The sequence below is a fragment of the Anopheles ziemanni genome, chromosome 2 (assembly GCF_943734765.1).
Source record: "Anopheles ziemanni chromosome 2, idAnoZiCoDA_A2_x.2, whole genome shotgun sequence".
Taxonomy (NCBI): Eukaryota; Metazoa; Arthropoda; class Insecta; order Diptera; family Culicidae; genus Anopheles; species Anopheles ziemanni.
In genome coordinates, this window is record NC_080705.1 from 6,874,182 (window position 1) to 6,935,129 (window position 60,948).

The 60,948-nt window shown below is 44.2% G+C and overlaps 13 protein-coding genes across 13 annotated transcripts; 5 read left to right on the forward strand and 8 right to left on the reverse strand.

Moving 5' to 3' along the window:
- Positions 1 to 20,717: 20,717 nt before the first annotated feature.
- On the reverse strand, positions 20,718 to 23,103 carry LOC131294868 (tRNA-specific adenosine deaminase 1). The gene is made up of 2 exons (XM_058322922.1): positions 22,017 to 23,103; positions 20,718 to 21,238 (listed from the first exon to the last, which is right to left on the reverse strand). The coding sequence occupies exons 1-2, from the start codon at positions 23,054 to 23,056 to the stop codon at positions 20,788 to 20,790; spliced, it is 1,491 nt and encodes a 496-aa protein (XP_058178905.1). The 5' UTR covers positions 23,057 to 23,103; the 3' UTR covers positions 20,718 to 20,787.
- Positions 23,104 to 23,296: 193 nt separating this feature from the next.
- Positions 23,297 to 24,722, reverse strand: LOC131294950 (uncharacterized). Its single transcript, XM_058323004.1, has 6 exons — positions 24,600 to 24,722; positions 24,395 to 24,475; positions 24,210 to 24,317; positions 24,034 to 24,147; positions 23,788 to 23,960; positions 23,297 to 23,647 (listed from the first exon to the last, which is right to left on the reverse strand). Exons 1-6 carry the CDS (start codon positions 24,652 to 24,654, stop codon positions 23,297 to 23,299), a joined length of 882 nt encoding a protein of 293 aa, XP_058178987.1. The 5' UTR covers positions 24,655 to 24,722.
- A 378-nt stretch (positions 24,723 to 25,100) lies between these two features.
- LOC131287836 (zinc transporter ZIP9) lies at positions 25,101 to 26,751 on the forward strand. Its single transcript, XM_058316925.1, has 2 exons — positions 25,101 to 25,491; positions 25,552 to 26,751. Exons 1-2 carry the CDS (start codon positions 25,396 to 25,398, stop codon positions 26,407 to 26,409), a joined length of 954 nt encoding a protein of 317 aa, XP_058172908.1. The 5' UTR covers positions 25,101 to 25,395; the 3' UTR covers positions 26,410 to 26,751.
- Positions 26,752 to 27,887: 1,136 nt separating this feature from the next.
- Positions 27,888 to 39,683, forward strand: LOC131282786 (epidermal growth factor receptor substrate 15-like 1). The gene is made up of 12 exons (XM_058312329.1): positions 27,888 to 28,158; positions 28,846 to 28,890; positions 29,348 to 29,584; positions 29,653 to 30,522; positions 30,602 to 30,754; positions 30,829 to 30,918; positions 32,144 to 32,206; positions 33,237 to 33,890; positions 33,960 to 34,148; positions 34,415 to 34,513; positions 38,105 to 38,438; positions 38,513 to 39,683. Exons 1-12 carry the CDS (start codon positions 28,141 to 28,143, stop codon positions 39,466 to 39,468), a joined length of 3,708 nt encoding a protein of 1,235 aa, XP_058168312.1. The 5' UTR covers positions 27,888 to 28,140; the 3' UTR covers positions 39,469 to 39,683.
- A 1,166-nt stretch (positions 39,684 to 40,849) lies between these two features.
- LOC131283076 (glutathione S-transferase E14-like) lies at positions 40,850 to 41,808 on the reverse strand. The gene is made up of 3 exons (XM_058312640.1): positions 41,501 to 41,808; positions 41,235 to 41,438; positions 40,850 to 41,172 (listed from the first exon to the last, which is right to left on the reverse strand). Exons 1-3 carry the CDS (start codon positions 41,654 to 41,656, stop codon positions 40,864 to 40,866), a joined length of 669 nt encoding a protein of 222 aa, XP_058168623.1. The 5' UTR covers positions 41,657 to 41,808; the 3' UTR covers positions 40,850 to 40,863.
- Positions 41,809 to 42,364: 556 nt separating this feature from the next.
- LOC131283074 (glutathione S-transferase 1-like) lies at positions 42,365 to 43,300 on the forward strand. Its single transcript, XM_058312638.1, has 2 exons — positions 42,365 to 42,466; positions 42,557 to 43,300. Exons 1-2 carry the CDS (start codon positions 42,366 to 42,368, stop codon positions 43,125 to 43,127), a joined length of 672 nt encoding a protein of 223 aa, XP_058168621.1. The 5' UTR covers position 42,365; the 3' UTR covers positions 43,128 to 43,300.
- A 328-nt stretch (positions 43,301 to 43,628) lies between these two features.
- Positions 43,629 to 44,447, reverse strand: LOC131283073 (glutathione S-transferase 1-like). Its single transcript, XM_058312637.1, has 2 exons — positions 44,103 to 44,447; positions 43,629 to 44,020 (listed from the first exon to the last, which is right to left on the reverse strand). The coding sequence occupies exons 1-2, from the start codon at positions 44,445 to 44,447 to the stop codon at positions 43,691 to 43,693; spliced, it is 675 nt and encodes a 224-aa protein (XP_058168620.1). The 3' UTR covers positions 43,629 to 43,690.
- A 376-nt stretch (positions 44,448 to 44,823) lies between these two features.
- LOC131283075 (glutathione S-transferase 1-like) lies at positions 44,824 to 45,556 on the reverse strand. The gene is made up of 2 exons (XM_058312639.1): positions 45,212 to 45,556; positions 44,824 to 45,150 (listed from the first exon to the last, which is right to left on the reverse strand). Exons 1-2 carry the CDS (start codon positions 45,554 to 45,556, stop codon positions 44,824 to 44,826), a joined length of 672 nt encoding a protein of 223 aa, XP_058168622.1.
- An 832-nt stretch (positions 45,557 to 46,388) lies between these two features.
- On the reverse strand, positions 46,389 to 48,539 carry LOC131289654 (uncharacterized). Its single transcript, XM_058318989.1, has 6 exons — positions 48,396 to 48,539; positions 48,135 to 48,335; positions 47,771 to 48,067; positions 47,081 to 47,230; positions 46,797 to 47,000; positions 46,389 to 46,722 (listed from the first exon to the last, which is right to left on the reverse strand). The coding sequence occupies exons 1-6, from the start codon at positions 48,537 to 48,539 to the stop codon at positions 46,402 to 46,404; spliced, it is 1,317 nt and encodes a 438-aa protein (XP_058174972.1). The 3' UTR covers positions 46,389 to 46,401.
- An 846-nt stretch (positions 48,540 to 49,385) lies between these two features.
- LOC131283077 (glutathione S-transferase 1-like) lies at positions 49,386 to 50,209 on the forward strand. Its single transcript, XM_058312641.1, has 3 exons — positions 49,386 to 49,538; positions 49,608 to 49,811; positions 49,883 to 50,209. Exons 1-3 carry the CDS (start codon positions 49,395 to 49,397, stop codon positions 50,207 to 50,209), a joined length of 675 nt encoding a protein of 224 aa, XP_058168624.1. The 5' UTR covers positions 49,386 to 49,394.
- Positions 50,210 to 50,296: 87 nt separating this feature from the next.
- LOC131293675 (glutathione S-transferase 1-like) lies at positions 50,297 to 51,113 on the reverse strand. Its single transcript, XM_058321754.1, has 2 exons — positions 50,931 to 51,113; positions 50,297 to 50,863 (listed from the first exon to the last, which is right to left on the reverse strand). Exons 1-2 carry the CDS (start codon positions 51,072 to 51,074, stop codon positions 50,336 to 50,338), a joined length of 672 nt encoding a protein of 223 aa, XP_058177737.1. The 5' UTR covers positions 51,075 to 51,113; the 3' UTR covers positions 50,297 to 50,335.
- Positions 51,114 to 55,895: 4,782 nt separating this feature from the next.
- LOC131282112 (uncharacterized) lies at positions 55,896 to 59,061 on the forward strand. Its single transcript, XM_058311508.1, has 2 exons — positions 55,896 to 57,670; positions 58,351 to 59,061. The coding sequence occupies exons 1-2, from the start codon at positions 56,117 to 56,119 to the stop codon at positions 58,861 to 58,863; spliced, it is 2,067 nt and encodes a 688-aa protein (XP_058167491.1). The 5' UTR covers positions 55,896 to 56,116; the 3' UTR covers positions 58,864 to 59,061.
- On the reverse strand, positions 58,393 to 60,172 carry LOC131282113 (probable palmitoyltransferase ZDHHC24). The gene has a single exon (XM_058311509.1). It carries the CDS (start codon positions 60,157 to 60,159, stop codon positions 59,296 to 59,298), a length of 864 nt encoding a protein of 287 aa, XP_058167492.1. The 5' UTR covers positions 60,160 to 60,172; the 3' UTR covers positions 58,393 to 59,295.
- Between the last annotated feature and the right edge of the window lie 776 nt (positions 60,173 to 60,948).

The following is a 60,948-nucleotide window of genomic DNA, read 5'->3' on the forward strand; positions in this document are numbered from 1 at the left end:
CAGAAAGGATAACGTGGATCGGAATATTCAAGAGGGAAAGCGGTGCACACAATGGTGCGCCTCGCTGAACCGAAAGTCATTCCTGCAAAATGCGTCAACGTGTTCCACTTTCTGGCGCAAGAAAGGATACTCCTCGGCCGTCGTGCCATCCTACACCTACTGTGCCTACAAGCGCTCAGTGACACACAGTTGCGCTGCACAAACACTCCTGTTGCTGCCAAACACCCCTTTAGCCTTTTTCCACCTGTCCCAACTTTCCCGGTGATGCTGCATCGGCTCGCAAAGGCCCAGGGGAACCTGCACGGGGTTGTTGTGTTTGGTGTGATTTGTTGCACAGCCACCGGATGACATCTTTGCACTTCCGCCCGTTCCACCGTGTCCCTCTCCGACCGCCAAGTGCTTGGCTTGGCGTTGGCTACGATTGTCGGCCGGAGTGGTGCGATAAAAACTTTTAAACAGAGCAAATATTTAACGTTCCTCGGATCAAGTTAGGGGAATTAGAAGCGGTGGAGATGTGGTGTCCGCTGCAAGTGCAAGGATGAGCAAAGACATGCAATAATTTCCGCCGGCAAGAGGGAGGAACTGTCTCCAACTCGGGGGAAAAACATTCGACTAGTGCAGGTGGTTTGCGAAAAATCTCACCAGAATTAACCTCTTCCGCCAAGAGGACCTTTTTCCTCACCTGAGGTAGGGGCAGGTGGGGCATCAGGTGCCGGAGCAGGAACGGCTTGTGCCAACAACAGCTTACCAGCTTCAACCGCTTCAACCGAGCGTGACAAACGGCCCACGGTAATTAACCGGTTTGTCCCATCGTACCTCCCTGAGGTTAAATGTCAACGAAAGGGAGGAAACGGACCCACCGGCGGGGCAGATGATGGCGATTCCTAAATAAACAACTATCTCAGCCCTTCATGCCGTCCAGCCGAACGACAAACGGGTGGCTTTTCCAGCTGGAACAAGTTTATTGTTTGAGTTTTCTACGGAACCGAATAAACATCAGCACGCTGAGAGGGTAGATGGATGACGTAAAACATAAAAAGCACAGCAAACGCTTCGTGTGATTATTTGTCCGGGTTGGTTAAATGGTTTAAAGCAGTTATCACGTTGCTTTACGGAGAAAATTTGAACTACGATAACGGCCAACGTAGGCTGCACATAGAAAATTTATCTAAAACATGAAAAAAGGGCAGTTGGGTTTTTCTCACAAATTGGTTTTGCCAGTCATGATTGTTAGTTGAATGATAAAATAGCAGAAATGCTGTTGAGAAAATGAGAGAAAAGAGGAAAATTTTTTTGAGAACAGAAAGATGTGATTACAATTTAGCCAGATTTATGTCAAAAGTGAATTGAGAGGTGCTTCAATTTTGAGAGAAAAGGTTATAAAAATGCAGTTTGATTATTTTTTGCATTTACCGGAGGATTTCATCTCGAAATCGCAACGAAAACTCTACATTGCATCCTGTTTTCTTATGTTTTGCCGCTCGTTATGCCCATTTGATGTCAGGTATTCATTAAAATGAGAACAAAGGTCTCGTGGACGCTTTATCAAGTGCATCCGAAAACTGCGTTCGTTAGCATGACGGTGGAAATTGAAATCAAAGTGCATTTCGAGTTGTTATAAGAATCGTTTCCTTTAGTTTTCGTTATGTTCGCTTTCGTATTGAGTTGTGTACCTTGGATTTGCTCGCAATTAACGGCTCCGAGAAACCTCTCCGTTGAACATAAGTAACCACCAAGCATCTTGGCGATCCTTAAGTCAAGGGCAACGGTTCTGGAAAGCATAACGCACAAATGTTCACTTTGAACTTGTGCTTTCTTTTTATCAGAAGGGTTGAGTGCATACACCAGAATGTAGGGTGCCACTACATGTTACAGGCTGGCCCCGGTTTTCGTCGACCTCGGTTCAAATCGTTCAAAGCTGGTTTATAGTAATCTGCTTTGTTCTTTACTCATACGATTCAATGCATTTTGTATGACAGTAGATTCGAACATGGTCTCATAAACGAGTGGTGCAGGTTTTCCGCTTCAGACTACTTTGAACAATCAGAAATGTACTTCAATTGAAGCACTTAATGTATTATCGTAAACCTACACGGCATGGAAACCCAGGAAGTAGAACGAAGTATAAAACGATTGATGACCGTTGATTTGATGGCAAGACAAACAAACTTTCGTTTTGTTTTAAGAACTCTATCACATCCACACCGCTGGGAATTGAGATGAGATGTATGCACATGAGTAACGTTTGATTTGTGTCTGGTAAGTCTTGAGCAGGTATTAAAAAAAACGTAGGAAACACGGAAATTTGACAAAAACTTACTACAATTTAAGTATTACTCCAAGTCACTTGTGAAAACTACCATCTTCGAAAACAAAAGCCGTACACATACAGAAGGTTAACATATAAAACCTTATCGGGATTTCCTAAATGATGACGAATTTATAATAATAGCTTCAACCAGTTTTACTAAGACAAAATGTTCCATTCAACCGATAGCATATGGTTTCATTATGACATTGCGTACAATTCCAACATATCTGACAAATTTTCTTAATACACTTTTCATTCGAAATGTTTTAATAAAATAGTATATTCATAAGTTATCATTCAATCGTTTGTTACATTTATTGACTAGAAACGATTATTCCGTTTAACAAAAGCCCTAAAGATAGAAAAGTTGTCGTTATAAAATAATTCCCCCGATCAATTTAAAAATTCCCATTCGCCCATTTTCAAATATGTTTTCCCTCGCTGCTGTACCAAATCGATTTAATCTCAGCGCCAACAAAGTATACCTTCTTGCAACGTTTTCAATGTATGCTCAGCGATTCGAAGTGTTGTTAAAAGCCAGTCTTGAGAGGCGTCGTCCCGACGGTGATGGCGGTTAAAGATAACAGGCAAAATTTATGTTCATAATGCCGCTCGATTTCGGCAAGATCGTTTCGTTTCTCCCAAAGGGTGTATACCGGGCGGAACAAGCCTCATTACGGAGCTTTTGTTTAGGATCGGTTTGCCAGCCTACTAGAATGTGTGGCGGTTGTTTGGTTTGGATGCCCTCTTCTCGATCGGTGTGGTGTATATTTGTTTTTTTTTTTCTCTTCGCGAACACTTCAATCCAGCTAAACATTACCGAAGCTCGTGTACGCAACACGTTTCTGCCCTTTCTTCTTGCGCCCACCAGGGGAACAATCCTTTGCCTAGCTGGAAATCAGTTTGCCGCATTTGAACTATGCCCACGGAGACAACTTTCGCGCTGAAGGATGGGACATTGTTTGCATTGAATTAGGCCAAGTGGCGCCGGGTACGAATAACGTTATTATATTTTTGTTTTTCCCTCGGCTATAACTGCCGCTATTCGGGCGCTACGACCTGGTGCTTCCAAGGCCGGAACGAACATACCTTCTGGGATGCCTTCGCACCAGACCGGCAAAACACCCTTCGCCTGATGCTGTTGCGTTGCCGAAGGAAAAGTTCGTGTTTACTTTGGCAATATTTATCGAACCGCTCGAGAGTCAAGCCCTCGACCTGTGCCACGCCCTGTGCATCCCTCGCAGTCGATGCCTATTGAACTAACTTTCCCGTTGGCGGTTGCTTTTCCGATAAGATATCCTTCATCCTTCCGGTAGTCGTATAGTGTTCCTTTGGAAAGCACGCTTGCGCCAATATTTGAGGCTTAAAACAAGCTGTAGTCTTAACAAGTTTTCCTCACACGAATCGGCCAACGAGTGTGCTTTATTATGCAAAAGAATAATACAAACCTAATGATGCTCGGTAATCTTGAAAAACAAAAATATTGGTTTCCTCGTATTAACAACACTAAGAGTTTTGAAAATATCCAGCTGATAAATTTATTGCAATCAATTTATGATATGTGTCGTGACGCCGCTGACATTTTTATTGGAAGCATAAAAGATCATTAACAAAAGATCGATCAACCAATTCTTCCTCAAGCGGTGGAAAAACGAAATACACACACTCCATCAAAGGTCGAAAAACGACTCGCACTTACCGTTTCTTACGCCGACCTCTTCAAACTTCATCAATACATTATTCATGCTTGTCTAATCAACACAGGGAAATGAGAAAAATATGTTCCACTGACAGACCAGCTTTGAAATGAAGCTCCAACCGTCGTTCGGTAGGAAAAAAGCAAGCAAAGCTCTGTCACGCGTTTTGGCGAGACAGATTAGCTTCCTTGAAGAGCAACTGCCACGTCTTCGGGGACGATATTGGAAGAAAAATGAATTCCACCAGCACCTTCAGCGTTCTTCTCCTGTGTCGTGCACTTTTAGTGCACTGGCACGAAATGATGAATGGTTATTGGTGGAAGTGTCACCGACGTCAGGATCGTCAGGATCGATTGCTGGCAATTGCGGGAGAAGTTGGCGAAATATTTAGAGCCAAGCTCGAGTGCGCACGTGGCCCATTAGCAAAAAGCAGACTCTGTTTCGCAAGGGGAAGCCTTAAGCACAGCGGGTTCTGTGATTAAGGTGGAAATGCTGTTTAGTCATTCCGTTTTAGCGTGATTAATGGCGTGAACGAATGTATAAGAAACAGACATAATTGTTTTGTTTTGTGTTTTTACTTTTTCTAAAGATCTTTCCAAGTGGCTGTTATTGAGCAAAAGAAATGTGCTATTGTAAAAAGATTCTTAGAGAAAGAAATATGAAGCCAAGCATAATCTGGCGAAGATAAAAATCTTTCATTGAACATAGACAACATAACAATGATATTCGATCATGACATATTTTAATTTAAGTTGAACAATCGCAATCAGAACAAATTAACTCATATATTCACCAAATGAACTATTTCTAAATCGGTTGAAAAGTCGTACAGCGCACAACTCTCGAAGGTAAAGTTCTCCTGGGTAAATTTTCTGCTACGGCAACTTCATTTTCCATTTGCAAACGGCAGCCTTTAACGATCCTCAAAGAACCTTTGTTTAACCTATCCAAGATTTTCAATAATAAATTTGATCACAGATTAAGTTGCTACACTCTCAACGCTCTTCCGCAAACGAGCTTAGCACACCTCACGTGGGAAAGGAAACCATTTTCTTCGCAAGAAAACCCATTCCAACTCCAGCTGAACCTTGATCGAACGTGCTAAGGAAACCTAGGCGGAACTGTGGCAAGATAGCTCCCCCTTTTCTTCCGTAGTTTACCGGCGTTTGTGGTTCGATGAGAAGGATTCTTCTAATGCTGGCCCATTCGAGCCCGCAACTAAATATCTGATAAAGTGTTGAGACTGAATGGGATCTGATGGTGTGAAAGATAAGCGTTAAACAATGTTGAATAAATAAACAGCATGTGGAAGGTTTCGACCTTTCGCACAGGATGTGAAAATCTATTTTGGCACGCTTTCAAAGTCTCAATCCGATAGAGGTGTGAAAATTATCTATGCAGGTGGAATAAAGATGCTCCGATGCTAATCCTATAGGTGAGGCAGTGCATCATAGAAGACTTTATTGAGCATTAGCATCAACAACATAAATTTTACTAACGTTTCCCACCGATTGACTTATGGATTGATGTTTGAAGTTTATATTCAATTTCATAGGTATTATCAAAGTAAAGTTTATTTTCCCAAAATCGAATCGAATCCGAGATGGAATAACCCCACCGTAACCATCTACGTATATTTACTTTATCATGTGGTATAACAATACATTCCATTTTGTTTTATTACTCCCTTTAGGCTTAGCTTACTCGATGGAAAATTTTCCATCTAGTCATTCTCTGGAAAACTCCACTCGATTGGATACGGTTATCAGTTTAATGGGTTGCAATGGAAAAAGTGTAGAATATCTCGCATCACCATATTCTCCATTGCTCGATTTGCCTCCAAGGGGTATAGGCTTTCTGCATCACGCTAGAGAGAAAACCACAAACAGTAATGGGTTTCGAACGATACCTTGCTATTGCTTAGGTTTATATTTCATAGGGTTATTTTTTATATCACTAACATATATGTAAGGTACGATGATCCAGGGTTGAACCTTCCTTCTATAGCTTGTCGGATACGGTACGAACCCTCTGGGCAACAATAATGGACCGTTATTAGTTTATTCTTGCATGCTATTGAGTATTCTATTGATGAACCATAGCATACATCGAAACAGATAACTTTTGGCATCTTTTGTGGAACGATCGGTTCTAGACGAAAGTTTGTTTAGTACAAAAATTACTGCTAGAAAACCAGATCCATCATCTGCGAATAGATGGTGATTACTCAATAAACTAAAAAAAGATTGATCATACATTCATTACCATTAGTGATTTATTTGAATTTACTATTAATATTTGAATTAATAATAATAACACACTTTTACTCTTCCTTTTATTTTCTTATTATATTTTTTCTAGATTTTAGCTTATGTTATTTGATTCTGATACATCAAATATCGTCATCGTTTTGAGTTGTGACACCAAATAAGCGTAAAATATCACAAAATGCAAAGCCCGGCTGGACGCAACCGGAAGGGAAAATTGCTTTTTCTTTGAATTTAATTTACGTTCCTCTCACGTACGATCATGAAAAACTCGTTAACATTTTCTATAATCCCGGGAATTTTCATGCTTTGAATCGCTGAGATCCTTTCTGTAGCGAAGTTTTCGATCAAAATTGAACCTGAATCTGACAGAAGAAAAAGGGGAGGGTTTTTCCATCACTATGTTGTCCTTTATTTTAAACATTCCAGGAAGGTTCTCGATGTCTGGTCGAAAGGTTTTAGCAGAGATAGATTCATCTAGTCTTATTTGGTGGATACCAGACATAGAACACGTTTATAAATGTTCCTACAATTCATCATTTTGAAGTTGTTCTGGTAAGTTTCTTCTATTTCAAGTATAGGTTCAAAGAAATTTCAGATGTATTTAAAACATCTAATGGATCGTCGAACAAGCTCTGATCATTAGTTTCATTTGGTTTCCCTTGAGTAAATTTTAAAAGCAATTTATTTATAATCTCGTTGATGGCAGTTAAACACCAGGCGCCTCCATCTCATCCCCAAGAAAAGCTGCATCGGAAGCCCCTACGAAAAACACGCCTTTGAAAAGCAAATTCCAATGACCATAACTAAATCGGAAGGCAACATAGTTCACCACAAGACAGTCTCCCTTTGATGAATCTTAAGGTTGGCCCAGAAGGAAAACGCAACAGGTGGCACATACCAGTTACGATTAATGTCGGGTCGAACGATCCGAACGTCCGTACCCACAGGAACCGTACCCGAGCACGTGCGAATGGGTCTGAAGAATGCTCTAGAATGAAAAGATGCATTAGATTATTGCTTTATTATCTCAGGGCGAAGGCAGGTCTCTCAGCACCAGCAGCCACAAAATGGCATAATCGAATACATGTTGATCAAATTTCGAAGCAAATGTGGGAAGGATTTATAAATATCATTCAATGAGGTAATGGTTTTGCCGGAAAAAGACTAATTAAATTCACAGAGAACACACGCTGGTACTAGTTCCGGCCTTTCGGGTGGAAATCGGAATAAGGGCCCGATACAATGTGGTAAATGGAATCAATCATCAATCAATGGCGAGCATGGCAATCAAGGATGAAAAACTAATCTATCCGCTATGAATAATTTATGTGCGAAAACTTTTCCCCGTTATCGAAAGCTAATAACGCATGCAATATTCGTACGATTTTCGGTGCCGGCGGGCATCAAAAACATAATACAATTTTAACCAGCATTCCCTCAACCTCCCTCCCTTTGCGGTCGATCATTAAAATCGATGCATCGTTGTCGGTTTGTGTTCATCAGGCGGGCAAAAATCCACCGTGCCCCGCAGTACGTGAGGCTTTTCCGACGCCTACGACGAGCAGCGCCAACCATCAACCGACCGGTGGCACGTTGATTTGATTAGCAATCAAAAGTGCGGTGAAAATTGTTGATTAAAATTCCCACCACGGCATCCCGCGAACGGCAAACAGCCTCTTTTGCAACAAGCCTACCCCGTTGGCAAACAAAGAGGCAAGTGCACTTTTGATGCAAACTCTCCTTCACCCCCCGTGGGTTTACAGCATTCCACCGGGAAGCCACCAATTAAATTTTCCCAGCCAGCCGGTCGGAAAATTATTTTACGCAACATATTACACACCCGGCCCTCACCACCGGGGGGAAAAGCTTCCCTCCAACGAACACGGGAGTGCATTCTTTTGCTACCGCATGCTGCAGCGAATATTCTATGAAATAAACCACAACTCTAAAACATGTGGCGCCCATTGTGCAACCCCATTGCTATCGATGCTGGTGTGGACCGATGCTCATCGCCCGATAGGGTTCATCCACAAGATAAAAGTTATTGAAACCAGGGCACAAACAAACACCCTTTTGCCCGATAGTAACGAACTACCGCGAACGGATTGCGGGTACCATTAAAATGGACGACGGGATCAAAATTGCTTACTCAAAAACAAAAACAAAACTAAAGTGCACTGAATGACACGCGAGGGAACTTTTTCGAAAGCCATCATCATTAGCTCGGAGCCTACGTTGGATAAAATAATCCTGCCGTTGCACCAAGCAGGCTCGGAAAGCCGTTAAGCTTTTTCCCAACCCCTCTCAAATTGAATATCATCGTAACCTTTTTACGAGGTGATTAGTACTAATTAAATATTCACTCAACTTTTGCTTACCACTTACCATAGAATTATACATATTCTGTTCGTGCTCGTTGGATTTTCGAGAGAACTTTCCACTCCACACATCGGAAATGATGATTGAAAAGGCTCTTCTATGCATAACACCGAGTAATAGGGTACATTCTATTGAAATAAGTAGTTTACTCCCGAGAGCATACCTTTCCTACAAATAAACGTTCGTTCACAAGCTACTCGTTCCACAAACCCCGGAACTCCGTCCAGTGGCATATATTTGAGCTCTTTAATTAAGATAAAAGTTTTAAATTAGTCGGTGTCACATAGATACTCGTCCTAATTTAACTTACTCGTTAGCAGCAAATGGCGATCATCATTCAGCTGAAACCATAGAGCGAACATCTTCTCATGTTTGGTCTCTTGTAATGCAAATGTTCCTTCCCAAGCAGGTCCCTCCGGTATCGGGGATCAACCAGCCAGTCTTCCAGCCGGCATCCAGTGGTCCCTTTTTCGAGGCCAAAGGTATGGCTTACACAGGACGACGCCAGCATCGAACACGCCATCGGACGTCGGGTGTGTGCATTCCTGGTTGCCTGGGTTGACTGCCAACTCCCCGTTGCAGCCATCGTTTGAACCGACATGATAAAGACGGCCAACGTCGACATCGTTGTAGTGCTTTGATCTTCGACTACAAATTGTCCCGCGCAGGAAGCTGCAACCGGGTTGAACCGGGAGGTTGTCAAAGAACTTTACCATAACTATAAAACTCACCCAATTTTCCTCCCGCCTGCCACCCGCCGGCCGTCTGCCACGGTAAAAAGAGGTAGTAGAAGCTACCGGGGGCCCAGCCTACTGGGTGGAAAAACTTCGCTTCGGTTCCTGTAGCTGCATCCGAAATGGAAGCCACAGACGATGGAGGCGCCCCGTCGGACACAATTTATATTCCTTTCACATTTTCATATAAAATTATCAAAGAATCAAATTACCATACGAAAGCCTGGCCCTGTGGCGGGCACCGGGAAAAGGGGGGAAAACTTTCCCAAAATCGTCGCTTCGGTGCCCAGCCCTCTCTCCTCTCTCTCTGTGCACTTTAATCGCACCCCTTTTCCCAAGGAGAACGAACAGGAAATTTGCGTGAAACATCTCGCCGGGCATTGTTCTCCGTCTTTCCGGATGCAAAATAACTTGAGTAGGAAAAAGTGTCATGCAAAACCGAGTCGAGTTCCATTTTTCTTGTCCCCCTCACAAGAGCCTTGTGGGACTGCCGTGACCAGAAAGCGGTGGTAGTTTTGTGGTGAAACAGTTAAGATAAGAAGTGTGACTAATTTCCACCGTCGAATGTGACCAAACAACCTGGCCTACGAAGGATTTGGGAAGCACCAGTTTCATTCCATAATTTCCACCGATCACGCCAAGGGAATGTGTTATCAAAACGGGAGGGAAGACGGGTTGTTAGTGGGAAAAACATTCCTATTCATGGTGCATCTTAGCGGCGGGATAAATATAAAACTAGCACAGTTTGCATTTGGAGTATTAGAATGTCAGAAAGTCCACTGCCGACTTGTGCCCAAACAAAGAAACCATTTTCCCGCTGTTCGGTGAGGAAATTATGGCCATAACCACTAGACAAGAGACCTGATATGATAATTGTGTGCCTCTTTTGTCGGCCTCACCGGAAGGTTAGGTCCGGCCACTCTTTCCTGTGCCAAGAAGACCAGTTTAAGACCTTGTCGCATTTGAAAAGTTTTCGCACGAAAGTCACCGTCCCGGAGCGATCCCCGCACTGTGTCCGGAACATGCAAATGGGAAACTTTGGTGAGGGATTTTCGTTTTTTTTTCCAGCCTGCCCTGGCCATCGTGCGAACCGAGTCAAGTTTTAATAACGTACAAATGAGCCAAAGCTATCATCTCCCGTGCGCTCGTGGCGAATGGTATTAAAAATGAATCTCATTTAGAACCGTACACCTTGAGACGGTCCTCTGCGCCGACACTGCAAGTCCTCTGTTTTTTGTGCTTTTCCTTTGGGCAAGCGTTTGATATGTTATGTGCGCCAACAAGGGTAGCAAAACATACGCCGTGCACCAAAGGTAGAAGGGGTGGGAAGGAAATGTAGAATTGCATACAGCCGGAAATGCAGCTGCCATCCGGGGGACACCGAGGGGGGGGGGGGGACACTTCTGCTTGCGCCGGGACACGCGAGGACATGCGAGGTCCGGAACAAGTTCGACACACTCGGGATACTGTTGCAGTGGGAAAGTTTGTGCCGTTGTGTTGTTTTGCTGATTGCATTCGAAACGTGCACACATGTCCGTCAGAAGGTAAACCCGATCATGTCAGCAGCCCCACGCCATCCTGCCGCCCGGTTCCTGGTACGGAACTACCAACGTCTAACTAGGTCTGCCGCCACAACATAGTACAATGTACTATGTCCGACAGCGCACGTAAAATAGCACTCCGGCAAGCGATAGCGACGGGTTGCGAATGATAAAACGTTGCATCGAAAACTATACGGAACGGGGGTGCCGGAATTGCGGACACAATGTCGGTGGAACGGGAAGGGATAGGGGAAATAAAAGGGCAACACAAACAAGCGAGAAAATGCAGACATGGTAGAACAAAAGTCGAACACAATGTATTCGCAACACGGTAACGGAAATGCTGTTATCTGTGTGTACACGTATCGCAAGCACTAAAAACAGATATTAGAACGAAAAAAAAGGCATAAAAAGCAACATAATCAGTGAAGCAACCAAAAACCCCATCATTGCTATTATCAATGTTTACTGCTGAACACATATTATTAGAGAATTAATTATGCAATAGCAAGCACGTTCGTAATCACGATGTCCTTCTGTTCCTTCCGCTGTGCGTAGTATCGAATCACTTTCACAGGGGATAACAAAAAAATATACATAAATATCCTGAAACATAACATTTAAATGAATAATTAACATACTGGTCGAGAGCTATGAAGTGACAAGATTTGTTATCGCATCACGCAGAATGAAACGTAAATAAAATTGCATTTAATTATAATTAGTTTCAATCCAATTGAAAATTAAACCATATGACAACATTTGATCTACTTTCAAATGACGATGGTGTGTAGCTTTTAAGTTCTCATTGAGTAACTTAGGCAACTATTTGTTGAGCCGTTAGTAAGGATACCACGCACTAACTCGAGTGTTTATCCTTGCCAACGACATACCAGGTATAATCTTATCACCATAAACCCTCCGCACAGACGTCATACTACGTTTTATATCTCAATAAGCTCATCTCGTTACAGATGCTAACGTACCGATTCATAATGGTTTGAATGTTTACTACCCGGAAGCACGTTGCAGGCCGTTCCGGAGCGGTAGAAATGTTCGTAAAATGGTGGCCTAGCCTAGATTCCTGTCATACCAATCTCACTACAGCTGTCCTCTCCTCCATCCATTAAAACTCTTAACGGTGGTATCTTTTATTTAAGCCTTCTGTCGCTCAGCGCCACGCGATCCAATCCGATAAATGGCGGATTTTGCAACGAATTCATAACCCATCTCCATTGCTGGCTCGCGTTTTGGTGGCGTGCGTCATTCGCCGGGCCGATAAATTCCCTATTCCAGCCCGTTTTGCATCAACCCGAATTGCGAATTCAAATCAAATGTATTGTAACGTCGCGCTCGTAATGGCCCTACACTTAATCCATGCTTTTTCGAGGGCGATTACTTCCACTGGGTAATAGTTTAATGTGATTGTTTTATCGAGGGAAGTGATTTCATAAGTCTCAGACTGTTAAACTCAAACAAATTTGTAGTTTTACAGTGCAATATTTGTTGAGATCATCTCACAAATTTATTTCAGATTTTAATACGTTTGATGGAAAATTTTTCATTTTCTTCTTGTTATGGGGGAGAATATATACCATAACACCCGCAGATCGGCAGACACGACAACATCCCTCAAGTATGTTTTCGACATCCATGTCTTGCGCATAATTCCACTGCAAGTGCAATCACGCTCGGTATGCTACACAAAATCACCGAATTCAGCAAATTGTGTAAACCGCGCAGCGACGGTTTGGGCTTGCCTGGTGAGAATACCAAAGCCAGAACAAAGGCCCGCCGCAGCTGCCACAAAACATGGAAGGATGACACCCAACTTCGTACGGCACATGACGACGGATGCATTCCCTTGATCCGCTACCCAACACGTTTTCGCTTAATGATGCTCGAGGGTATTGAGTGAGTGCAATTGCAAATTTTTCCGATGCGAACGTGGCAACACGGTGCCAAATGTGGTCTACCGAAAACTAGCGCTGGGAATGTTGGCAAATCACGGCTGCCACCGGCAACAGCAAAACTATTCTCCACGGCAAAGGAAAAGTAATTTAAATCAAATTGCATAATTCGCCTGTCATGCACAAAGCTTTTCACTGTTTGCTCCAAACTAAAAGAAGTGTGCATGAAAAACATGTGTAATAAAAACAAACGGAATAAGATAGATTGGATTCCAAATAATTTCAAACACTTTACAAGGTGAAAAAATAATTGTGATCTGTCCATGATGTATTTACACTTGATCAAACGGATGTCAATAAAAATGGCCATTAGCACTCAATGATGAAAATGCCGGTAGGCAAAGCATAAGTCTAACGATGTAAAAACCATGAAATAATCGACCAATGATTGATCCGAAAAAAAGTTGAAAAAAACAGTCCAACAAGAAAAACTACGAAAATGGTTTTTAAATATTTGTGTTTGGCGATCACAAATTTTGGCAAGAAAAAGTGTGTTTGCTTTTTTAATTTTCAACCAACATGCAACACAAATTCCCCTCGTCCAACACTAACGCAATTTCCATATTCATGCAAGTGACATGCGATCAGTAAGCTCCCTTTTCTGTGCCGTTCTAGAAGTACTTCCAAAATATATATGAAAAAAAAAGAAACAGCAGAAAGAGGCAAACATAGTGAAACGCTAGTAGTGAAAAGTAAATCCCGCGAGCAAATGACCCGCAAAATAATTTCAAGACCAATTAAGTCCAACGTTAGGCCGTAGAACGATCAAAATCGCTTATCGAACTGACAGTTCACGGTTAGATGATCCCGAGAGCTTTTAGTCCGCTTGAGCCTACACCAGCTTCGACCGACAACACTGTCGATCCCGCTTGGCACTAGAACGAAAAGGTGCGGAATTTGATTTAAAAATGTTTGTTTTATTTTTCCCATTTTTTTGTTCCCTTTTTGTCCACTTTCATTCCCTTTACACACCACAGAAAGGAAAAAACAGTCACTTCATCGAAAAGCTGCTGAATGTACGCTCCAGTTCCGTTCGGCCGGAAGCCCACCCTATCACGAGGCAGGTGTCTGTTGGAAACCTGCCGATGGAAAATGGGACCATTGTAAAAACGCTTTTCCACCTCCATACGACGTTGACCATATGAGGCGTAGAGGTTGCCTCGTGGAAAATTAAAAACAAAAGAGCGTGCTTCATATTATTACAAACAAAAAAAATGTATGCATTCTCCCCTTCAAACCGGCTGCCTTTTTTTTAATATCCTAGATGGGTTGGCATTTTTCTATTGCTATCTGGCCTTCCCTTTCCTTTGTACTTGTGTGCTATCCTTCCGCTAATAGATTGAAAATAAGCATCACAGAGTGGAAATGAAACCATTTGAGGAAAACTAGAAAGCTAACAAAAGCGAGAAATTTGTATTGTTTCATTCGACTGCCTACTATGACAATGCCACACAATCGGAGGCCTATCACCGATAGTAAGTTCGAAGTGAAATGAAAACAGAAGGAAAAACGGTTTCACGGGAAACAAAGGAGACAACCAACCAACATACATACGCCGAGCGGCAACCACTCGAAACTATTAGATGAAAATCGGAACGGCAAACAATCGAGGAAAAAGATATTGAATCTAACCGATTATAATAAAAGCATGACCGTATAATAACCATCATATTCTAGTGCTTGCTCCTTTTCTCGTGCAGTTCAGTGGAAAATTGCTGGCCAGAAAAAAAAAGCATAAAGAGGCGGCAATGAACAGGAATGCACAAACAAACATCCTTCTACCATTAGTAAAGGAAAAAAAAGTAATCCCGAGCATAAAAAAAGAAAAAAATACTCCAATTTACCCATTCACTTGATGGTGAAGTGAATTTTCCACTCGGTTTACACAGTTTCTCTACCCGCTTCCACTGATAGCTTTCATGGTGCAAAAAAACGAAAACAAATATAAAGAAGAACTGCAACGTGCGTTTAGCAAAGTGTTTTTTTATCAGCCACCTTCCCCTGTTGGCCTAGTTCAGGATAAAATTAATTTTTGATAGCTTTTATTATATGTATTCATACCTTACTTCAGCGTTTGGTAGGTTTTTGGGGATTTGTTTATAATTGGAAAACTGAATTGCTCAAGTCGCTCCGCTCCACACTCTTCTACGTTTTAGTTCTTATCAAATTTAATTTATAATTAAATTGTAAATTCTACCTAGAAAAAATCCTAAAGTGAAGCGTATTAATGTTGCAATTAAAAAAATCATCACCATAACAATAGATAGTCATGGCAGCATTTTCCTTCATCCAACCTACAATTAAGCCTTGTCAAACCACAACAATATAAGAACCGCACTCAAACACAATGCTCGACTTTGTTCAAATAAAAACAAAAGAATCATTTCCCTCAACGCCTTGATACTAGTACTCCTAACACCCTGCAATCCCGAGACAAGCCATTTTGATAGTTTAATGGATAAAAAACTGTTGGAAAAATCGGTTCAGAATCAGAAAATGTTCTCCTTCACCCGTGCTATCTAAGCTGTAGATGTGAAAATAAACACTCACAGAAAATACTGCCATCATTTTAATCCCCACCCGTTTTTTCATTGTTCTTATTAAGCATACCAGTCTTTTGCCGTCTTTTTCACTGGATCTATGGAACTCTACACACTCAAACGTTCGTCGCATTGTCACTATATTTTTTTTATTATTTCTTTGCTGCTTTCTACATTCCCTCGCCTTACCAAACACCATTTCAACCGCACATTTTATGGTTTAGTATTCTGGGTGATGGGTTTTCTCCACTTTAAATTCCAGTTAGTGGAGGGGATGGACCATTTTAGTCATAATTTTATGCAGTAAGATCAATATATTTTTCTTTGTTCAACGACAAACTAGGTCCCATTGAATCAAAATATCTAATAATATGTTTCTTCAAAAAATGAAGTAAACAAAACATTTCCATTTTAACAAATAATGACATATCCATTACAAACGATGGATAACTAACAAACTATTGTGCGATGAATATTAGGTACCAAAATAAATTCGAACGAAGGTTGAATATGAAACCACTTTACCATCGTTTATTCAATTATTTTTTCAATGCTAAATTCGATGAAAAACAATTTCGGACAGTTGCAATATTGTTGTGCTATCCAAACCGAAGAATGGTTATGGAATAAAAATATCGTTTCCAATATTAACATTTCCATGTCATCATAATCATATTAAACATATCCCAACCTACGTGGTATACTGAAGATATAGTAGAGAGGAAAGGAGAAGAATTGGAATCATAAGACAATAAGGCCAATCGAACGATATTTAGCCCTGGTTTGGGATGGGAATACGAACGGCAAAAAATGAAAAAAATATATTTTAAATATAAAAGGACATGCCAGTGATCAGCCGGCATATTCATGTTGTGCCTTTTTCCGAACCCTCGACACGTTGTTATACATTCCAACCTTCAAGCATGTTTCTTCTACCTTTGCACTATTTCTATATTTTATTCTAAGCGGGTAGGAGCGGATCGGAATCCTTGATCTCCAACGAAACCCTCGAACACCGAATTTTCTCCTCTCGGGGAATCCCTTTTAACCCTCTCGTTCAACTTCTATCAAATTCCCATGCAAAGCCTATACGATACGTTCCAATGTATATGCTTCGATCGATCGATTAAAGAAATACGTTGCTGAGGCCGCACGAGACCAAATTTAATTTCCCATACTGTCAATCTCGTCAGTTTGGTCAGTATTCCATTCCGTCGGTCAAACACTCGCCATTGTATCGTTCGACCATATGGAATTAATTATGTTTCCGCCGAAGAGGATGCTCTGGACTAAAAGGACTTTTTGGATTTTCCGTTCACAGTATGAAGACCACCCAATATCCTCACTCAGAAATGAAATGCTGATCAACAATAATATTTCGACGAATAGAACTGTCAAAATAGCACAAAATAGAAACACACGTGGACGCTAGTGAAGAAAAGTAAGCCTTTCCGATCAGTTGTACTCTTCTACAGCCTTCACCATTTCATCTCATGCGTGGAATAGTTTTCTCGTCCTTGTAGAAAACAGCCAAACCCATTGTTCAATCAACTTTAGTACCTAAACCAGGATGGCGTCTAGACAAATACAAATGTAATCATAGTTCCTCTGCCCATGTCAAACGAGACGAGTTGACTTGAGTCGAATTTGACGAAAGCGAACATTCATGTTTATGCTTGTGCCACGTGCCTCTCTATTCGCACCATAACGATAATAAATAACACTTAATTGTACAAGTTCAAGGTCGCTTCCATCGAGCAAAGTGTTTAAGAGCATCCAGGGTATCATAATTGAGTACAAATATTTCTCCACGGCTTCAGTCCTTCAGTCCCAACCGCGCACAAAACAAACGTTTGCACAGATAAGACACCGAGACTGAGTGATGCAATCTAATTCCCATACTCTTGCCACCATCATCAGTGACCGATGAAAGCAGAGAAAGATTTATTAAATTACGGCCACGGGCCAAGGGGGTGGCGAATCTGTACGTTCCAAGCCGTAATTAACGAGCAGAAATACACACAAAACTGGCAAAACGAGGTTTTCGCTTCGGTAGGAAAGATGTATATCATACTCTGGCAGTTATTAATGACTCTGGTAAATACTGTACTTCGCAACGGAACATAAACAACCAGAAATCATCGTGTTCCGAAGCAACATGATTACTTCACATTATATTTGACAATAAAGGTTAAACAGCACCAGGCGCCTCCATCGTCTGCTCAAAAACTTTGCGGGAAATTAACGATAACGTTGTGTCCCCAGTACTGTGCACAGATTATAAAAATATCTAAAACGAAAAATAAAGCAAAATAAAAAACAAATCAAAACAAAAATCAACAAATGGAATCTTTAATCAGAAGGAAAGGAATATTGCATAAAACCAGCCTCTTTTGCAGCATGCATTGCTCTTCTTCTCACTGGCATATGGCGTAGAGATAAGGTATCCTAAGCAATCTCTAAATGGCCACACACGTGTGCCAACCATTTGCCAGTCTGTTGCTTTAGGACATCACAGCCATGAACGCCACTCGAATAACGCAGGATACACAGTTCCGGTCGGTCGGAAAAACCAAACCACGTCACACGGGTCAAATTGAACACCGTCTGAAGCGATGGGGATGAATTGCACACGAGCGTAACAGGAGTGGTCTGTTGGTTTATTCATTACACTTTACCCTGGACTGCATTTAGATGTTTATTTGTGATCTGTGATTGTGATTTTATAGTGCGTCGTATTAAGGATTTGATTCTTTGACCGAGCCGAGAACACGTTTTAAAACGGTTTGGAAGAAAACTTTTTTTTTAATAAACATTTCTACGTAATACATCAACCATATTTAACATAAATAAAACTAAACCGAACATCTTCTATGTTAAAATTAGATAAAGACGAGGATTCGAAATAACCTGTTTCACATCTGCAGCCCGTCACTGTTAACCCGGATGGCTTGCATCTCGACCATAACGGTTCCCGGTTGAGATTTTACCCTCGTTGAATGTAATTTCATGATAATTTTATGGTAATGCTAAACGGATGAAGCGTCGATACTCCCAAACTGCCGGCTCCAAAGACTTCCGCACTGGACATGGGCAAGGAAGTGAGCACAACGTTCAAAGGTTTTTGAGTCTAGACCGACATGATGTTCGGCTTTTCCCCCCCACATCTTCCCAATATGGTTCGTCCGACGGCTACAATGTTGCCACAGTGCGCGCGCTCTGAGTGGCACGTGGCGAAATGCTTCTTGAATGCCTCGTCGGAGTGTGGATCAAAGAATAAAAACTGGATTGGAAGAAACCCGATTTCGAACCATACGAATCTCGGGTTGCATAGCTGGTGGATGATGTGCCCCCTGGTCTCGCAAGTCCTTCTGCCGGAAGGGAGGGTTCTTGTGCTTCCCGGTTTCGAAACAGGGATCTTATAACAAGCACTCGGATGAAAGGGAACCGGGTACATTACAACGAGTAGCCCAGCTCGGAAAAACCTGCTCCGCAAGCCGTGGAATTGCTTACGAAAGTGCTGATAGTCCAATCTCGCCCATTCCGAAGGCGAGCGCAACCGATAAATGATAATGCGAAAAAAGGCCAATCGCATTTTCCGGTCAAATAAACAACTGCCGGGAATGCTATCGATGAATGTAAAGTACACAGTGGCCGTTTTCCTCGAACGGGAAAGGAAAAACCCTAGCCCAGGAGAGTGGCCTTTCGAAAAGCAACTACAGCAAAACGAACACCAAGCAGGAGCAGAAGCAATAACGAAGCTAAGCCAGGTTTGGGAAGCGGTTTAGATGCTGCAGGATCGCTCTCTCTCTCTCTCTCTCCGTTGGCGGTGGTTTGCTGGGAACAACCCCCGGTACGAAATGGTAACCGGAAGTTTCACAACAATCGATTACGCACTAACGAGGTTAAGCATATTGTGTACCGATTTTTTTTTTCGTTCTGTTTTCCACTTGAGTTCCTCCATCTTTGGTCGGGATTTTCACCGGCTATCAACATTGCGTCTGCAGCTTGGAATTGGCTATTATCCGCCTAGCACGGGGTTTGAAACAGACATTATGCCACCTTTGCTTGGTGTATGCTTAGCTTGGAAAACATTTCTACGCTTCAAACAGGTTTAGTAAAAGAAATCCTATTCAGTCGTTCCCGCTTTGTCAGACTTTAAAGGAAAAACAAGGCTACTTGGAAAACACATCTATAGCAATATCTTTTGACATCAATAAAAGTGGCTTGTGCTCCTCGCAAAACCGTTGAGAAACGGAGCAGAAAAACAAAGTACTATCCGCAACCACGGCGGCAAATTGTTTATTACCGCAGTGCTGCTGCTGCCGCTCAGAAACATGTTGGAAGTTTAATATTTAACTATAAAAACGAGCAACAGCAAGGGGCAAAAGAAACGGTCGACCCCGCACCACCGCGAGGACTATGGCATTTTGGGCAATTGAAACGCAGCCGAGTTTGCCAGCTACTACCGGTCGGAAAAACTATTGACCCGAACCGTGCCAGCACGAGATGGCAGCTAGTTGAGCAATAAAATTTAATCCTTTTAAAAAATATTCCCCCTTTTCTTACCAGACCGGCTTACCCGGCCAAGTGTTAGGTTCGGTTGTTATAAAATTAAAAGAAAAACACACCCGTTCGGCTGTACAGACCGGGTAGGATGGGCGGAAAATCCTGCCGCAAAATCTCTCTAACAGATTTCCCTTCGTTCGTTGTCGCCTTTTTGCAAGGCCATGCGTTGTGCGACAAACGCTAACGGTGCATTCTTACGAAACGGATGCCAACTGACACACCGATGCCTCGTCCCGTCTGCAGAAAGCCAATTAAACACATCTCCACACGGACAGCTGTAGGTTTTTTTTTGTTCATGCTTCTATCTTTCTTTTTCACTTCGCGAGCCTCGATTGTTCTCGTTCAACCTGCGGCATTGGCGCGTCTAGTCCCCGAAAGGCCGAAAGACTGCCCGTGTTAGATAAGTACCGAAAAAGGGTATGTGCCGCACCGTGTACTTATATATGTATTTTTTTTCCTTTTCCTGTGGCCAACCAGCACAGCTGCGAAGGATACATTCCGGGCAATTTACCGGTTGTCTGCTTTTCCGGTATCCACAAATGCCAAGCAAAGCAAAAACCAAAAACCCCATGCGAGATTGCAAATTTGGCGAAATGATATCTCCACAAACGTGTTTTTAAAATATGAGTTACATTTTTTGTGCAACAATCCTAACGCTTTTCCCCATGGGAAGATTGCGGAAACAAATAATTTGTGCTTTGTTGATACTTTTTATTTGTGTAACAATTATCCCGCAACAAGAATAGACAGTTTATCAAACCATATCTAACTCCTCACTACGCTGAGCTAGTGCTGATGTCCATGTGAAACTGCCCCAAGCTGTCCGGTTTCACGGTCCACTTTCCTTCGAACGCCACATCCCGCAACCGGACCCACTGCTGTACGTATCCAACCGAGCGGGCCTTTGCAGTGGCGTAGGAAAGTTTGGCTACATCGTCGGTGCGGTTTTGCTTTAGTTTCGGATGTCCTTCACTCTTCGCCGCGTCGTCGTCCACTGCACTCGGTACAGAATCTGCTGTGTTGCGGATCATGATCTCCGGCTCCTTGTCCGGTGCTAAATTATTCAAAGTTTGCCCAGCAAGCAGCTTCGCCTCCCTGCAGATGCGATACAGCCGTGCGAAGCGAACGAATAATTCGATTTTCGATATCCGCAAACGAGCCGCCGGTGTCCCAAGCTTGCGCTTCGTCACCCCATGCCGACGGCCGCCAACTTCCACCTCGTGAGGTCTGCAAGAGACAAAAAATGAAACCATCCAATAAGAATAATGTAATGCATGATCCTTGACTCGCGATGGCAAGAATTCGAACCTGAGAGCAAAGTACAGAAAAACCCAACATTAATTACTCCTAGCTGGAATTATGAAATCCTCAACGCTCAGTCAGCAGAGCCCCATGTACTTGGCGTCTTATTCTTTCACTGGCTTCATGGCAGCATATTTACTACGATGGCGGCAGCAGCAGAAAACAAGTTGCCCTCGACACCCTCTATTCCATTAGTCAACGGTAGAGATACGAAGATAGCAATTTCGTCCCTCCCGGCGAAACGAACCGTGGTGCAATCGTGCAAGAAATAATTATTTACTAGCCGCATCCTTTACACCGAGCATTGAGCCTTAACTCGCTCACCCACTCCTGGTTTTCTCCACTGGCAAATAGTGAAAGACGAGCCAATTTTAATTACCGGAAGAATTGGTAATTGACACACCGGGGCATAATCAAATAAAGGCGCATGTAAGAATGTTAAGGCACGAAGTTGTCTTACAAATAGTTTTAGCTTTCCTCTCAACTACGAAAGAAAGGTTGAAACGGCGAACGGAAAACGAAATAGTGAACCATAATTATCGAAGCAAATTGTAAATTAATTACTCCTTTCACCCTTTGGGTATTCGTTGGCAGAAACAAACCGGCCCATAAAGGAAAAAGAACGTTACGAACATTCTAAAGGAAATGATGAACAGAAGAAACATATATATATATTAATGAATGATTACACTATTTTACTCACCTTTCGGTAACATCACACCAAATAATCCCACACGGCGACGGTTGATACTTCCTCGTGTCGGAAGCAACGTTCCGATTTTTACGAAACCGGAACAATCTACCATTCGTTGCTGCAATGAGTTCCGGAATGCATCGTCGGTAAGGTTGTTCAATGATGGTTCCGGTTTCTTCCGCCAATGATCGATCAAACCGTCCCCAAATTGCTCGTTGCAAAGCATCCACGGAGTGGTCCGTTCCATCGCATATTATAAGGCTTTCCAGATAGATGGGCTTTTCCAGAAGCAACATCAACAGGGCACCCTGTAAACCGAGCACGCTCCAGCGGGCCATCTTATCGCTGCACGAAACCGATAGTGTTCGAATGCCTCGACCTGGTTTTGTTCTGACCGCTCCGATCGTTTGTGCCATTAGATCACCGTCCGCTTCCGTCTGAAGCAATTTTCCACCCGTTTTTCCACCAACCACGATCGAAGGGTTTCCTGCCTCGCCAGACACCATAACCACGCTTCCGAAGCTCTCTTTTTCGAGCGCGATAGGTATGTCCATACGACATCGCTTCACTTGCGGTCCTTCATCCTCATCACCCTTGCTGACTCCATCCGATCGTTCAAATATACTCGCATCCCCGCACGGACTATGGGTGGTGAAGAAATGGAACGAGTGGCCCTTCTTCAGCACAAATTTTAACTCATCGGATTCGTAGCTTCTCTCAAATATACTTCCATCCTTTCCATCACCAACAGCAGCCTCTATCTGCTCCAACAAATACCGTAGGAACGCCCGCCGTGCCAACACTTCCGCGTGACTATCGTTCACCAAATCGCCCCGTGGGCTGAGCTCAGACCCACCGAGACATTTTGTGCCACTTCCCAGGGCAACGACACGCACCGATGGTTCCGAGGGGGTAGTCGCTCGTACAACAAGCGCGATCGCCGCCAGTATTGTCCATTCGAAATCTTCGTTAGGTTTTCCCGTTTTCGGAAGGCTATCGAACTTGGACAAACATTCGCTAGCTATACGGTTTGCTAAGCTTTTATCCATTTTGTGTGTTAGTATTTAACTTTTTAAATTTAATCTTGGTAGTAGTTTCTCTTAAGTTATGTGGGTAAATATCATTGAAAGAGTTGTACAGCCATAACCTACCACCATTATAAGCTAACATCGATCAACGCAGTTAGTTTTACGAAAGGCACTGATAAGACAAGAGTTAATAAAAGTTCTTATAGCTTAATAATCATAAAAAACGATACACCAAAACCCTTTCCATGAAATCAGAACGCTTTAAACGACCGTCTCTGGATTCCACGCAAACTTGCGCCCAACGGTGTGCCGTAGATCATGCAGTTCCTTCATCTGCTCGGCTGGAATTTCAAACTCCAGAGCGGCATTTTCCTCAATGTGACCACGCGAACGGGCCTTTGGCAATATGCCAATATTCTGCTGCACAGCCCAACGAAGTAGTATTTGAGCAGGAGTTTTACCAAGACGGCTAGCTACATCGTTCACCGTCTGGTCACTTCGTAGTTCGGTTGTGTTGGATGAACCGAGCGACGAATAGGCTTGCAGAAAGATGCCCTCCTTGCGGCAAAAGTCCAGCAGTTCTGGCTGATAATAGTAAGGGTGCCATTCAACCTACAAGAAAAAAAAAGGATAAGAGAAATTGCCGAATGAGGTGTTTATCCAAAAGGTGGGTGTGGTATACGTATTTAACTAGTATGTCGTTTCGGACCAATCTTTCGGACAACAAATTGTCTTAAAATCAGTATCAATACCTGATTGACTGCAGGCACAACGCCATTGCATTCTGCTAGCATTTCCTTCAAATGTTTTACCGTGTAGTTCGAGACACCGATCGAACGCAAATGGCCACCACGTTGCATTTTACAAAGCGCATTCCAAGTAGCCTTACGATACTTTACATTATCCGGATGGTTCACTTGCATACCTCCATGGGGGAATAAAAAAACCAGGACGTTCATTACACTCAAGTATTAGCGCCAACATTACAACCAACTTACCACTCACACCGGGCCAGTGGATGAGGTACAGATCGAGATAGTCAGTTTGCAAGTTGGCCAGCGACTTTCGCACCATTTCCTCAACAAATTGTTCATCTTTGTTTGATTGTGAAACTACAAAACAAAAGTAATGAATCGTGTTCAGTTCGTCCTTTCTGTATGCTCCGTTTACTTACTCAACTTGGACGTGATAAAGATATCTTCACGCTTCAGGTTGTACTTGGGGAGCAGTGTTTTCAGTGCACTTCCAATGTATTCCTCATTGCGATAAACGACCGCAGTGTCTGTCCCGCGGTAGCAGAGGGGAAAAAAATATACTTGTAAGTATGCCCTGAAAACAAATATCGTGTTCCATACGAACCAATATGCCGATAGCCTGCGCTGAGGGCGTAATCCAACACCTCGTAAATGAGCTCCCGGCCATGGATTTGGTAGGTGCCGACTATGAAATAGGAAAAGCATCATGCACAACTATGAACCATCTATCGCTACGAAACTCAACCCAAACGACCCACGGTTTTCTAAATGTATGTCGGCAATGAACCACTTATTGGAACGCTACTTACAGCCAATCAATGGGATGGTAAATCCGGTGTTCAGCTTGTATGTTAAGTTCATCATTGATCCTAGTTATAATCCGAGGAAATAGACTGTTGTTATCAGATCGCCGGCACAATGGTAGACTGCCGAAACCAAAACAACTTGAAATGTCAATAAAGATGGACAAACAAATTCCGGCATATTTTCCGATCCCGATGTGTTAGTTAAATCAAATAAATACTAATTGGAAACAGGTCCAGTGCAACAACGAACGCACTTTTAACTTAAATTATCAAATTTTATTTACTGTAGCTCGTTTTAACCAGAATTTTTGTATGAGAAATTTGTTTGTCATCCAGGCGGTGATATGGAATACTGTTCCAAGGTTTATTGAAGACACACATGATGCCTATATGCACCTTGTTTAGAAAAAGGTACAAAAAAAAAGAGATTGTGTAAACAAATATGTCAAAATAGTGGAAAAGAAGAAGGAAAACGATACAACAATTAGGAAACACTTGAAAGTTACAGAGATTGGAAACAAGTGTTTGCTTTAAGCCGCCGACACGTCGATAGGTGCTCGGAAACCATTGTATAAACAAAACACGAGACACAATCGTCCCAAAACGAAACGTTTTTTGGTTCCATGCAGTGCCACCAGTGATGCACAGAAAATGATTGTTCAGCAATATTGAGTAACGTGATTTCTTGCATATTTGTTGGTTAAATTGGTGTACCATACTCATTAGGCTGTGTGAAACAGTGTCTGAGGCGTAGATTCAAGCTTTCGTTGATCGTGCAAAACCACTTCCTCTTGCAAAAATGGACGAAGTTACAATGCTTTTAGCACTGGTCATCGTCATGTTGGTGGGATCATATTTGGCCGGAAACATTCCACTGATAATGTCACTGTCGGAGGTAAGTAAAACAGGCCTCCTTTTTCATAATCGTCTGATAATAATTAATTATCCTTTGCAGGAAAAACTCAAAAATGTATCCATCTTCGGAGCAGGCCTTCTAGTGGGAACCGCTTTGACGGTTATTATCCCGGAAGGTATCCGGTCGCTGTACGACGAACGTTCACTGGAGCAGGCAGCGAAAGGCCATGGAACGGCTTCCGGGCTGTCCGTGGAAGAACATAAACATGAACACAGCAATGACGAACATTCAGGAACGATAGGACTGTCCCTAGTGCTCGGTTTCGTGTTTATGATGCTCGTCGATCAAGTGTCTTCGCGGCGCACGGAAGGATCGAACGAAAGAAATCTAACGGCCACGATCGGCCTGGTGGTACATGCAGCGGCGGACGGTGTAGCTCTCGGTGCCGCTGCCACGACCAGCCACTCGGACGTAGAAATCATCGTGTTTCTTGCGATTATGTTACACAAAGCACCGGCAGCTTTCGGACTGGTCAGCTTCCTGCTCCACGAGGGAGTCGAGAGGGATCGTATTCGAAAGCACCTGCTTATTTTTGCCTTGGCTGCCCCGGCACTGACCCTGCTGACCTACTTTGGCATCGGTAGCGAGCAGAAGGAAACGCTCGAATCGCTTAACGCCACCGGAATAGCCATGCTGTTTTCGGCAGGCACTTTCTTGTACGTTGCCACGGTACACGTGCTGCCCGAGCTGACGCACCGAAGTGGTCACGGGCATGGCCACAGTCACGCGATTCATCATGGAAACTACAGTCTACTTGAGCAACAACCACCATTGCCAGTCGTCAGCGGGAAACCGTCGTCTCCGGGTGGTCCAGGTGGATTACGAAACTACGAACTGGGGTTACTTATTCTGGGTGCTTTGGCACCGCTCTTCCTGACGCTTGGTCATCATCATTAGCGGAACAGTTAGGGTAATCGGACCGATATATCATCGTACGCTCAAGTCCGAATGTAGTTGTCCAACGCGGTCAACCGTTCGAAACGGTCAATGTGCTAAATGTGATTCCATATTATTGATTCAGTTGCGAATTGAGCATTTGTATGTGATTCATTCCGTTGCTGATTTCTGTTGATTTTCCCCTTCCAATTAGTGACGTGCATAAACTGTGTATCAACTCGAACCATTTAGCAATTATTGTGAAACCAGCCCTTTGCGATTGGGTTTTTATACCGTGGTACTCTTTGTACTTCGTCCTTTTTTATTATTATTTGGCTACAAGGCTGCAGCAATAAAAGTGAAATAATGACAAAATAAATCATCGTACTGTAAGCTACCGTACTCAAATGGTTAATTTTCTTTAAAAAATCCGCAACAGCAGGAAAACCCTTTCATCTGAGGAATATAATGTTCTAATTGGACCATCATCATTGACTAAAATGTTTTTAACGAATTGGCCACTTCAACTACCAATTCAAATTGAGCTAGATACCTCAAATAAGCTTGTTCATCTAACCTTGGTCATATGTTGGTACCAAAGACAATCAACAGACAGGTCGGGTCAAAGCTGTGTTTTTGCTCCGCCATTGTTGTGACAGTTGGTTAAAAAAGTGTTTACAAAAATTTCAAGCATACTTGTGGGAGATCTTCGCCAATATCTTCACGAAATAGGTAGTTGGTAATTCTAGATCACAGTATCCATGGTTTTGCGGATAGAAACTGCTCTTCTGTGTGAAGTCACGGGATATGGATCCTTTTGCTCGCCGTAATTCCCAAAATTAAGCGTGTTGGTTTGTCTTATACGGAGCCTTTCTCCACAACATATTTCGAACGCCTCAACTCTTTGTTCTTTAGATGAAACATACCAAATTTGCAATTTTACCCCACTTTCTTCGCTGTTCGTGACACGCTTTCCAGACTGCATCGTCGCGTAACGCGATGTCCCCTGACAGGCGCAGAACTCCATGCAAGAAAAACCTAGCGTGATTCGCGCGACATCGCGCAAGGTTTTTTTTATATGGAGTTCTGCTCCTGTCAAGCGACGTCGCGCTGTAGTGTGGACCCCGAGTGAGAAGTAAACAAAATTTTAACCAACTGTCAAAAAATTTCCCACGGTTTTCGGTTCGTTACGTGGTATGCGGCGACCTGTCTGTTAATTATCCTTGGTTTTACCCCACTTGCTTCGCAGTTCGTGAAAAGTAGACAAAATTTTAACCAACTGTCAAACATTTTTCCACGGTTTTCGGCTCGTTAGATGGTATGCTGCGACCTGTCTGTTAATTGACTTTGGTTGGTACGCAATACTTGCTTCTAGCAACCTTGTTAAGAGGTAGTTTGTCAAATTCTGTTCCCTACTGTCAGTAGCAAAACGGAAAGCGAAAAGTGCGGAGGTTTCTTGAAGCCCGAGGAAGAACCAAGTCCTGCGAAGGAATAAAAAAACAAACGAGTGAAGCGCGTTTCTAGAAACGAAAAAAACAGAATAACAACTCGTAGCGCAGACGACAAGTACAGTATTATAACACTCCCAGGCGTTCTGCGGTGTGTTCTATTGTTTGTGTGCGACAGGAAACGAAAGAAAACCGTGCACACGCACGAAAGCCAGCTTTGGCCCAAGCCCCAGAAAGTGCTCGCTACGGCTACGGATCGATTTCGATTGCGCACTGCCCTTTTCTCGTAGAAAAATCCATCAAAATGCCTGACATTGTGAAGGTAAAATGTTCGTCCCTTAAATGCGAAACCCCACCGCCCAACCCCGATCACATATTTTCATCCGGGACTCGAAGGTTTCAGAAAAAGATTTTGCATAATCCTTGTTGCTCAAACACGACGGTCAAGATGATGTGCCACTGTTTGTGTTCTGAGTACAAATCGTTTGGAATTTCCAGTTCCAATGAAAAGTACAAATGTTAATCGTGAAAATAGTTCCGTATAAAATTTCGATGCACATCCTTCCATCTTCCAAAACAACGCCCTATCCAGCTTATCAGTGGTTGTGAAAGAAATACGCGTAGGAGTAGAATTGCAACGTCTCACGGTGGTGGAAAATAGAATTGATGCGTAACACAAATCTACCGTTGTTAACTAGTAAAGCCAATTTTAAAACAATGTACATGACCAACTAAAACGTCGATTTATAAAGACCTGTGACTACGAAATCATAATTCAGCATATTGACTCCGTAACGGGAATTACATTTTTACCCAAAGATACAAAACCTTCGACGAATGCGAACTAGGTGGGACTAGGAATAAAAAATGCCAATTCTATAGTGCTAAAATGTGAATACAATCTATTGTTTGAAGTGGACAATGTGATCAATACTTGTCGTGCAAATTGTGCCTGCCCTGTACTTAAATGCTTCGTTTTATTTTTCCATCCTCCATCCCTCGTTTGTAGATTTCAGGGGATCACATCCTGATATACGAGGCATACTACAAACAGGTGAGTCTAAGGAAATTGCTATCATGACCGTAGAACCATTTGAGGAGAAACAACGTTTATCAAGGACCACCGGAAATGGTGTTCCTTAGATGTACACTTTCAATGGCAACCCGTGGTGTACGCTTTCCTGCGAAGTAAACAGTTACGTCCTACCGTTAGTGAGGTGGAAAAATCGATAATCCGATTTGACGAAAGCTGGTTCATCGTGTAGAAAAAAGAAATCACTAACAGCGCGTGTAAACTAAGGGTGACTGGGAAAAATAAGAAGCTTATCCAAAACAAAGTATTTTTACGTGGTCTGTTGCGCAGCAATCGGCTATTGTGACCTTTTTTTTAGCTAGAAATTTGAACCAAACCGATTTTAATTGTCTTTACGCAGAGAATAGATAAATGGTTCTTTAGAATGAGGATTCTTTAAAAATGTATATTGCTAGCTAAGGACAATGTTTATCCGCAGCTTGATCCTAAAGAAACGAATGAAATCGGTGCATTGGATGCGGCGAAATTCCTCAAGAAATCTGGCCTCAGCGATGTCGTCCTCAGCCGCATCTGGGATCTGTCCGACCCGACTGGCCAGGGCTACCTTACCAAGGAGGGTTTCTTCGTTGCGCTGAAGCTGATCGGTCTTGCACAGGAAGGCTCGGAAATCAACCTCAAGAACATCTGCAATGAGCTGTCGAAGCCACCGAAAGTGGTAAGTAGCCGAAACGGTCCTGAGAAGTATACTGAAGTGCTAATTATCGTGCTCTGTTTTTGTTTTAGGGTGACTTACCAAAGGTACCGGCGCAGGTGAAACTGCTACCGGCCGAAAGCACAGACTGGTCGATGAAGCCGGAAAGACGTCAGCAGTATGAGAACCTTTTCGAGTCGCTCGGCCCCATGAACGGTCTGCTGCCGGGAGCAAAGGTTCGCTCGACGCTGATGAACTCCAAGCTGCCGGTAGAAACACTCGGTCGCATCTGGGATTTGGCCGACCAGGACCGGGACGGAAGTTTGGACAAGCACGAGTTCTGTGTGGCCATGCATCTGGTGTACGAAGCGCTGGACAAACGTGCCATCCCGGCCATGTTGCCGCCGCAGTTACAGCGTAACTATGCTCCTCCATCGCAAAACGGTGGCTTCGATGCGTTCGGTGGTGGTGCAGCCGATGGTGGAGGATTTGTGGCAAACTTCCCGACCGACATTGCACCTCCGCCGGTCGTGCCACCGCTGCCGGCCGCTTTGGCCCGTCCACCGCCGCCGGCCACAGGAATGGCTCCGATCATTCCTCCCGTCCCGATGGTGCCGCTCGTGCCCACCGGTGGTGGGGCTCCGATCGAGGTGACCAGCTGGGTTGTGTCTCCGCTGGAGCGCTGCAAGTACGAAGAGATTTTCAACAACAGCGATACCGATCGAGACGGGCTCGTGTCGGGACTGGAGATTAAGGACGTTTTCATTAAGTCGGGCGTGGCGCAGAACAAGCTGGCGTTGATATGGGCCCTGTGCGATACGCATCAGTCGGGCAAGCTGAAGTTGGAGGAGTTTTGTCTGGCTATGTGGTTCGTCGACCGGGCCAAGAAGGGCATTGATCCACCGCAGGCGCTCGCTCCGAACATGGTCCCACCGAGTTTGCGGAAAAGTTCACTCATTCAAGTAATACGCGCGAAGATCATCTCTCTTCCCCATTTGAAGCAACTAATCGTCATTCATGTTTCCTTCAACAACTGTGTAGGAACCACCGCAGCCAACATACAGCAACCCAGAGCTGGAGATGATATCCAAAGAGATCGAAGAGCTAGCCAAAGAGCGCCGTTTACTCGAGCAGGAGGTCGCTCAGAAGGAGGCGGACGTGCGAATCAAAGGAGGTGAATTGCGAAGCTTACAGGTTAGTTCAGGGGAAAACGCCTTACTTCTGGGAGTGAAGCTAAACGGTGATTACGGTGACCTTCTAATTTTCAGAGTGAATTGGATACGCTGACGGCTACATTGAAGCAGCTGGAAAACCAAAAAGGTGAAGCGCAGAAGCGACTGGATGATCTGACAAACCAGGTTAGTGGAACGATTTGGGTGCTACTGATACACGGACACCTTACTAATCACCGGATGTACCGTTACCAATAGCAACCCCCCAACGGTCTCTAACTCCGGTCCGAGGTGTTGCTAATAATTTGGGCTTACTAAACGAAATTTTAACATGCCCTAACGAGCTTTGGTCTGTTTATATATGAATCTTAACTAACTAAGTAATATGTTATCATTTACGTCATATAACGGATCCACAGTTTAAGAGCTGCTAAAGAGTAAATTTTCTATCTTCCTCTGTCAATTTGGGCTATTGGCAGATTTTTTTGATGGATGAGTTTCTTTTTCTCTAATAAGTTCCACTTTTCCGTTATGTGTTGTGGGTTTATCTTATCAGCTTCATACTAACTCTTCAAAATCGCAGCAAGATAGTGCGGCAGAGATTGCGTCCAATCTAACGCACGAGCCGGGATGGTCATTTCAAGTGGCCAACTCGTGTGCGATTTTGGGATGACACGCTTGGGAACAAGTGAAGGTAATCGAAGGTGCTAAAGATAACCATCTCTAGAACGCCATTAACTAACAAACTTTTGTCGACGATTTCTTGGCTCAATAATTGGCTCTACATTTAACTCAATTGATTATTTTTCCTGTAACTTACAACTGTATAAAGCATATTTGCAGATTAACGGCTATTTAATCATTAGCATGTTTATAAAAAACGGCATCTTTAAAGCAAGTATTATATTTCTATAAGACCTTACAATTACTTTCGATCACATAAAGATCGTGTATATAAAACGTATTGTAGCTTGTGCTGTAACTCAATCTCGCCATTTTAATCTTGCTTGTAACATGCTTTCCTACTGTATGATATTGTGTTTTGTTGTGTTGTTTATTTACCCGGTGCTTTTTTATAATTAAGTTTTGCATGATACTGTATGCTGCCACCTGCACGATCGTTTTACGAACCCGAGCTGCCTAATCTTAATCTTAACTCTGCTTAACCAATTGGACTAATTAGTACTCTCGTTCGTTTACTAGATCTATTTATTTTCTTCCATTTTCTATTGACATATTGAATTTTATTAATCTTTTTACTACTGCTACTATATTCTCGTGACTACTATTTGCTGGGGTTGTTTTTATTCACACTGCAATTTTTGAATGGTTTGTTTTGGGCCTCTTCGCACCACATACACACAACGTATGAATTGGCCGGAATGCGTGTGTGCTACACATTTTCTCACAGCAAGTAGAAGTAGATCAGGCCATGCAAGGCGTAGCTTGCAGCATTGATGATGCGCGTCAAAAGGTTGGTTTGATTTTATGATTTCTATTTCTCGTGTTTGTTGTACTTTCATTTTCCTAAATCTCATCGTTCATTTCTATCTTTCATTGTGTCTAGTTTGGTAAATGGTTTGTGTGTTTGATTTTTCTAAATACAAATAAAGCTTCATTTTTCCAAATTTCTAGCTTCTTATGCAATGTTTATTTCATCAGTTTTCCTTCAATTTTGTGTATTCCTTGTGTGTTATTCAAGTATTCAAATGTCTTTCACTTTCTATGCTACTTTGTTTCTTGCTTCCTATGTCCGGTCTTAGGTTTTTTTTTAATTTTGTAATTTTTCAATCGTATTTTGTTAAGTACAATATGCTATGGATACTGTAGAACTATATATTAGTTTGATGTTAATTATATTTGAATAATAAGTTACTGTAGTTTACTCTGCTTGTTATGCTTATTACACTTTCTAGTTGTTTGTGCTAATATACACAAAACATGGCGGATCAAAAATATGTTTGCAATTTATGAATCTATTAGTGATGATACGCACCACCGTTCAATAAAATCAAAACCATATGTGGATCCGTGTTTGATTGGTTTATTGGTTTCTTCTTGCATTGCCAAGACGTCTATCGCTTGGCTCGAATATCAATTGAAAACACTGCGCTTTAACGATCGACGATCGAAGTTGCTTGTTTCCAGTCTGATTGGAATTGTGTTTTGATATGCAATGGCAATCGAGGAGTGGTGTCTCGTAAGGCTTGCGATTTATATTGATCGTGGAGTATAGCAAACGCCTCTGACCGGACTAGACGCGGTAGATGGGTTAACTTATTCGTCCTCCGTTCGATTCCTTACACTCCATTTTCCCATTTCCTATCCTTGTCTTCCTGTGGATTAAACTGTGTTAAATGTGATAAAATCAACCGAGGGCTTCATTTACCCCGTTCATGTTTTTTTTTGTTTGGAAAATGCTACGTTTGATTAACTTTATCTTTTCTGTTCCCTTTTTTGTGTGCATACTTGTGGCGAACTGAAATGGCGGTTTGTGAAAAAAGGTGAACAAAATACGGGAGCAGTGCCAGAAGCAAGAAGCGACGCTCAAAGAGCAGGAAGGTGAGCTGGACTCGCGCCGTTCCGAGCTGCAGAAGCTGAAGGAGGAAGAGCAGTCGCTCGAAAAGGAGTACAATACCACCACCAAAGAGGTTGACCGGCTGACTTCCCGACTGCAGGACACACAGCTCGAGCTCAGCCAGGTGAAGGCGGTCATGAGCCAGATCGAGGAGTACCAGCGCCAGATGACGGACGCGCTCTCGATGTTCCGGTCCGCGATCGAATCAAACGATACGATCTTGGTTTCGGACTATGCGCTCAAGATCGAGCCAGAGTTTCGCGAGGCAAGGCAGGCGCTCGAGGAGAAGGAGGTGGAGAACGCGAAGAAGCGCGATCCGTTCGGGGACAACAAAGCGAACGGGTTTGGCTTGGATGAACCGGCCGCGACCGGTTTCGGGGATGACTTCAAGACGAACGGCTTCCCGACTCAGTTCGACGTTGGGTCGAACGGCGGAGGAGTGACCGGTGGCTTCGGAGACGATGGATTCGGAGCGTTCGGTAGCTCCAGCATGGCCAAAACGAGTGGCGGTGGGGCCACAGATCCGTTCGCGTCGGCCGTAGCGGATCCCTTCTCTGAACGGAAGGGCAGTGGGGCTGAGGTAAACAGAAGAAGTTGTCTCATGCTTACATTGCATTACCCTAATATCGTTTTCAATGTATTTTTGTAGCCTGCCAAAGATGAATTCGGATGCGATCCGTTTGCCATACTACACGCTCCGACAAGCGCCGGCCAGACGCTAACACCTAGCCCAAGCCGATCCGTCGCACCACCACGACCGGAATCGCCAAGCCCGGCCTTGCCTCCGAAGAAAGCGAAGCAACCACCACCGCGCCCTGCTCCTCCTCGACCAATGCAGGTAAGCAACCGAATTTCTGGTGTATGGCCAAGGTGCCACTCGCGTCTCCCGTAGTCTCCCACAAACTCACAAACTACTGCTAAGCAAATACACCGATTAGTCGGCAAGACGTTACGATCTCTTTCTGTTCTTACCCCTTATTCTAACGCTACCTCTCTATCTCTCTTTCTAATCTTACTGCTAATCTTCTTCTTCTTTCCGTACCCCCCGTAACCCACCGAACTTGCTCCGCACACGACGCGCAACCTAATCTCCTCGCCTCACAGGGTCCTACACCTACCAAACCTGCTCCGCCGGCGTCGGATGCATTCGGTGATAGTAGCGGCGGTGGCAGCTTTGCCAATTTTGCCGACTTCGACAATAAGGTAGTTATCAAGAAAACCCACATCACCCATCGTTTTGGCACGAACCCCTCCTCTTCTCGGTGGATGTGATGATGTGTGAAGGTTTTCGGACCGAAAACTCGGGTTCCTTCGATTTTTTACCTTCGCTTGCACGCTCCTCTCGTTATCGTTCGATGTTTAATGGATCGATCGTGTTCCCATATTTCAATCATTCTTAAATCAAACCTCATCCGCTGTCACCTTTAGTAGATTACAGGTTAAGCCTGCGCCCTATCACCTTTTCTCCATTCCATTCCTGCACGATACACAACTCATTATTTCTTTAATAGCAGCTTCATATTTCATTGTTTTTATATATATTTGAATTTTTAAATGCTTAAAGTTATACCGTTAGTTGTCTGATGATGATCGCATATACGTATGCTTCGATAATCCTTCTAATCGAAATATTCTTACTAAATAATTATCCACTATAACTTTATGTATTTTCTTCCCGAATAGATTAGTAGATAATCCTTCTTTTGGTATCTTTGATTCCCTAATTCCTTTCTAGCGTGCATGTTTACTCTGTAGACTAACACTTTATATTTTTATACATCAAACGGACGAAATAAAACCACTTACTCACACTCCTTTAGTTTGGTGTTGCGTTTCTTAATTTCTTTCTTTTTATTCTATGCTAATCCTTACTATTTATACTTTCCTTTATCCGCTGTATTTTAAGCTGCTTGGGCTTGTTTTAGCTAATTAATCCAGTATTGCTCATGTAGGGGTGTTTAATTTCGTTGGGCTCGTTCTAGTTGTATTTAATTTCCATTTCCACTTTCTGTCGACTTTCGGCATCGCCATCATAATAATCTAACAATGTTTTTCTTCTTCTTTTGCACTTCTATCGTTCTGTCGCGCATTTCAGTGAACATCATCCAATAATATTAATTAAAATCCACACTCACACGCATTCACACTTACCATTAACTAGTGAACAGAAAACACACATGAAAGCAGCATTACGGCACCGCAATGTTGTACTGGCGTACCGTCTAGAAAACAAAATCATCTACTTTCTATTGCACGAAAGCGCATTCCTTTCGAAACAACACGATAGAGAAAGAAAGAAAGCAAGTGCAGTTCTTAACCGTTAGCATTACCCATTTGCACCAAAGTGAAGACCCTTGACACTTTCTTGCTGCTTCCGATCGTAGGGAAGCTTTGCTGCTCTGTGTTGCGTTTTTTGTTCCAAACGATCTGTTAAACCGTCAGTATGCCAGCAGCGGAAGGCATATATCAATCTAAGAGATCTAATAATAATACGTATCGAACTCATAAGCAGTATTCTACTCCAGGAATTCGTGTTAGGTGTAGGATTTGAATATGCGCGATTGGGGGCGCGCAGATACCAATTATGTTTTATTAGTGATAAAAATTAGTGATTTCCTGCAACCGAAACGAATAACTGTTTAAGCAAATCTATTGTACGAAGTGTATATTCTATTCATATTGTTTCCTGTTTATTGTTAAATTCATAACTAAGCAAAGATATGAACTATAAATGCTCTCATTGCATCGACGACTATTCGGAGCGAGTCGATATTATCATTAAATCGTATACATTACAAAGTAAACGAATGCATAATATATTTACTATTAGAAAATATTAAAAACAAACAAGCAAAGTAAAAATGATACTCTTCGCCGAAACACTGTTCTCAGATTAGCTTAATCCTTGGTACTGTATACAATAATTATCCTTATTCGTTTTCAATTGATACCGTGACGAAAGACAATTGCTAGCATATAATTTAATGAAAATAATCCATGCAAGAAAAGTTCGCTACGCCATTGAAAGGATTTTATGTGAGGGCTTATATACGAAAACTTTATTTACACTGCCTTTCCGCGAAGTTTGCAGTGACAATCGGAATGCAAAGAAGATTGTGAATGGCTTTGAGTTTTGTTTGATCTCTAGACAATTTAGTACAGTATCATTCTGGGCGCGTTATTTTTTCTACACCTAACATAATGAGTGTAGTTGAGTGCTATGAACGTGTTTTGCCTCATGGAATAACTTAAAGTTATACTTTTGGTTAGTTATTTCATTGAGTAAAACTTAGAAGACAAACTATAAATAATCTTGTGCACTCAAAGAACCAAGCAATGGCCAGGATGATCTATCGGATTGGTGATAATATTTGGCTTTGATGAATTGTTGTGCAAAAAATACATAGATTACACTAACATTGTAGAATTGTTCATATTGGGCCACTGGAAATCACCAAATTGCTGTTCTCAACTAAAAATAAATACACAATAATGCAAATCAAAAACCATTTCATTTGCACTCATTCGCATTGGTTTGGCTTATTCTAGGGAACGAACGTTGTTCACTTTTGTGTTCCTGTACCACTTCCCCTTATTTTTATGGAATGGAATGTATATATTTCAACTGGTGCTTCTTAGGTTTCAATTTCCTTTTGCAAATTATAATATTTCCTTCGGACCACAAGTTAGTGTAAAGCAAGTTGGGAGCACTTAGTATATTGTGAGCTTTCAAATTGTCGGCGCACTTGCCCATCATATCGACACGCGCAATGTTTTACCCATCGATAGTCGAATTCATTTAGACACGTAAGTGCAAAGAAGTACCATCTTATTCCGTTGAAAACAAGCTCTAGAGAGTGTCGAGTGTCAGGTTTATGACTAGAAATACAGTCTATTTAACCCCAGCACACGCCAGCGTACTAACTTGAAGACTTTACTTCCTCCGTTCGTCTTTATCGTTTAAACCTGTTCTACTTTTAGTGGTAATGCGTACCGAAGCAGGACGTCGGTCGAGTCCGTGTGTGCTACTACCATGCTCCCGAATGAAGTCTTCTTTTCCCCCGTCGTGCTCACAAAACCTGCATAAACACCACACACACATACACGAACTAATTTTCCCATAACATATCCGAACTATTCACTGACCAGAGGATGCTTAAAAAAGCTAACAGAACAAAACTTAACAAATAAGCTTTATGATAACGTACTTATACCCTATAATACTACTAATGGCAGAAGCTTAGAGGCTCTTCAGAGATGAAACGACTCATCTTCTGCAGCATTTGTTCAACTACTATCTCTCTACCAACCCTCTAGCCACTTTCTCCATCGAAATCGTACACTTTATCTCGCGTGGATTAAGTTGTTTCGCAATATACTTTCATTTTCTTCAAACGTTTAGTTTTCTCGTTTTGCGTGTGTTCAGTTCGTGCCAAAACTGTGTCTTTCTCCCTCATGTTCACCCACCTCATTCGTTGCACACTTCATTTCACTTAGTTTAAAATTGTGTTCTTTCTTTTTTGTCTTCTCTTTTTTTATTTTATTTCTTTTCTACATTATTTTGCCTTCATTTATCGAACCCCCCGGTTCTTGTGATACTTTTCATCTTACTACACCTCTCAAATCACCGATCGTGATCGCGTCAACCGATCGCCAATGCGATACACTCTCACAAATCGCGTTAAAATGACTTTGTGAACCTTACACAACACGACATTAAAAACGTCACGGTTTTGCCCCGCCGCCATTCGTTCGTCGTGGTACGTGGAAAATTCGGTTCAAAAACTTCGATAGAATCTCAAGCCAGCAGCCGCCGCAACGATCGTACAACAGACGGCGACAGCATTTGCACCAAGTAGTGCCGCATTCGGTGGAAGCAATCGATCGTTGACGGGTGGAAGCACCATCGGTGGATCGTTAGCGACGACCGTAATCACCGTCGAAACGGCAACTCCACCGGCGATGGTTCCGGCACAGCGAGGAGCGACACCATCGTCACTCCATTCGGCCGCACCGACCCCCAACCCGACCGCTGTGGACTTTGCCGATGATCCCTTCAAAGACTACCGGTACGAGGATCCGTTCAACATCGAGGATCCTTTCGCGGAATCGGAGGAAAGCGGTGTTGGTTCGTATCGTACCTTTAACTTAACACTTCACCTGAGGAATGAGGATTTATTATGTTTTTGGGTTTAGTTTCAGATCCTTTCGCTTCGCCTGCGAAAAGCAACAAGGTGTCCGCCAGCCTCGCCAACAACTTCGATGGCAAGTTTAGCAAATCCAACCACACCTCGATGGAGGAGTTGAATGAACTGTTTCGCACCACGCGCTTATCCGGGGACGGAGGCAACGAGACGACGCTCAACAACACCACCGTCAGCCAGCTGAACAATAATACTCTCTTGGCCAACAGCAGCAGCGGTGGTGGTGGCCCGTTCGGAAAGCTAACAGCCTCCTCCACATCGGCGGCGGCCGATCCGTTCGATGCATTTAACGATAACTTTACGAAAAACAACAACCAAACCGACGATGCCCTCTTCAACGCGTTCGGTGGTACGAATGGTAGCTCCATGGCCATCACCGATAGCAGCAGTCTATTCGATGCATTCCAAGCCACAGAGACGGCGGCTTCTTCGGCGTTCGCCACCTCATCCCCGTCAGCCACCCTCTCGTCGGCGACAACCGGCGGAGCGACAGCGATAAAATCCTTCGAAGATGAATTCTCCAAAATGGATGCCGCTAATGTGGCCAACAATAATCTCACCACGCTGGCGTTCGGCGCTGGCACCAACAACAACAACAACAACGAGTTCGATGCAAAGTTTGACGCCAAGTTCGATGACGCATTCGGTGGTGGTGCGTTCAGTGTAACGGAAACGATGCCGAACAACCTGCATCATGCAGCATCCGCCAGTGGCACCAACGGCAAGCCGCGGTACGGGATGATGGGTGGAACACTACCGCCACCGGTGAGCAAATCGGCGAAAGTGCTCAACACCAGCGCTGGAGGGCCCGCGACGGGCAGTTTGAAGAAGGTGGCCAACGTTGACGCTCCGGGCCAGTCGGTGGTCGAGCGATTTAATGCCGACTACTCGAAGGGGGAAGCGTTCGATGCCGACCTGCAGGCCGTCCTCCAGCGATCACTGGTCGAAAAATAAAACCACAATTCCGGAGCACAAGATGATGAGAGAGCATCACAGCAGAGCTGGATGTCCATCATCTTTTTTTTCTGTTGTATTACCAAACAGTTTTATCACTCGGACCTACAGTTCCGGGGCGATGGATTGATGAACCGAGACGAAAAGTTTTTGAACCATCGAACGATTCCAATAACGTATATGTAGAGATTTATATATCATCGTCAACGAACCATGCACGTCAATTTATTTGCAAACTGCATGTCTTCTTTACATCACAATGCACCCATTTGTGCAATTGTTCGATTACCGATATTACACACGCGAAAACAATTCCATTCGAAACCGGAACAGTTAGCTTTAAAGAAATTGTTTTTGTTCCATCTTTTTTTTTTGTTTTTTGTACTTTTGTATTACCCTTGAGCCCCATTTTGTTTTTCAAACTGTTATCGTATAATGCCGCCGTAAAGCAGGCAATATATTATTATACTCTCAAACGATCATTAACGCTAAAGCATAGTGTGCATGTAGCGTAGAAGAATTAGTAATGTTATGCGAATGTACAAGACAAATGAAGTGTAGTACCTCTTAGGATACATGATACGGCTTCCTACAGCACAGGCGTTGGTGGCGTGTAAATATTAGCTGCTGTGGAGAAATCGCGACAAATGTGAATTTATTGGAACTATAATTCCCGAGCGTGGTGGAACAAACCTAAACAGATATCGAAAGATTTCATCCAAGAATACAAAAACACTACTGCACACATAGTAGGCCACGGTAATGTAATGTAACGCGTGCGCAAACACTCAAGAAACCCGGTAGGATGGGAGGATTTTGTTCTTGGTTTATTTTGGACTCTTTGTTCCTTTTTTTAAATTCATCTAAAACGCTTTATAAACATTTCATTTCCATTACGATATCATTGAGAAGAAATTATAAAACAGAATTTAAACGTGGAAAGGATGCACGAAAGCACAATCCTGATGAAATTATGAACTTATTCAATGAAGTGTCCCAATTGATTTTGTAGATGCAAACAAACGCATAGTGACAGGGAAACCATACAATGTAAAACCAGATTGAATTTATTTAGCCATCTCGGCGACCCACTCCTCATATTAGCGAATTGAATGAGTAATCCAAAGTGGTGTTCATTGGAGTGTGCTTAACGCAACGAAACAAGCGAATGGTAATTCTTCGATAGTGGCTCTTGTAGAACGAGGGAATTACAATGTTACTAGCTTTTTGGATGTTTGTGAATTAAAATAAAGGGTAATCTCCTACTCAGATTAGACCGAAAACGCCGTATCTGTGTATTACCGAGGCAAGCACATTAAAGTAATAAAGAATATATATATACATGAAAGTTAAAGAACGTTGACCACTTTTTATTGTACTTTTGGAGGAGCGCATTCAAATGTTTATTTTCGTGCTTAACTTTTCACGCAGTTTCTCCAAACCGATCTGATTCTCCGTTTGGTAGTACGGAAGGGCTTTCATTCGCTCGAGCCACCCCCGAACGTTGGGCCATCGATCCGCTTTGATCGGCATGATGAGTTCCAGGGTGCTAACGGTCGCCACGATGGAAAAATCGGCCACCGAAAGGTGATCCAATGCGGTACACAGGGAACCACTGAGATATTTCTCCAGAACGTCCAGTGTTTGCTCGAGCGGTCCAAAGTGGTCACTAACGTCGGTAACGTCACCCCGGAAGATTTTTCGCTGGAAAATTCGTTGTATGAAATCGAATTGTTGCTGTTCTAAGTTTGGTTCATTCAACCTACCATAATTTCAGCATCACGTTGAAACAGAAAACCATTGTTGAAGCAAAGTCGGTTGAAAATTTTCGCCCTCGTTTGTGCATCGGGGATAGCGAGGTCCTCCCCTTCGGTGGCAAACGTGTCACAAAGGTACACCAGTATAGCGTGGCTATCGGTTAACGTTAGGTCACCGTGCCGGAGCACCGGAACTGTGTGAAGTGGATTGACCTGCAATGTTTAAGCAAAAATTTGAAACCTCACCCCACGCAAGATGTGATCTGTATCATTACCTTCAGAAAATCTTCCTTCAGGTGTCCTCCCGCAAACAGGTTGACGTATTCCAGCTGCACACGATCCTTGACGCCCAGTGCGGCGATTGCTAGTAAGACACTCCGTACCGGAGGGCTTACGTCGTCGTAGAACAAAACCATGCTTGATGTGGCCATTGTGATGCGTCAACTGCAACGGCAACTTGATGACTGAACAACCTGCTTGGAGGAAGCAAACCATGTTCCGAGATCAAATGCATGGGAATGCCATTTGATTGTGTCAATTAAAAGGCCACTAAGAAATACGATGCAGTTGCGGTTATCTGTTCGTTCGGTGGTTAAGAAATGAAATCCAAGTGAAATATGAGATTTGTTATAGCGTTTCTAGATTAAACTGCGGATGAGAATTGACTTTACGATGTTGTTATTTTGCTATAATTATTTAAACTTGGATATCCTGTAAAAAATTATTTTGACTATGATTATTTGCTGCACCGTTTAACAGATAGTTAAAATTAGTTAAGATAATCAATTTGTTCGTAGGGCAGCTTTAAATGTGCTACCCGTTAACAAAAAAGCAGCCAAAAAGATCCATTAGTCATTTGACTATTAATCTTACAGAAAAAGACTTTGTAGTCACTTGGACACTCCCATTTAGATTACAAATATGAATATAATCCGTCAAGGATAAAGGGCACGACCTCTTATCGATCGAAGCAGCCGTTCATATCACCTTCGTTACAACACTCCCGCCGCCTGCTAAACCACGAAACAAAGTGCTCGGAAAATAACGAACGATAATCGACCTCCAAAAAATGGTCAAGCGTGTCAAACTGAGGGGTAAGGCCTCCGTTGGACCAAAACGCATCGCTCAGTTTCGTTCGAGATGTCTCGCAAGCAACCGGTCCTGTACACGCACATCATCAGCCCCGCCGGTCGTGCGGTGGAGCTGGTGGCGAAGGCGTTGAACCTTGAACTCGAAATTAGGTGAGCTTTCTGGTGCAATTTCCCTGGCGTTGGTCTTGTGTTATGAATTGTTCATTTTATAACCGTTGCGTTTACTCTTTCCCTGCGCAGTGAAATGAACGTTTACAAGGGTCATCACCGGAACGAGGAATTCAAGCGGCTCAACCCGGTCCAGACGATCCCGACGCTGGACGATAATGGCTTCCTGCTCATGGATAGCCACGCAATCGCGATCTATCTCGCTCGTCGCTATGGCAACGGCACCGAGCTGTACTCGGAAGACTTTGAACAGCAGGCGAGAATCAACTCGGTGCTGTTCTTCGAAAGTTCGATCCTGTTCGCCCGGTTGCGCTTCTGCACCGACAATCTGACCGTGTTCCGGAAGGGCGAGATTCCGGAGGAAAGCCTCAAGCGGGCAGCCGATGGTTTGAAGCTTTTTGAAGCCCTGCTTCAGACGGACTACGTCGTTGGCGATCGGTTGACGATAGCGGACTTGAGCTGTGTGGCGAGCATCACTACCCTGCACGTTATGCTTCAGCCCTCTGCCGCCGACTATCCGAAAACGTTTGCGTGGATCGAACGGATTGCAAAGCTGCCGTACTACGATGAAATAAATGTACAGGGGTTGAAGGCGGCCGCCCAGCTTATGCACACCCTTAAAAGTCAAGCGGGAAACAAATGATTCGACCGATATGGGAAGCCTCCCCTATTACGCAAGCATTACCAAGCAACTTTGGATGGACCGGCATGATTGAAAATGCGGCTTGTGAGACAAATGTGTGAGTGTGTATTTGCGGTTGATCTAAGGAGAACAGGTGTGCGGTGGAAGGGAAGCTAACATCGATGTTTGTTGTTCAAAAAATGAACTCTAAATACCTGGCAAAATACCTTTGTGATATTATTTTTTCCTCAAACAACTCGCTCCGAACTGCCATCAACTGATACTGATATTTCGTTTTGGACCAACAATTCCCACCCCAACACGCAGCGGGGTTAATCTTTAGGTTTATGTTTGCTCTTGAAAATTATGCTTGTGTTTGTGGCATCACGTTTGAGATTATGTTTACGTTAGACGCGATGTGTTGAATGGGAATTCGGTATGTGTTCATTCTGTATTCCCATTAAAAATTAAATCTCAAAATTAATTTTAACATTTTTGTTCAATCAAAGTAATCCTCTATTTTTTACTCAACGTTAAGCACAATGGGGACCATGCTTCTCCATCGCTTCTTCCAACCACATTTGTTACTTCACTTTCGCCGCGTTGTTCAGTCGCAAAGATTCGCAAATCTCGGCAAACTCCACCGAACCTTCCCGGTTGAGCCGGTCGTAGTCCGGAATGCGGCTGCTCATTCGCTCCATCCACGCGACCAGCTTCGGATATTTACTCCTGTCCATGGGGAAAAATATGTCCATCGTGTCTACCGTCGCGATGCAGCTGATGTCGGCCAGCGTTAGCTCGTTGCCGACGATGTAGTCATCCGTCAGCGCACCGTCCAGCAGTTCGTAGCCTTTCTTCATGTAGTCGATCTTATGCTGGGGCACCTCCGACGAACCACCGTAGAGTATCGGTTCCTGAAACGGAACGGATATAAGGGTAACGCATAAGGGTTTACATATTTCCTTAGATGGTATCGCGCGTTTGTTAAACACCCACAAAGTAAAACCTCAACCTAGAGAAGAGAACGCCAGAGTCAAAGTGTAGGGCGGCATTTATCTTCGCTCGCGTAACCGGATCATCCGGGTAGAGTGCTCCTGTTGCGTCGTACTTTTGCGCCAGATAAATGATGATTGCGTGACTGTCCCGAATGATGATGCCATCGTCATCGATCACGGGGATCGTGTGCTGGGGATTCATCTTCAAAAATTCCTCCCTCCGGTGATCACCCGCCAGCAAGTTGATAGGAACGATGTCGAGCGGAAGACCGAGCAGGTTGGCGGTTAGTTCCACCGCGCGCCCCGGTGGACTTAGTTTCGCCGTATAGAGCTTGATGTTCGGCATGCTGTTTGGTGCTGATAGGTCTGCGTCTGGAATCAAACTGAATCCGATTAACATTGGGGAGAAGGTAACCGATTCCGGGTTGTAGCACCGAGAAGTGTGAGTTCTGTAAGTGATCTTCGAATTCATTGTATATGTGAGCCACACCTATCTGGTCATCAAAGAAAGCGGAATAGTGTTTCTTTTTCTCACAACATAACTAACGAGGCGATAACGATGTCCATGTGATTAGAACCAAGCAGAAACTAATTTAATTTCACCGTTAAAAACAAAATGCCTCTTTCAATGAGCGAGTCAACAATTGAAATAAATTTTATTTAAAAATCAAAACAAATATTGCGAAAAGTTTCAGACGTTTCCTTTATTCGTGCACAACATTTCATTTAGATTGTGCCCGGTTCTTCGCGAGAACAGTTTGGTAGACCTGGGCCAACTCCTCGGCTCCCTCTTGGTTCGTGGCCTTGTAGTACGGCAACTGACTCAGACGGTCCACCCAGGCGGCCAGCTTCGGGTACTTGCTCTGGTCGATCGGGAAGATGGCGTGCATCGACGAAATGCTAGCGATGCAGCTCAGATCGGCCAGCGTTAAACTGTTGCCTACGATGTAGTCCCCGGTCAGAGTGTCATTCAGCAGTCCGTACGCACGGTAAATATTGTCGATCTTTTCCTGCGGCTCATCCGTTGATCCGTAGTACAGAATGGGTTCCTAGGGGAAAGGTGAGGATATTCTTATCGAATGTCCCTTAGAGTTAAAGGGTTTTGCCTACCACATAGAACCGAATTCGGGCAAAAAGCACCCCGGAGTCGAAGTGCAGCGCCGCGTTGACCTTGGCACGCGTTGCAGGGTCCGCCGGATAGAGGCTGTCATCCTTGGCGTACTTCGTCACCAGATACACGATGATCGCATGGCTGTCGTACACGATCGTTCCATTATCGTCGATCAGTGGGATCGTGTGCTGCGGGTTCAACTTCCGGTACTCCTCCTTCAGGTGATCTCCGGCGAGCAGATTTATCGGCACATAGTCCAGCTCGAGTCCGAGTGCCTTTGCTGTCAGCTCGACCGCCCGTCCCGGCGGGCTCAGCTTGGTCGTGTACAGCTTGATGTTGGGCATGATGAAAACGAACTCCGCGAACAGTTAACAGAGTAATTTAACTCGACGAACGCTAGCCAACGACTGAACTCGCGATTTAGAATCTCAATTGATTGAGGACGAAACCCACACGATGGCGCGATATTTGCTACCCCCATGCGATTCTTCCAATACATGCATGTTTGTCCGTTGAAAGCTTGCTAAACAACTAAAAGTATGATAAGATAATCGACGGCCGTAGAGCGGAATGCCGGCAAGCGAAAGATGCCTTTTTTCTTATGTTTTCATTCTGCAGTTTACTGATAGGCCACCGAATACGTTTGGCTTTCGTTTGATAATGTATGTAATCAAAATGTGAGCGTGAACAGAAAGTTATGAGAATTTTTACTAGTCATTGTTTTGTTCATTTCGTCTTAGCTTAGCTAGTCTTCATTTATCAACAGAAATGATGAAGAAAAATAATCATTTTCGTAGCGGTTGTCAATTGACAAACTTTTTTGCATTTTTATTCGAGTGATAATCAACATGTTTTATGTTTATTATTATTTTTAAATAGCATTGGGTATGATATTTTTGCAGTCGCTTCTATTATCTGCTTCCCATAACGAATCAAATTATCATCGTCTAATATTTTTGTTTTTTTTTTACTTTCGTTTTCATATTCATACTATACTATTTCATCTTTATCAAAGTTTTGAAATCCACATTTACGACCGATTAAAACATTTTTATAATCGTTGCCGCAACTATCTTTACGATTTTCTTTCAAATTACGATCGTAAAAAATATTTAAACACGGTTTATTGCATTCCACGACTTCATTAGCATTCAACAAACGGAATAATTAAATCTTCCATCAACCGTTTCTACGCCTTGGCATTCTCCTCCCTTTTCTGGAGAACAAACTTGCCCAGTGCAGTTCCACCACCCCCGTTGGCTTCCTCGTAGTACGGCAATTGCTTCAAGCGCGCGATCCAGCCGTAAATCTTCGGATACTCGGCCTCGTCCATCGGCACAACGCCCACGATCGACGAGATGGTTGAGATGCAGCTGAAATCGGCAATCGTAATGCCCGGACCGGCGATAAAGTCCTCAGTCAAGGTGTCCTCTAGCAAACGGTACGACTTCTGGACGTACTCGGCGCGATCCTCGGGAATGTCCGACTTTCCGTAGAACAGAATGCGTTCCTGGGTGGTGAAAGCAGAGAAAATAGTTTATTATACTTTAAGTCCCGCCAAGTGGTCGGTGCTTTAAGACTTACAAAAATGAACCGCATCCGAGCGAAGAGGACACCGGATTCAAAGTGTAACGCAGCGTTGACGCGTGCCTGCTTGGCCGGATCCTTCGGGTAGAGCGTGTCATCCTTGGCGTACTTTGTCACGAGATAGATCATAATCGCGTGACTCTCGCTAACGACCGTACCATCGGCATCTACTAGCACCGGAATCGTGTGCTGTGGATTGAGCTACGGAACGGAAGAAGAAATATTACTTCCCATCCATCACGCCTCCGAATGATGCCGGCCGGCCGGCCGGGGATTCCAACCTTCAAAAACTCCGGCTTCAAATGATCGCCCGCGAGCAAGTTCACTTCCTTCTGCTCCAACTCCAGCCCCAAAGCCTTCGCGGTAAGCTCCACCGCACGGCACGGAGGGCTCAGATGAAGAGTGTACAGGACCAGCTTCGTCATATTGAGCTCGAGAGGAAAAGAACCGCGTAAAACAAACGGAACCGTCGCGATGGAGAGTCGCAAAAGAACTGATTATGCTAGGCGGGGTTTTGCGTTACTAGCATCGAACATTTAAACGCCAACGGTCAGAAACATGTATGCGTGATGGAGCGGACCAGAATGTACCGTTTATGTATTGAAGCAATGGGCCGTATCAAGGCGTAGACCGTGGATGTGTGTAATGATTTTTAAATTCCGGTTTGAATTGAAGGCAAAAAACAGGGTAGCAGCAGATAATGCTGGTGACAAGCTGACGGAGTGTTGAGAGGTTTAGGGGGGAAGGTATATTGATACGACTTCAATCGTGAACACATTTTTATTCGTAATATTTTTTTCTAAATTCACAACATAAATAATAAAATTTCATAAAAGCTTATAACAAAGAACTTGTACAACGCCTAATGATAATCATAATTTATTTTACAAACGAACTAAATTTAAATCTGTTTCTTTCCTGTGAAATTTGATCACACGAGAACCTTATTTCTTGCGGTTGGCTTCCTGTGCCGTGCGAATGGCCTTCGCCAATGCGGTAGCTCCATTTCCGTTCAGCTCCTCGTAGTGCGGAAGACGCTGCTTCATGCGCTCGACCCAGGCGCAGATTTTGGGATGCGTCGACTGCTCCATCGGTATGAAGGCCATCAGGGAGGCCACCGTGGAGATGCAACTGAAATCGGCGATCGTCATCTTCGGACCGGCCACAAAGTCCTCCGTCAAGCTGTCCTCCAGCAATCGATAAGCCGCCTGAACGTACTCGATCCGATCGTCCGGTATATCGGCGTGATGTCTGGAAAAGACGTGTTCCTAGGGTAGACAAACATAAGGACATTACCAAAACAGGTTCCATCACTTCAGCCGGCCATACACTTACGGTAATGAACCTGATCCGGGCAAACAAAACTCCCGTTTCAAAATACAGCATGGCGTTGACGCGAGCCTGCTCGACCAGATCCGTCGGGTAGAGCGTATCGTCCTTGCCGTACTTTCGTACCAAATAGATCATGATGGCGTGACTCTCGATCAGGATCGTTCCATCGTCGTCTAGCACCGGGACCGTATGTTGCGGATTTAGCTGGAGGATGGGAATAAAGTTACCAAGGTTCGGTTCACCGAAAAAAATACTCGCACATACTTTTAAAAACTCAGGTTTTAAATGGGCACCCCCCAACACGTCCACCGTCTTTCGCTCCAACTCCAAACCCAGCGCCTTCACCGTCAGTTCAATGGCGCGACACGGGGGACTCAAATCCAGTGTGTAAAACACAATGTTCGGCATGTTTAGGCAAAATTTTATCTTTCACGAATGAAAGTCACAAACGAACTGATGAATTAGGCCCAGCTTGGCAACCACACAGGCCATCCACCACACTGGGAGGTATACACATATTTTATCTGTGGTGTGCGTTGCAAAAACGATAAATACACATTAGTAATCGGTAGAGTTTGCCTTGTTGCCTATTACGAATGACAAGATATTTGTGGAAAACGGGTGGGACGAGCTGATGACTTGCCCCTTTTTTCCCAATTTAGTTAATGTTTATTTGTTGTGCTGGGCGTTCTATGAGCTTCTCCATGGTGGTCATACATTATCAAGCGACTCATGATAATTATTTTGCCTCCAACGACACAGGTTTTTGAGTCTTTCGATCAATATTCAATATCAATAGTCAATATATAATTCACTGCTAATGCGTTTGAAGAATAAGCAAGAAAATTGATTAAAAATAATTAAAATTAAAGCTTGTTATACTTGGGGATCAAAAAGATCCTGACAAGAAATAAAACTGAAGATAAAGAAAAAGCATATTTTAAGATTGTTTATCTCCAATTTTAAATTAGCTTCGAGATAACGTGGGTATAAATGACTAAGATACTTGTCTTCATGAAGAAGATAAACTAATCCTCGTATTTATAAGTAGTCTTGCTTACAGCGAGTTGTATTCATGATTGCACAAATTCAGCAGCGTTGTGTCATGGATTGTTATCAGCTTGGATGGTCCAATAATCACACCAGTTTACTCTGCAACTATTTGGCCTTATCTTTTATCTTTTACGTGAGATATTCATCTTCACGCATCCCTTTTAGTAGCCCAGAATGATCAGTAGAGGTTAGAGGATCGCTGAGATCGTGATGTCCAAGTTGGTACTCTACACGAATCAAAAGAGCCCGCCCTGTCGGGCGGTAAAATTGACCGCCCGAGCACTCGGGGTGGACCTAAACGAGAAGGAGATGACTCTGGTGCGTGGCGACAAGCTGATGGAAGAGTTTAGGAAGGTAAGGGCGTGAAGAAGTTCGATTGGTAATCGGCGCTACAGTGAGTTACTACCATTGTGCATTGTCCAGGTCAGTCCACAGCACACGATACCGGTGCTGGACGATAGTGGGACCATTATCACCGCCAGTCACGCCATCATGATCTATCTCGTGTGCAAGTATGGGAAAGATGATGACAGTCTCTACCCGAACGATCTCGTCCACCGAGCCCGTGTCCATACGGCCCTTCACCTGGAGTCGGGAGTTATCTTTTCGCGGTTAAGTTTCTTATTTGTACGTATCGTTCGAGTGCTATCTTTCTACAAGTGGCCCAAAGTACCGAACTGGTCCCGTTTCTCCCACAGGAACCGGTGATTTATTCCGGTAAATCGTACTTCCACTCGGACCGGGTCGAGCACATCCGCAAAGCGTACCGTCTGCTGGAGGATTCCTTGGTGGATGATTATGTCGTGGGGAGCAGTCTAACGATTGCGGACTTTAGCTGCATCTCGAGCATTGCCACGCTGGTTGGGGTCGTGCCGCTCGATGAGGAAAAGTTCCCGAAAATCTCCGCCTGGATGAATCGCATGAAGGAACTTCCGTACTACGAGGAGGCGAACGGTGCCGGAGCGCTCGAGTTGGCCGAGTTTGTGCTGGGGAAGAAGGAACTGAACGCGACACAGTACTTGTAACAGGTTCGAGACGAAAGCTTTCGTTCTTTTTAATAAATGTGTGTGTCTGGATGTATAAATGCAAGATGTGTTATCTTTATTAATGGCCCGAAATTCCCTTTAAAACAAGGTTTTATAGTGTGAAGCTTATGCCTTGCCCAGTTTTTGATTATACAGCTGAAGCGCTTCGTTCGCACGGTCAGTGTTGATCTCCTTATAGTTCGGCAACGTTTGCTCCAGGCGCTTCAGGTAGGCCACCACCGACGGGTACTTGGTGGCGTCGGCCGGGAACAGGGCATTCAGGGTACTCAGTGACGTACTAACACTGACGTCCGCCAGCGTGATCGTGCTTCCGACGAGATAATCCGATCCACCGTTCGTCAGGGTGGCCTCCAGCAGTTCGTAGGCCTTCAGCACCAAGTCGATCTTCTCCTGCGGTACCTCCGTCTGTCCCCAGTAGAATACCGGTTCCAAGATCCAACGCAACCGAGCGAACAGGACGCCCGATTCGAAGTGAAGCAGCGCGTTGATGTTCGCCTGCTTGACCAGATCGTTCTTCGGGTAGAGACTGTCGTCCTTGCCGTACTTGGACACCAGGTAGATAATGATGGCATGGCTGTCGTACAGTGGCACACCGTTATCGTTGACCGTCGGGACCGTGTGCATTGGATTCATCTAGAAACGAGCGAATATATTACGGATGTTCCTACACCTGACACAAGCGCACCCTCCACCGACTCACCTTCAGGAATTCGGGCGTCAATTGTTCCTTCTTCGTGAGGTCGATGTACTGCACGTCTAGCTCCAAACCGAGCAACTTCGCGGTCAGCTCCACGGCTCTGCCGGCCGGCGTACGGCGCGTACTATACAACACAATCGGGGCCATAGCGCTTTACGACGATGTCTTCCTCGTTCGGTCACGGTTGGAAATGGACTGCAAAATGCTTGACACGCCAACAGCAAGTTGGATGAGGTATTTTCGGCCTGGCACCCTAGTGTGCGTTGAACGATGGTCGGAACGACCGAACCGGTTTTCTTGCTGTAGTGGTGAAGCAAACATCTTGACAACAACCGAATCTTCCGACCGGGGGATACTCCAATCGTTTAATGTTTGAATCCCCCTAGAGAGTTGTTGAACAAAAATAAAATATATCATGATTTTTCATAACCGACTCTCTCTTTTTATTTTAGTCATTGTAGTTTCTACTAAGCATCTGCAGTTCGATTGTTGTTGAGAATTTTATGTCGAGGTTTATTGTAGCAGGCTATTCTTTAACATGTGAAACTAAAGGAGCTCTGTCTCTTTTTACTGTTGTCCATTATTATCAGTACTATTTTCATCTAAGTATCTTCAGTTTAAAAACCCATGGTTTTTTAAATATAATAACAATTAATGTCACAACGGTGAGACGAATCGATCATTTCCATAGAGGAACACAATGTTCGAACGCTGTACAATTTAAGTAAAGTGTGTACTATTTAAATAAATTTGTTGAAGACCAATAGTTCAGTTAAATCGTCGAAGAAAATGTTATATTGTGGTATATTTTTTCCATTGTCGTCCGGTAAGATTAGTTCAATCAGCAGTCAATAGAGAAGGTGATAACACATGGAGTGAATTGGTGATAATTCGTTGATTGATAGGTTTCAGGGAGACGGAGAAAACGCAGATAAAAGTGCCTGCCAGTGGTATATATTTTTTCCAATTTGCAAACGAGATGACACGGAATGCAACACAAAAATTTACCACGTGTTTCCGTTTATTGAAAGTTTTAAAGTACAATCGGTTAGGCTCATTTCAAAACTGTGGTGTTACGGACGTGTGAAGAAACCCTCAAACCCCTAAAAGCATGGAAAACTATCGACCCGTATCTGAACAACCTTGATGAAAACGGCTTTTCCGTCTGGTTTGGATTGGTGCTAATCTATGCAGGATGGGGAACCCGCGTCCGATGTAGCTTAACCTCTTCTAATGCAGATTTTCGTCACCCTTTTTGCGTATGCGGTAGAGACCCACCCTCTCCGATACTTCTCGGACTCGGCATTCGACTCGCTGGATGACACAGTTTTCATCAACGGCAACAATGGCCGGCCTGAAACGATTAATTTCATTCGCTTTCATTTTCCGCCCGCTCGCGTGGGAAGTCGACCATCGTTACATGAATGGATGCCATGTTCACCCCTTTGTCCGGTAGCCCCGGGATCAACCCGGTTGTCAACGCGCGGGTGGCGTTTTGACCGGACACAATCCGTCCGATTCGATTGTCTCTGTGACCGGGCGTTACGCTCCACGACGAGCAACTCATCGTGCCCAGGGTGGAATGCGCGTGGGTTGTTCTGGCTCTTTTTTTTACGGTCCACGACACCACGCTTCCGTTCCGTACCGTCACGGATTGACAATCCGATCGCGCTACAGGTGATCGCCTTTCATGGCGATGTTGTCTCGAACGATTTCCGCTTTGTTTCGGGTGGCTTAATTTAGTTATTTGGGGAGAGAAAAAAACAGATAATAAAGCCCATAGAGAGGGTGGGTTGGGGGAGGTGCACGGAACAATGTTGACACCATTGTGTTTCCCAGCGCTTTTCCCGTTTTCCTAGGCTTGGATATAGCATCACTTTCGATTCATAAGATAAAAGTTTATCACTGTCATCGTAAAATGCTTTTCTACATTGTTTTTCACACCAAATCTTCCTTCTACGATCGATAGAGATCTTTTCCCACATTTGATACGTACAATGTTCGTAATAGGTTAAGATTGATAGCATCTAAATTTAAATTAAAAATCATTTTCTATGTTTTTTTCAATGCAAAAAAAAAGTGGATTCATCATCCATTTTTACGTACAACACGTGTCAAGTCGGAAACAACACTGCTACAGAGTGGTTTTGCAAAAATGCAACGAAATTGAGCAACAAGTGCATAATGCAGTATTGCTTGCAACTCGGGTGCCTTGTTCTCGGCCCTCCAAGACGCAGACAATGAAAGATCACTGCACCATTCTTAGCGCACACGTGCCCTTCGCTGACGAGATCCACGCTGGCACACAAGAGCGTTTCTTTTGCATTTTGAATTTGAACCGATTGCGTTTTCTCTGTCCCGCACGAAGTCAAAGCTACGACATCGTCATCGACAGGAAAGTGGAAGATCGGGCAGTTTATTTTCCTTTTCTTCTTGCGCTGATTCTTGTAAAACCAGTTTGAGACCCAGTTCTCTCTTCCAGCCACAAGAACGAGAATGGGACAAACAAAATACATCCTTCAAAGGTACGATCGATCTTTCTGCGCATTTTTTTTTTTTTACTTCGCGTTCCTCTTGGTTAACCTTTGCGTAGGTTGGCGCAAATTTTTTACGCACACTCCGGACTGCGCAAATCCTGTTTTCGGTTCAAACCCATTCAAACCAACACCGTGATAAAGTTCACAGTGGAAATGTTTCGCATTTTATTTTTATTTTGAGATGAACCATTGGTGCATACGTAGCATTCGATGGAGATTGATGAAAACCCGTCGCCGATCCGGTTAGAGAGATTCGATGAAGTTTCGATTTCATAATCGGTTGATCTTTCAGCGTAAGCGCGTAAGTTGGAGGAATCTACAGCACGATGGTTTATTATATGCTTTGGATCATATCTCGTTGCGTTTATGTTTCAATCAACGATAATGATCGGATCCTCGATCTACTGGCAATGGGCAACCCTAAAAGGCCTATACAAACATTATGCGCGGGTTGAATGGAACGCATTGCTCTTCTCATAAAAGCATAAGAAAACATTGACGAACCAAAAAAGGGCCACACAAGCCGGGTCATTTGAAACTGGCCGGGTGCCGTGCAATTGATCGAGCTTACGTAAGTAAAAATGCGTTCGGTTTCTCGAGGGAGGAGATTGCAGATTTTATGCTCGGACGAGGCGATTCCATCGACGAACCGCGGCGACAGACTAATCGACGTTAACTGTATATTTTATGACGATTTGAGTCTCCTCTCCAGCTCTCCTCTCGGGGTGGCGCGAGGCGAGCGTAGCGGGATTTAAAACGAAAACAAAGCGCACAGATTTCCTCAGCATATGCCTTTCGTGGGAGGGTGAAGGGGAGGAAGTAGTGTTATGCTACCCCGCCCTTCTTGGCGGTGACCTGAGGACCGGAGCGCACAGTACAATGCTCGTGGAACGCTTTGGAACGCGAACCGCACAGTTGTATGGCCTCGGATAAGTGCCAACCCGCCCCTCCGCTCGGTGGGGATGTGGGGGTGGCAAGAACGAAACGGATGGTCATTGGCATAACCAGCGGATGGTCGGGGGTTGCCGTTGGCGATTTGCTGGAACTCGTACAGTGATTGACGAATAACGGAGCCACATTAAAACTTCTTCAAACTGTACAACAATATCACGACCATTTTTTTAAAATAAGAAATATATTCATTTCCAACAAACCGTTTTATTTAACATGCTTTATTAGTTGGAAGTTTAAGTGTTTGATATTATCAGGTCTACAACAAAGCTGACTAAATGCTCACGTTAAAGTTCTTCAAGGCACAGGTTACTTTTCCTCATCACAGATAACTCCAAAAATTAAATTTAAAAATGTAATCTTGATTTGGAATTAAGATTTACAATATACTTATAGCTATGTTCCCATTATAGTAACATCATGTGTGAAATCGCATTTCTTCCTTTCCATCGTACATTTATCACCTGTTCAAATCGTTTGTTCGAAAAATGGACCAGAGGTAGAATTACATTGAGCTCGTCCTAAAAGCAGCAGGATGTCCCTTTTCAAGGATGTTTTGTTTTGTTTTGTTATTTTTCGTCATTTACTGTACCTGACGATCGCACAAAAACGCACACCTAAAAGCCACCTGAAAAAGGGCAGCTTCCATCCCGGTCCCGCACGTGTGTTGCCCGGGCTCGTTCCGTCTCCATTGCAATGTCCACGGCACTCCTACAAACGACACACGAATCAGGTTCGACGAGGATGGAGACGGCGTCGGGGTCGCCGCCATCGAAGGGTAGAGGAAAACTGAAAGTTTGCTCAACACACCGCACCGCAGAGCCCGACCGCGGGTTTGGGTCCGCTGGACGCGCCATTCTCTCGCGTGACTTCGCTAGCGATGGCTGTCCGTGACGCTGGCGGTGGCTGCGATCGCCGTTCGTGAAGTTTAAACCGTCCTAAACGTGTGACTGCTGCTGCTGTGTAAACCATCGAGTGATCACTATTAGCAGTAGGTGAAGGTTGCGTGAAATCAAACCGGAAGGTCGTGATCGAGTGATTGCCGTTGCATGGAAATTGATATGCTCGCGTATATCACCACACATCAAAGTGACGATTTAAACGTGCCTTCGAAATGACATTTTAATTGTCATAGCTTGCTTCAGTGGCTTACTCGGTAACCATTTAAAAAAAAAACAAAGCAATCTATTAAAAAGCATAGCGACCTATGCACCATCCGCAGACCCCAAAGTCTGCCGAAAGTCGTGGTGTGCGTATGAGTGAAAGAAAAACAAAGCGATAAAAAGGACGGAAAAGCGCGCGCGATCATTAAAAAAAAACCCACCACAAACCGTGGATAAGAAGAAAGCAAAGCACAAATACCTGTTTTTGGGATGCTGCGATCGCAAAGTGGATCTGGCCAAAACGGGGAACCGAAAACCCCGGCAGGATTTGTGGAGTGAAAGCAAGTGACGCAAAGGTATACAAAAAAAATAAATAAATAAAAAAGCAAACGAAAATATTCAAGTGGAAAGGAGTTTTTAAAACAAACAAATAACAACCACGTGCAGGGAAGTAAATGGCCAAACAAGTGACGATGTGAAGTGAAGTGGATGCGCGCAAAATTATTTGGCTTAACTTCGGGGAAGTTTGTTGAGTGCGAATAAATAAAAATCGAAAAAATTGGTGGCAGCAGTTGACCAAGTCTGGCGAGAAAGTGCAATGGACCCACTGTCCAACCGCAGCCGAAAGAACATATTATCGCTCAACAGCGAACGGACGGCGACGTCAGTAACCGGTATGGCGACTCATCTACATCCCCTTCGGCAACATCAGTCCCAACCGCACCAACAGCAGCCACAGAATCATCACCTGAATCATCATCTGAACCACCATCATCACCTTCAGCATCGGCTGTCCACTTTGCCGGGGCAAATTGGGGGTACACAGCAACACCTGCTCGCGGACCAAGTGCCGGGAGGACCACCGCAGCAGCGTCCCGTTTCACCTACGCCCGCCGTGGCCATCAACCACCACCAGCCGGACGGACATCATCTTCATCATCAGCATCACCAGCATCCACATCTCCAGCAGCACATCGATGGACTGCCGCAAGCCTTTGTGGCCGCCATGCGCACCCTGTTCGACATCATGGACGACCGGAAAACTGGTTTCGTGCGGCTGGCCGACATCGAGGAGCGCTGGCAGGACGACGGTTCGAAAGGTCTCCCGAGTGGGGTCATCGACAGCCTGCGAAAGGTGACGCCTCCAAATGGGTTGCTTTCGTTCGAGCGTTTCTGTGGCGGACTCAAGATATGTCTGCTGCGTAATCAAGCCACCGTCGGTCATGGCGTTCCATCTCCTTCCTCGTCGCCAGCCTCCCGAGCTGATATCGAACGGGAACTAAAGGGTCCGATGGGTAAACTGTCCCTTTCGCGTCCACCGTCGGCGCCACTGCTCGACCTGGACACCGGGAGTAGCGCAGGATCGTCCGGATCGTTGGGCAACAAACTGCCCTCCCTTGGGACAAGCACGTGGTCGAACGCGGGACCGCTCAACACGGCCACGGTGCGACCGAACAATGCCATGCCGGCCCAGAAAACGCTCAGCATGCCGCAGCTGCTTGGGTCCGATCCGGATCTCGATCTGGAACCACCACCGATCATTCTTCCCGGTGCTTTCGGTCCACCGAAACCGCCACGGGTTTCACTCAACCTCGGCGACCGAGGACACCAGCAGCAGCAGCAGCAGCAACAACAACTACATCATCACCATGGTCTTCTTCACCACCAGCTTCCCCCCAGCAGCACCGGCGGAAGTTCCAGCATCGACAAGGCGGAGATACGGAACGCGCTGCAAAACTGGCAGATGTCGCTGCTGATGGGTGAAGCTGGTGGTGACAAGAGTGGTGGAGATAAGGGTGGGATGCGGGCACCACTGGCCCGTGGGTCAGCCGACGGTCAAACGGATCTATCCACCTCATCCCCTTCGCTACAGTCCATCCATCAGCTCGACGGAGGTCGCCTCACCGTCGGTGGTGGCCTCTACCAGAAGAAGCAGCCCGGTTCGGCTGGACGAAGAAGGGAACCACGTCGGCACACGCTGCAGAACGGCGTCGACTACAATATGCTCAAGCGCCTGAAGCAGATCGAGCAGGAAAAGGACATCCTGCTGCAGGGCCTCAGTGCGGTCGAAAAGACACGCGAGTGGTATCTGAAGCAGCTGGCGGCGGTGCAGGAGAAGATTCGCTACCTCGGTCGCCCCGGTTCCCACATGGTAAGTTGTGGACAGAATGAGAGAGAGAGAAGAATAGAGAGAAAACAGTTCGTCCCATTGGGCGGAAAATTGATCACGCTGCTAGTTTAAGCACGTTTACCCGGAGGCCTTTCCGGTTGTGGTAAATGGGGCTTTTTGGACTTAACTGGCCAGTTTGAAGTTGATGTTAAGCAGAGGACAATTATCTTATTTGAAAGGAAATATCCGCAGGTATCGCTCGAAGCTTGCAGAGTAAACAATTAGCAATGGTTAATTTTTGCTTTCGGCGTACAATTACTGCTTTTGAAAGGAAAGTTAAATGAAAGGTTCCGAATTGAACTCATTTGAGCAATAATGCTGAAAATAAACTTACAACAATCGTCTTCCACGATGTCTTAAACCCTTTTTAAACGATTTCACTTAACTAATTTAGTCAAGTCATGTTACCATGACAACGCAAAACATTTTGTAAAGGTCCTTTGATTTTGTGATATTTACTAACCGATACGGTTAGTTGCAATTTCTGGTTTCAACAGGCGTCCTCACATGCGATTTATACCTTTGCAAATAGCATCCCAAGTAGTTATTACTATTTAGAAATCTGAACATTAGTTCTCTTAATAAAAGATAAATTTATTTCTAACGAACTATCAAGAAAGTTGACTTACCGATGGCAAATTTTTGTTCCTCAATTTTCACAGGAAACCTGGACAGAAACGCACCAAGAACGGCTTGATCTGCAGCGTGCCCGCGTCCTAGAAGTGAACCGCCATCTGATGATGCTGGCCGAAAGCTGGGAACGCGGCGGGTTTCCCATGCACATGAATCTTGCGCTCCGGCCACTTCCGGGCACGCTCGGTGTTGGATCACCGTATGCGCCCCATCATCCAATGCAGCGCCCTCAGTCCCAGTCGACACCAAACATGCCACCACCGGCGGTACCGCCTCCACCGGCATCCGGAAGTTACCAACCCGCACCACCACATCACCATCTTCAACAACAAGCACAACAATCACAACAGCAGCAGCAACCGGAAATGGTTAACCATTTGAAGCAGCAAAATCATCAGCTGGTCGAGGAGATTAATCAGAAGAACGAAAAGCTGTCCCTGCTGGAGCGGGAAAAGGCGGCACTGATCCGGGAGCTGCTGCAGGTGCAACGTGCGAACCGGGCGAGCAGCATGATATCGAACACGGAGGAGATGGTGTTTTAGTTCGACGATCGAAGATGTACCGTAGCGTTGGTGGCACGTTATTTTTTATTTGTTTGGAATTAAGCGACCTGGTGCCATTAGGTTTTGCAACGCGATTTAAAAGATTTCCTCCCCAAACGCTAGTCATGAGACAAATCGAACAGACCTCAGACAGAGTGTGTAACAGTGATTTGAAAATTGTGTGGATAGCATGACGAATTGAAGCGACGATCGCTGACTTTTGTCTCTCGCTAGGACATGATTTTCTTTCATAAATCAAAAGAATACAAGCTACATTTACGTACAATGTACAATAAAATTATGTTTAAAATCAAATATGACTATGAGTTTTTAAAAGGTTGGCCACAAATTGTGCGCAATAAAGCACTTTGATTCAGTACAAAATGCGATAGATAAAGTGTTGCATCTATGCTCTATTGAATGTGAAATTGTTCATTTACTTTTAATCGTCTGTTTCTGAAGCGTGTCCCAGTTGACTCCATTGTGGGGTAGATCACTTCGAACGAACGGTGATATCCACGCCAGATACCACCGGTTACCGAGCACCATCCGAATGTTCTCCCCTGGCCCCATGTCATACTCGGGGGCCTTTCGCTCATGTACGACTGCCCCGGATAGGATGAGCCGCCCGTGATAAACTAGCAGCACTCCGGTGAACATAACGCCAACCATGTTAATGAGGTAGATCACCAGATAGTACTGCTTGGTCGAGATGTCGATCATCAGCATGGCCAGGGGAAAAACGATCTTCACCAGTGATGTCCAGTTGCGGAACTCCTCGCCGCGTACGAACCAGAGGAAATAATTGTTCAGTACACTCGCGTACAACGTCGAAACGAACAGATACGCTATAAACATGATGAAGTAGCGGTGGTTTTTGTGACCAATGCAGCAACCGGTGAAAACGCAATGATGGTCCCGTTTGAGGATGCACGTACGGCAGCTTGCACAGTGCCAGGAACGCGGTGGCGCTAGGAACTCGCACGTCGCGCACACATGCCATGTCTTCGAGCCAAGTCCGGCACCACCGCTGGCAATGTTCGGTGGGGCTGGGATCAGCTCGGTCGAGCTGCTGGTGTCGCAGAGGACCGTTGCCAGCATGTGTGCGGTCACGTTGAACAGCAACAGGACGGCAGGAATGAAATGCACCCAATTGTACACGGAGTCCGCACCATGGATACCCGGAATGACGACGTACACTTCGAACCAAAACGTTACCGGAATGATGCCGGCCATGAACGTTGTAGCCACGGCATCTTGTAGCGTACGCGGGAGTATATGTTTCCTTATTTTCATCGTTCCAAAAATGTAAAATTATCCTACACTTTTATTTCAGGTACCAATCAACACCACTGTAAACAACAAATCCCGGTTTTGACAAACAGATTCAACCAAGGTGGCTCTAGGAAAGCTGAACCTTATCACGGCACCAAGATGACTTAAAGAAAGGTGTGATTTGACAATCGTGATCAAGTCATGTTTTTATTTTTAATTTGCCGGTTATTTTATCAGCGACAAACGTGTTTTACTACAAAAATATGGCTTTTTCAAATCGTGATTGGTAACCTGTGTTTTCTCTCCATCAAGTGACGCGGTTTTCTTATTTGGTAAGACGTTTATTTCATCTTCATCGTTGTTTCAGTTATGTTACATTAATTGCGCATTTAAAATTAAAACGAACTTATCAAACAGTGGGAGGAAAGTTCAGTTGCAACATTTTGGAACCCCGCAACGTGACGGGAACCTATAATTTTGTTTTCTGCTGGTAGATTCTGGAATCTAGCTCTGCACTATCTGTGTTAGTATCCACGGACATAAGGGATGATTACATAAATGGTAGCTGTATTGAAAAAACGCTTCACTTCGTTCCTATCTGCATGGCACTTTGTGGCTTACTCAACCTCCTACCCTAGGACAAAAAAAAACATGGTTTGGCAGTTTTCCGTTATTTTCTTGCGCACGCATTTTGGTTCGCGGTTCTATCTAATGGATCACAAAGTTGGAACATTTAAAGATTGCACCCTTTTCATTTTCTTGCCACCGAAACAGGGCAGGATAGTGCATTTTACTTTGCTTGAATGCTTC

Excerpts from the sequence above, each read along its gene's own strand:
- LOC131283075 (XM_058312639.1), bottom strand. The coding sequence starts at position 45,556 with ATGCCCAACATCAAGCTGTACACGACCAAGCTGAGCCCGCCGGGACGG. Across the intron at positions 45,151-45,211 it reads CCCGAATTCGGTTCTATGTG|GAACCCATTCTGTACTACGG; the intron begins GTAGGCAAAACC and ends CCTTTCCCCTAG.
- LOC131283073 (XM_058312637.1), bottom strand. The coding sequence starts at position 44,447 with ATGCCGAACATCAAGCTCTATACGGCGAAACTAAGTCCACCGGGGCGC. Across the intron at positions 44,021-44,102 it reads CTAGGTTGAGGTTTTACTTT|GAACCGATACTCTACGGTGG; the intron begins GTGGGTGTTTAA and ends GTTCCGTTTCAG.
- LOC131289654 (XM_058318989.1), bottom strand. The coding sequence starts at position 48,539 with ATGCCGAACATTGTGTTTTACACACTGGATTTGAGTCCCCCGTGTCGC. Across the intron at positions 47,231-47,770 it reads TGGCGAAGGCCATTCGCACG|CTCAATATGACGAAGCTGGT; the intron begins GCACAGGAAGCC and ends TTTCCTCTCGAG. Across the intron at positions 47,001-47,080 it reads TGAAGCCGGAGTTTTTGAAG|CTCAATCCACAGCACACGAT; the intron begins GTTGGAATCCCC and ends TCCGTTCCGTAG.
- LOC131282112 (XM_058311508.1), top strand. The coding sequence starts at position 56,117 with ATGGACCCACTGTCCAACCGCAGCCGAAAGAACATATTATCGCTCAAC. Across the intron at positions 57,671-58,350 it reads GTCGCCCCGGTTCCCACATG|GAAACCTGGACAGAAACGCA; the intron begins GTAAGTTGTGGA and ends CAATTTTCACAG.
- LOC131283074 (XM_058312638.1), top strand. The coding sequence starts at position 42,366 with ATGTCTCGCAAGCAACCGGTCCTGTACACGCACATCATCAGCCCCGCC. Across the intron at positions 42,467-42,556 it reads AACCTTGAACTCGAAATTAG|TGAAATGAACGTTTACAAGG; the intron begins GTGAGCTTTCTG and ends TTCCCTGCGCAG.
- LOC131293675 (XM_058321754.1), bottom strand. The coding sequence starts at position 51,074 with ATGGCCCCGATTGTGTTGTATAGTACGCGCCGTACGCCGGCCGGCAGA. Across the intron at positions 50,864-50,930 it reads TGACGCCCGAATTCCTGAAG|ATGAATCCAATGCACACGGT; the intron begins GTGAGTCGGTGG and ends GCTCGTTTCTAG.
- LOC131287836 (XM_058316925.1), top strand. The coding sequence starts at position 25,396 with ATGGACGAAGTTACAATGCTTTTAGCACTGGTCATCGTCATGTTGGTG. Across the intron at positions 25,492-25,551 it reads TGATAATGTCACTGTCGGAG|GAAAAACTCAAAAATGTATC; the intron begins GTAAGTAAAACA and ends TATCCTTTGCAG.
- LOC131294950 (XM_058323004.1), bottom strand. The coding sequence starts at position 24,654 with ATGATGAACTTAACATACAAGCTGAACACCGGATTTACCATCCCATTG. Across the intron at positions 24,476-24,599 it reads TACCATCCCATTGATTGGCT|TCGGCACCTACCAAATCCAT; the intron begins GTAAGTAGCGTT and ends CCTATTTCATAG. Across the intron at positions 24,318-24,394 it reads CGCAGGCTATCGGCATATTG|ACACTGCGGTCGTTTATCGC; the intron begins GTTCGTATGGAA and ends ACCGCGGGACAG.
- LOC131283076 (XM_058312640.1), bottom strand. The coding sequence starts at position 41,656 with ATGGCCACATCAAGCATGGTTTTGTTCTACGACGACGTAAGCCCTCCG. Across the intron at positions 41,439-41,500 it reads TGAAGGAAGATTTTCTGAAG|GTCAATCCACTTCACACAGT; the intron begins GTAATGATACAG and ends TAAACATTGCAG. Across the intron at positions 41,173-41,234 it reads AACGTGATGCTGAAATTATG|CGAAAAATCTTCCGGGGTGA; the intron begins GTAGGTTGAATG and ends CGAATTTTCCAG.
- LOC131294868 (XM_058322922.1), bottom strand. The coding sequence starts at position 23,056 with ATGGATAAAAGCTTAGCAAACCGTATAGCTAGCGAATGTTTGTCCAAG. Across the intron at positions 21,239-22,016 it reads TGGTGTGATGTTACCGAAAG|ACCTCACGAGGTGGAAGTTG; the intron begins GTGAGTAAAATA and ends TGTCTCTTGCAG.
- LOC131283077 (XM_058312641.1), top strand. The coding sequence starts at position 49,395 with ATGTCCAAGTTGGTACTCTACACGAATCAAAAGAGCCCGCCCTGTCGG. Across the intron at positions 49,539-49,607 it reads TGATGGAAGAGTTTAGGAAG|GTCAGTCCACAGCACACGAT; the intron begins GTAAGGGCGTGA and ends TGCATTGTCCAG. Across the intron at positions 49,812-49,882 it reads CGCGGTTAAGTTTCTTATTT|GAACCGGTGATTTATTCCGG; the intron begins GTACGTATCGTT and ends TTTCTCCCACAG.
- LOC131282113 (XM_058311509.1), bottom strand. The coding sequence starts at position 60,159 with ATGAAAATAAGGAAACATATACTCCCGCGTACGCTACAAGATGCCGTG.
- LOC131282786 (XM_058312329.1), top strand. Across the intron at positions 28,891-29,347 it reads ACGAGGCATACTACAAACAG|CTTGATCCTAAAGAAACGAA; the intron begins GTGAGTCTAAGG and ends GTTTATCCGCAG. Across the intron at positions 30,919-32,143 it reads TGGATGATCTGACAAACCAG|CAAGTAGAAGTAGATCAGGC; the intron begins GTTAGTGGAACG and ends ATTTTCTCACAG.